Consider the following 72,089-nt stretch of genomic DNA (forward strand, 5'->3'; position numbering starts at 1 on the left):
GTTTTATTAACAATTTTGCGTTCCAGCTTAGGTTTGCCGGCTGATTTAGCAGCCGTTTTAGAGGATACGCGCGGATTGTCGATTGCGTTTTAATTTTTATCCGCCGAAGTAATATGGCGATTTACATTTACTTTCAAGTTTTGGACCCCCATTTCTGCATGGTGTTTTTCTTTTCAGCCCTTTCTCCTCGTGCCTGTTTCTAGCTGTCTCCTATTCTGTCCATTGGGGCTGACGTATTGTCGTTTAACTCCTCTCTGTGTTCGTGTTAAATGGTTTTGACTTGAACATGGATGACCCCAGTTGTTTTTTGCGCCCTACAGCCAAACACAACAAGTCGTTTCCATTGCCATCTGCATCCTCATGCCATTGGTCATTGCTGATTCTTCCACCTTTAGGGACATTTGCCAACCCAAGGGAGACGGAGTGTCCTGGACAGCTCTCCGCTCCTCCGAGCTCTTCGTAAAGGCCGTTGGCTGAATGAAGGTGACTCCTTACACCGGAAGTATTCGGCCGCCAATGTTGATTTCATTAAAAAATAAAGCTATGGTGGGGCTCGAACACGGGATGGGGGACGTCTTCATCTTTCCCCGTTGCATCTGACGGTGGAGAACGTCACATGACACCCATTGAAGTTCGTCAGTTATTATTATTATTATTATTATTATTATTATTACAGGGAGCAGCCAGCTCTCTGACTGAACACGCTGAGCTACCGCCGGCGTCCCTAGACCACGGGTGCTATTAGCACCTAACCTAGACTTTATACATATGTACTCGGTAAGCCATCATGCGAAGTATGGCGGAGGGTGCATCTCATAACACTATCTTTTCCCCCTTTCCTTTTCCATTCACGAATAGCGCGTGGGAGGACTGACTGTAGGCAAAGCTCCACGTGAACTCCAATTTTTCCGATTTTCTCGTCACGGTCGTTTCATGAGATGTACATATAGCTCTCCCGCTGAATAAACGATCCCTTGGTAAAGGTGCCGTTCTCTGTTGGATCTTCTACAGGGTGATCCATACAAAGCTGAACTACTTTCACCCCGAAAACTCGTAGAAACGAGGAAGTTGTATTGATTATCTCAGTAGCTCTTGGAGTAGTATCACCCGTTGTTGGCAATTTGATTGTTATTTCTGCGCATGAGATCCTTTGTCCGGAATAATACCGCCCTTGCTCGGCTCGTGTTAGTTCGTTCGTAGCGTCGTCGAATGTGGTGTGTAAAGTACGTGAGGGTGTATTTCGAACTGTGTGACAATAACGAGTAAGTAAGTGATTCATTCGCAGTTTATGACTAACATAAACTTGCGCTACACACTTTGAAAGTGATTTTTCATTGTGAAATCATATTTGAATACAGAGTCATTGCTTGCCGCGCAATGGACATTTTGGAGAGAGTTCAACGTGCGCATTGTTTCAAGAAACTGAACAATTTTATCGACTGTAAGGAAGCTAGAGAACAGTGACAGTGGTAAAGACAGACCATCACTGAATGCAGGACTTATAGATCATGTTAGAAGGTGCTTGGAGAACTTTCCAAGGAAATCAGGGCGTCCATTGAGCCAGGAGACAGGCATGTCGTATGGCACATGTCGGAGGGCTACGAAGAAGTCGCTAAAGAGAGCGTCAAGAGTGCGCATGATGCAAGCATCGCAGGCTCAGGTCATGAATAAAGAATGCGTTACTGTCTATGGTTTCATGGTTTCTAGTTTAAAGTCCAGACACGCTCTCCATTTCTTGGTTTACAGACGAATCAAGATTTAATCTGTCATGTTACATCAACATAAAAACAGCAAATACTGGGCTGGTGTAAACTCTCTTATCACCCACGAAACACCACTGCATGATAAGAAGGTTGAAGTGTGCATTTTCTAGATACGACCGTAGACACTACAGTTTATATGGGTATCTTCAACACATTTGTGGAGTAGCTGGATTACGTCGAACTTACAGAAGATAATTTCCTACAGGATGATCCAAAAGTCACACAACTAAAGCTTTCATGCAACTTGTAACCAGTTTCTTTGGTGATAGAGTAATGTCAAAAAATGTGTGCTCCTCTGGATCACCTGATATAAATTCCACCGTGCACCCGCCCCCCCCCCTTCCCCCACCCAGCGAATTGCGAATTTTTTTGTGTTTGGGTATCTATGTTAAGGCCGTTTGTCCGAATCTACAAGAATAGACCAATGACAAGTGCAGTACTCTTCAGGCCAATGAGCAAGAAATAAGCAACACTGGCCAGTACTCTCTTCACAGAACGACAAAGAATACAGTCAAACGAGTGCAGTTATGCAAAGTCCAACAGTTTCTGTGAGTACTGTGTGTAAGTATGTAATCACCTATTGTTTATTATCATCTCATAGCTGTGTATTATATCTCCAAAAATTATTGTGTCCCGTTATTGGTTAAAATGTTATGACTCATTTAAAGTAGTTCAGGTTCATATGGATCGTACTGAGGCCTTAGTGGCTGGGTGGTTGGTTTGACCGAGCACACGTTGTTGCCTCTTTCTTGGAACCACTCTTTCTCCAGATATTACATGATCCTGTGCCTGAAGAGCTAGGGAAAAGCTTACACGACAGAACTTCTTATTGAGGAATCTTAATCTCCTTCATTGCGTGGCAGCCCCAATATACCCTTAATCTCGTCACGAGAACTCAAAGTAAGCTCCTAAGACGCTTTGCCTGTTACAGCATGATCTGTTGGTAAGACACTTTGGAATTCCGAAAGAACACACAGTATCACCTTGCCCGTTGATGGTAAAGTCTACACGTTTTTCGGCGGTGGTGAATCCACATGATACCACTGCTTGCTTTGCTTTATTGTCTCTACGTCATACTGACAAACACCGCAGTTGTCCGTGTAGAGTAGATGACTAACCAAGTCACATGGATTGTATCGACACAGTTGGAACATTTCCTTTGCAACATCAGTTCAGTTGGCTTTTTGAAAGGGTGCGATCAGACGCGGAACTCAGGGAGTACCAACCTTTGGCACGTTCAAATTTCGTGCAAAATGTTGAAAATTCATTCCTTACTGGACACACTATAACGCTCATGTGCTTTATTGCCTAGCTTGCTGACTCGAAAGTGTGCTGCTGTTTCCTTGAGCGTCAGTCAAGCCTCCACTAGTTAGAGTACTATATTTTCTATATATGTTTATGTAATGGGTGAATAACCTTAGTACTTTTATAGAATGTTTAAATAATGCTCTTCAAAACCCTTCCTCCTGACTATCCAGAAATTGTTGCAATACAATCTTTGCTTTTTTACAAACTCAAATTAATACTTACTTCCCAGGTACTTTCTGTGTCTTCCTTCAGAACTCTGCAGCTTTAATAGCCTAGTCATTGCACAAAAACAGATCTTCGGCTGCGGAAACAAAATCGGTCCGTGGGCACATGAGCAAATGTTCAGTCGTCTGTGTTTCTCCGCATTCACACTCGTCATCAGAGTAGCCCGAGTTAACCATGTTTACTTTGTATTTTGCTACTCCTGTTCTTAATCCACTCAGTGCTCTTCATGTATTATACTTGAGTTGCTGCCCTTGTATGATTTCCTCTTTGGGTGCCATGTTTTAATTTTTCGGACAGTCCAACCATAAAGGTAGGCAGTGGGTCTCAGGTCGGTTTCTAGGGATACTGTCCTTTGGATAAAGCTCTTCCGTGAAGAGTTGGAACTGTGTGGCGGTTGTACATTAAGTGCCGTGGGACGATTTTCTGCTTTTCCCTTTCTATTTCACCGACTACTTTGCGGCTGATATTTGGAGGTGCTATGGCCGCAAGCGGGTAAATTTAGTGGTGTAGGCGTCAGCCATACGATGAAAACCATGGCAGTCTCATTTAAAGCTACGTCTACTTGTGTGGCATGACTAGTTGCCACTCATACTGGTGCCGCATATTCTCCGGCTGGAAAACAGACTCCCATTCCTCATGATCGAAGAACTTCAAGTTGTGCTTCCCATGTCGAAACAGTCATTTTACTTATAATATGGTTTCTAATACATATTTTTCCTTTCAGAACAGTATAGTGCTATTTAAATGACAGTCTACTATCTATGGTGATTCCCAAGTACTTCAGTTTGGTGCAGTATTGTAATCTATACGCTCTCCATTCTATTCCCAAATGTCTTGAGGCTTCTCTATTACGCAGGTGTAATGGCCATATTTGCCTTTCTTCTGTATTATGACGTAGATGATTTTCTTAATAGTTGATCCCCAACAGATGTAAAGCCTCTGATAGTTTTCTTTGAAAGTCTTCAAATGTTCATCCTTGAGCAATAATGACAGTATCGTCATATCTGAATATCTTTCTTTTCTGCTGGTGTGCCTGATAATTTGTGTACAGGATGTATAAAATAAGAGAAAGAACACTTCCTTATAGTAATCCATTCCTTTGGTTTCTCTATCTACTTTTCATCCCTTCAAGAGTTAAGTAGAATCTTCGACTTTGCAACATGCCTCTTAACATGTAAGTCAGTCGAATGTGCTCAGTTATTTCGTCGACCTCCGTGAGGAGACATACACAGCAGAAAGTTTACAAAGACAGCATCAGTTATCAATTTCCTATCAGTGTGTTAAGTCAGATTTGACTGCAGCAAGCTTTCCCTGGTCTGAACCCAAAGTGTTCAGTGATAAGTTTTGCATCGGTTTTGGTTGTTATTCTTGACAAAACCAGTATTTCAAACAACTTATGTAAGTGGCAAGTTAAGGAAACAAGACGGAAATTTTTGGCTCAGACAGCTGTTTGCCAGGCTTTTGTAATGGTACTGTTTGTGCTTTCATGCACAGTTTGGGAATCTGAAGTGCTTCGAAACATCGGTTCATCATCCTTACTAGCCATTCATTAGGTTTTGAACCAACTGATTTATATGTTCAGTTCGTATGTCTTCAGAACCAGCCGATTTATTTCCATTCACTTCTCGCGCCGCTCTTCCCAATTCTTCAGGTGAGAATGGAGCTTCTAGAGATTTTCTCTCTCCTCCCCCGTTTCGCCTGAGATTCACCCAAGACGCCTTCTGCCTTGTCTTGCATTCAGTAGCAGCTGGTGAGAAACCTGATTCGGTGTGAGGTATTTACTCAACGGCGGCCTCGTAGGATCGTTGCTAAGACTTTCTATCAGCTTACACGCTCTTAGCCTGTTCTGTTTCATGTCCAGATCGAAACCTAATGTAGCCCATCTCTTCCTTCTTTGTTCAGCTATGTTTTAAAGATGTACAAAGAAGGAGAGGTGCGCTACATTACGATCCGATCTGGACATGAAACACAACAGTCGAAGTGTGTAGCAGCTCATAAAAAATCTTAGTAATAACTCTACGAGCCCACCGTTGAGAACAAACGTCACTCCGAACCAGTTTAATGAAATAGTGAATACAATTACGCACTCGGATAGCCGCGTAAGTCAGCAATAAGCAGTTGGCACTTACGGAGGTGTAAAAGGACTCCGCATCGAACCTGCCCAGCGAAATAAATGAGGGTCGGTTTGTCGGCTACCCTGGATGTGGGTCCCAGGCGGTTTCCCATATCCCGTCTGTTACGCATGAATATCAAGAGCTTTGATGGAAACCCAGTTCTAAGCAAAGAAGGGAAAGCAGAAAGGTGGAAGGAGTATATAGAGGTTCTATACAAGGGCGATGTACTTGAGGACAATTTGGAAATGGAAGAGGATGTAGATGAGGATGAAATGGGAGATATGATACTACGTGAAGAGTTTGACAGAGCACTGAAACACCTGATTCGAAACAAGGCCCCGGGAGTAGACGACATTCCATTAGAACTACTGATGGCCATGGGAGAGCCAGTCCTGACAAAACTCTACCCTTGGGTGAACAAGATGTATGAGACAGGCGGAATACCATCAGACTTCAAGAAGAATATAGTAATTCCAATCCCAAAGAAAGCAGGTGTTGACAGATGTGAAAATTACCGAACAATTAGATTAATAAGTCACAGCTGCAAAATACTAACGCGAATTCTTTACACGCGATTTGAAAAACTAGTAGAAGCCGATCTCGGCGAAGGTCAGTTTGGATTCCGTAGTAATGTAGGAACACGTGAGGCAATACTGACCCTACGACTTATCTTAGAAGAAAGGCAAACCTACGTTTCTAGTATTTGTAAACTTAGAGAAAGCTTCTGACAGTGTTGATTGGAACACTCTCTTTCAAATTCTGAATGTGACAGGGGTAAAATACAGGGAGCGAAAAGTTATTTGCAATTTGTGCAGAAACCAGATGGTAGTTATAAGAGTCGAGAGGTATGAAAGGGAAGCGATGGCTGGGAAGGGAGTGTGACAGGATTGTAGCCTATCTCCGATGCTATTTAACCTCTATATTGAGCAAGCAATAAAGGAAACAAAAGAAAAGTTCGGAGTAGGTATTAAAATCCATGGAGAAAAAATAAAAACTTTGAGGTTCACCGATGACATTGCTATTCTGTTAGAGACAGCAAAGGACTGGGAAGAGCAGTTGAACGGAATGGACAGTGTCTTGAAAGGAGGGTATAAGATGAACATCAACAAAAGCAAAACGCGGATAATGGAATGTAGTCGAATTAAGTCTGGTGATGCTGAGGGAATTAGATTAGGAAATGAGTCACTTAAAGTAGTAAAAGAGATGCTATTTGGATAGCAAAATAAATGATGATTGTCGAAGTAGAGAGGATATAAAATGTAGACTGGGAATGGCAAGGAAAGCGTTTCTGGAGAAGAAAAATTTGTGAAGATCGAGTATAGATTTAAGTGTCAGGAAGTCGTTTCCGAAAGTATTTGTATGGAGTGTAGCCATGTATGGAAGTGTAACATGGACGATAAATAGTTTGGACAAGAAGAGAATAGAAGCTTTCGAAATGCGGTGCTACAGAAGAATGCTGAAGATAGATAGGTAGATGACATAACTAATGAGGAGGTATTGGATTGGGGAGAAGAGGAGCTTGTTGCACAACTTGACTAGAAGAAGGGATCGGTTGGTAGGACATATTCTGAGACATCGAGGGATCACCAATTTAGTATTGGAGGGCAGCGTGGAGGGTAAAAATCGCAGAGGGAGACCATGAGATGAATGCACTAAGCAGATTCAGAAGGATGTAGGTTGCACTAGGTAATGGGAGATGAAGAAGCTTGCACAGTCTCAGGACTGAAGACCACACCAACAACAACGCTATTCCCAAACATTTCGAACACGTTCACAGACTTTCACATGGATAATACTGTAGTCCGATTAAAATTAATTGATAGCTGACGTCTGTCACTTGCACCGACATTATTGCAACAGCGGCCGCCGGCTGCAGCTCTGTTACAGACGACACATGGCGTGTCACTTCACTAGTGCTGTTGACAGTCCGGCACGCCTTCAATATTTATTGACAATACCAGTTTTTCATACGTCTAAAATGTTGAAGAGACCCGCACACCAGCAATAATATTCTCAGTACTGTCAGTGGGCAAGGCCAGTTTACATGGTTATATATGATTGACATTATTCCACTCTGGATGTGATCTACATTGATATGAAAATAAAAGTAACAAATTTCATTCAGCCACGATCTCTTTAGTAGAGCGTTTACTCAGTTTACCGGTTTCGGCTAACCATATCGCCACAATGTGAATAAATTTTCTTGTAAAGCGATGGTGGCATTTTGAAGTTCGTTACTTCTATTTTCATCATTTTATAAGGTTAAGATGTCGAACACAAAAAAGAAAGCGCGTGCTGCAATTACTTTAGCTAAAGGTGGGAAACAATAGACAACGAAAAAGAAATGGTACAATGTATACGAGAATGGTAGAAAAATAAGATACTTGTCGTGTCATAATTTACTGACTAAAATCTTAACCACGGAAACTAAAGATGACGTATCATTTTCATATAAGTCCTTCGTCTTACGACAAATTATTTATGTTGATACGACGTAAAATAGAAAAGCAAAATTAGTCAATGGGAGTGGCAATCGCAGTCGACGAAATTACGTGTAACTGTAATTTCTGGCAACAAGCAAGTCCTTATAATGCTTGAAATTTAGTGCTGTAATATCATCAAACACAATTGGAAAAAATGTCATTAAAACCTGTGAGTTCTGTATTCCAATGATATATTCAAGTAATTAAAGTAAATAACGTGACAAGGCTGATACGTATTTCGTAGCCATTGCATGTACATTAGATGACGGGGCCTACTACGTCTCCAAACTGAGGAAGGAAACAATACTACAGACAATGCTCGACTGATCACTGTAAAGTGATAAGTACAACTACTGCACAGTACTTTTAAAACTGTTTTCTGTTAAAAAGCTACTGCTGAGGGATGTTATGCTCAAAGACGAACTGCTAACATGAAGACTGCACATTAGCACTGTGTGGCTGGTTCATGAAGCTCTGCCAATACCTGAATGGTGAATAATGTCAAACCGTCAGTGATCGACCCCACATTCACAGCACTCTTTGAGAATATTTCTGGGACCTTTAATACTGCTTGTCAATATTTCTGGTATAGACAATACATCAATACATGCTCTCAGGCTGTCAGTATAAAGACGAATTGTTAATATTACTGAACGTGCCAGGCCCCCCTTTTCTTACGTGTGATGCGCACGACGTCGGCAGTGGCCGTTTTGAAGTATGATGGGAAACCGTGATGTTCTGTCGACAGCTGATGTTACGTGACTGAACTACTAGCATAGCCAGTACCTCGTGATATGCAATGTATCCGACGGACAAGTTGTGGCAGAAGTATGCATCACGCTCGCTTTGCTCACAGCGATTAAAGCTAACCTCTGCGGGCAAACTCAAGAGAGAAATTAGTACCAAAAGCAAGCTATAATTTCCCTTCTTTCATTGGTTACTTGGGACTATCCTCACAGTGGCTGACACACGTTATAGGAGACACTGGCACGACACATAGAAATAATATACACTATTTAAAAGTAAGGAACTTTTTGTGTGCATATCTCCATCGACTGCTAGCTGCAGGCAGCTGTGTTGTCCAAAGGAGGGTGCATGCCACTCATGTAAGAGTCACTGGAACTTTCCTACTTGGATGAACAACGGGAAGTAACAAGTTCAATAAACTATCTTCGAGATGACCTTCAATAATCCACGCTTCGTTACTCGCTTCGCATGCGTCACAACAGCCCTCCGGACTATTTAGGTGACATTTACCAGGCCCTGAATAGTCAGAACTTTCCTCTCAGTAATATTTCTTTGTTTATTTTCGCGAGGAACGTATCATGTCACTTGAACCTAAATATGTTCAGAAACGTTAAAGTAGCGTTGATACGGTGTTAGTCTTATGACTATGTCTATATCTTTAAGCTACGGAACCTGTGGCTTGTGAAGTGGCATGAGTTCCAATAATTCTACCATTTTCAATGAAACACCCACAGTAACTGTGTTGTCGTAACCACTGAATAATGTCTTACTTTAGAGAGGACAGAGTTGGAGTCATCTTCTTTATAACTGAATGGTATAGGGTAATGACAATAATTACTGACGGATTTTCAAAGCTTAGTACCAATGTATTTTCGCACCAATCTGAAAATGTTTCATGATTCAGTTCTTCGTGGTACTCAGATGTTTTCTTGGATCTAAAAAGCAGTTGAGAACCGGGAATAAGGACGTGGTAGGTACCTGCATCTTTTGTCGTTACTCTAACGTTTCGTAATAGTACGATCTGGTTCACCCATGTTTCATCGATCCAGACAATGTCGTCCTCCTAAACTTCTGCACGGCCGTGCGTCTATGTCTTCTCGTTCCCTCAACATTTCACGGCCTGAAATGTTTTCGTATTTAAAGCCGACACTCTGCAGAAGCAGTCGCAGCGACGATCTGTTGCCTTCAGAAAATTCGGCCTGTCGCAGTACTGTACGAAGCTTATTTAATGTAGGCCAATGATAATTGTATATAGCGTCTCGTTCGAAAGCATCCAGATTTGTTACGTCTTTCTGTGTACTTTTCTTGTCCAGAATTCATATATACATGTGTGAATTCCTAAGGCACCGAACTGTTGAGGTCAACGGTCCCTAGACTTACACACTATTTAAACTAACTTACGTCAAGAACAACACACATACACACGAATGCCCGAGGGAGACTCGTACCTCCGGCTGGAGGGGCCGCGTAATCCGTGACATGGCGCCTTAAACCTCGTGGCTTTCCCAGAGTATAAGGACAAGAGGGTCCTACTACAGTTCGTTCATTCTGGTATTTCTCTTTACTAATACGAACTACACTAAGTTCACTAACTGTAACCACGGCTCGTGATCTTGCGACTGCTTTGGAAACCGGCAAGAGATGGCCACCATTTTCTGCCTCCCCCTCAAAGTACTCCCGCTCATTGCACACGTGCTGTCGCGATTGTCCTTTAATCGCAATTCCTTTCCGGGCTTTCATTTCACCAGACGCGATAAACCACTCAAAACACGCAGAACGATGGTAACGGAATACGTACATTTGATACACAGCACAAGCTAAACAATAGAAGTCAGCTGAGCATTTGTTGTGACAGTTTGGCAACGGCGAATGGTTCGGGTGTGTCGTTGACGATCTCATTGGAGGAAACTAGCTCCATCCCGTGAACTGTCAACAATTAGACGCAGGGAGATGGGGTACATAACTTCCGTCACAAGGGGAAAGGTGACAGGAAGGTCACCTGGCCACCCTCTACACTAACAATGTCAAACAATAACACGAGGACCCTGTGAAGATACTGGATAAGGCCAGAAGAAGGAGAAAGAAGTATAACTGCCACACGTATCAAAATCTGACGAAGGTCTAACAACTATTTCGCCAGTATCCCAGAAACTCAGCACCTTACCTTCGTAGCTGATACGCCCAATAAAAAGGCTAGGCAAAACAGGTAATTAGGATTGTGGAAAGGGCCAAATAAGGTTGGGGTCAGTTTCACCTTCTAATTGTAATTTATTATAATTTAATAACACTTTTACAACCAAAGCGGCACATAGCCGGACCTTTACCGAATGCAACTCTATCGCGACATCTCTGCACCGGGACCAAGCGAAGTCTATAAGATGCCCAAATTCCAAAACCACTCAAAACTAAATAATGCCATGGAACTACCAGAATCCAAGAGAGCGAAGACGGGCTCGCCGCCTTCCCGAGAACAAACATAAGGCAAAGGGGATGATGCGGGAACGACTACGTGAGTACACCAAGGCCTGAAGGTTGGAACCCCGGTCACCTACTAGCTCTAAGAGCACGAGGTTAATCACAAGACCGTACCAAATGAACTAAACTACCGCATCCGAAGCAACGCCTCGGCTCCCTTCTGCTAAGTCCCACGGCTATGGATAATCCGGAATCGGCCCTATGTCGCGCCCTACAACCTCCCAACGCCCGTGGCTCTAAAGGAGTAATTCGGATGCTGCTACAGCCTCATCACGGACGTCTCCCCAGGTCTCACGCTGCTTACGGAAAACAAAATTTGGCTTATCCGCCACATACATTCCCTTGAGAATGATAGAAACTAATTCGCGTTCAGGTAATTCAACAAGCAAGGCCAAGGAAGCTGTGTAGATTCCATCGTCATACTGGTGTGACTGCTCGTCACCGCACTGCATTTCCCAAATGTGGTGGCACTCAAGTTGTTTCCGAACCCCGGTGGTTAATTTTTGACTAATTACAAGCCCACTTAATTGTTGCAAGGTAAACTCTGCGGCCATGGCCCGTGAAAGAAAAAAAGTGTTAGACAGCGTAGCAAAGACGGTATCTAACTTAACAGCCGCTGGAACAATGCCATCCCCGGTTTGGCCCCGATGTTCCCCTTGATAGCGCGAGTCACTATCTTCGAACTTCCTCCCAACTAACTCCAAGCGCGTAAGCTTAAACTGCAACGCGCTCACCAGAGTTGCCAACTCAGCAGCCGATTTTTTGTGATCAGCTCCCAACTGTAACGTACTCAAATCAGCCACCCGATTAGTTTAATACGCCAACAGTGACCGCACCTGACCCAACTGACTGTCATTAGATTGGGTTCCTCCTGGAAGACCAGTAGTATCCTCGAGCCCTTTAAGGGCTTCACTATGAAATCAGATGGGCGCACCTCTCTCACAGATCGCTGCCGAGGTGACGTCAATCGGCTGCAGTATGACAGCGCTCAAAGTGGCTACCAATTCTGGAACACTCCCCTCCGTCGGTTGACGCCTTACCGCCAACTCGTTGAAACGTCCCCTTTGAACAATTGTGCAAGACTGTGCTTAAACTGACACACAATATTTTTAGCGCAACGCAATCTGACTTTCAGTAACATTAATTTTTATCGTCTTTTTTGAAGATGGATATTACTTTGGCCATCAACCAGTCTTTTGGAACCTGCTTATATATTTAACAGTGTTGAAGAAATGCAGACTCATTGTCGTACTCCTGTGATTGTGTTCGTTGGCTCTGTATCTTATTTTTTCCATATCTATAACCATTTCCATGTTTCTGTGCAGGCTTGTAATAACATTTATTAGGTGAGATGGATTACCTCGTTCAGCCACGATATTCCATAGCATTTCTCTATTCATGTTACCGAAATCTTGCTAAAAATCCACAAAGGAGACTCTTGTTTCTCTACTGAACACTCGTCTCTATCTTATAACTTGTTGCGATGTAAAAACATTGTTAATAATTGATTGTTCTTTTCTGGAACCTGATTATTATACGCTAAGTCCAGCATATTTACGAATCGATAGTTTCAACATTAATTTTTATCGTCTTTTTTGAAGATGGATATTACTTTGGCCTTCAGCCAGTCTTTTGGAACCTGCTTATTTCTCCAAAACTGATTAAATGTGAAGAAGTCTTAGATGCCGGAATAACGCACCATATTCCCGATAGTGCCGGTATGAGCTGCATAATCTCACACCCTCTTTTCTTACTTTGCTAATATTGATGATGTCTGCGTCTTAGCCACTAGAAAATCAGTTAAAAGCTTATATTGTGACTGTGTAAGTGGTAATAACTAGTTCAGTCCATGCCGAAAACGTTGTCATTTAAAAATTTCAGCGAGACTGTAATCCAAAAAAGACTATTCTGTATTAATCTTGGAAGCATTAGGGTCATTAGTATATTTACTACCATACACCTGTCAACGGGAGGTATTACATATAGTATTGAATCCCTAACTCAAGAATGGTTGTGACAGGAATCGTATAAACAGTAGCTGCCCTAGCAGAAAACACATGGTTTATATTCACTTGTGAAAACTACTACGGACTACGGCAGGGATGAGCCAGAGAGAAGAGTTGCGACGGATGGAGGTATTAACATGAACACAATAAAGAGCGCAGGTCAAATTACATGACTACACCAGAAACGAAACGATAAAGAAGCGAAACTTCCAAAAGAAATGAACATTTGCTTCAATGTTGGTCAGCTAAAATGGACGTGTTCTTTAACACTTGTGGAATAACTAATGAGAGGGACACAAGAAAGTGCTTCAGCCTTTTCTTAAATTCAGCTGGATGTTAAATCGTGCACAGAGTTCGAGATGCCTTGTTCCATCGGTGGACAACAGTAGGCCTACCTGAAAAGGAGTTGTCAAATAATTTGTGCGTATGCGTTCTCGGACTGTGTCTGTTTCCATTAGGTAACTGCTGTTTCAGAGGAACTCCATCAGGTTGACCTGCCATACTGCAGTATTGATTCTTGTCCATTGACTAGTAAGAACGTGAGTAAAACAATAACACTGGCGCTAACGAATAAATACCATTGTCGACTGCACAGTCTGATCTCGCTCTGTAGTTGAACTGAAAGGCATATTCCTTCAGCAAGACAAATATACTTTGTGTCAGAATTTCTGGGGCGGTCTTCATCTTGCTAAGAGATACTAATGATCAGGGCCCGGAAAGTGTTTACAACTCTTCTCACATTGCAGGTGCATATGTGTCTTGGCACTAAGCTTTTACACGCCGTGTGAGTAAATGAGTATACGTACCTGGTCATTTATTGTTTGGATGTATTCTGCTATGGTGTTTTAGCTATACCAGTTCTATGGTTTTAGTATGGAGCATGTATTGTATCTATTTGTGATTACGATTATCAGGTATGCTAGTGTTAAAGGTTCGACAAATGTATAATTTCTTGCACATGGCTCTGCTTTTCCTAAATGGTTTTCAACTTTACAGTTGTTTCTGCTACTTAGGTTACAGTCATTTTTATATTCAGGCTGGTTAAAAAGTGCTCCAGTAGTTTGTCGTTCTTGGCTGCTGTATTGCTTAAATCTGCTTGGAATTATATCTTGTTTGACATGGCCAAGAAAGAAAAATTTATTTGTTTAAAATGGTATGTGTTGATTAATGTATACAAGTTGTAGTGTAGGACGTAGTTTCGTTTTTTTTGTGTTGTCAATAAAATACGCTTCATAAGACGTCACACAGAAATTACTTATTTATGTCAAACGGTATTCATTTGATGAAGTACAAAAACTATTAAGTTAACACACAATTTGGCAAAAATAAAACAGATGAATACTATTTTGTAATGGCACATATATTAATGTATATGTTCGAAATTCAGGTGTAGTTAGTACAATGGTAATGAGAAGTTGAAATGAAGAGCAGTCGGAGGATATGTATATTCATTTACACAAGTGAGGTGTTTGTTCACAGATTTTGGTTGATGAAGTCCAGGTGAGCAGATACCCTGGTGAAGACGGACGGAGCGCCTGGGTATCCACACGGGTCCACTCCCCAGGACACCACACCGATCAGTTCGCCGTTCTGCGCCAGAGGGCCGCCAGAGTCACCCTAAAGATAATGAAACATATATGTGTCAGTGGATAAATTTCAGTGCTTCTGGAAAGCATTCTTCTAGATAGAATAACCTATACAATTATTTTACACTTAGCCTTCTTAAATGGCTACATTTCTGCGAGGTGTAACAGCTCAAAAAAAGGAAAAAATACCTTGAGTTAATCATAACAGATTCAGCTTGGCACATTTTCAGTTTGAATAAATAACAGCATCAGGTGCCTACGATATCTTTAGAGTAGTCAGGGGTTTCGTCTCGTAGGCCACTATCAAGTGACGGGGGATTACTTAACAGAATAGGTGTCTTAGTCCGAATGTATGAACCATTGTAATCAATAACTGGGAAATTTGCTAAACCAACTCTCTATACGAACAATTAAGGAAATATTATAGAGGAAGCTTCGAAAAGAGTGGCCTGACTAAAAACTCCAAACAATTCATAAAAACGTACTACAAATATATGGTACACTGCAAAATACTGACCAAAATCTTAAAGTTTTATATGGAATTACATATGCCGTGTTGTTCCACCAACAGGAGCTAGAACAACTTCTAGGCAATAGCTAAATTGTCCATAAACTGTACCCAGTGCATCAGCTTTTAGAGAAGTTATGGCGACTGTTATTCCGTTTTTTACCTGCTCTCACGAGGTAAAAGGGGGATGGACACTCTCCCCTTCACATATCGTCACAACAAAAAATCGTACGGTGTCATATCTGGCGCCGTTTGAGGGCAAGAATGGAGAACAGTGCTTCAGTGTCCCGTGCGCTAAAACCAGCGTTCAGCTTTAAAATGCTGCGGAACTGGCTTTAACCGCAACTTTAGGAGGATTCCGATGGCTTCATTTTCCAACAAGCAGGAGATCTACCACACTGGCACAGAACTTACGTCAGTTTCTCAACAACCCTCTGGCTCAACGTTGGATAAGGATCACAGGACCCCGAGACGATGCCTTGCATTCTTGGCTTCCAGGACATGACCTCATACCATGTTTTCTTGAGGGGATATGGTAAGGAAAGTGTGTTGATTTCCCCTTTACTCCGTTACAAAGACGAAGTGAAGAACAAAATGACAGCCACCATAACCTCTGTTAAAGGGGATACATTGTGTCACGTTTATGACGAATTCAGCTACTGTCTACGTGTTGTTCTTGGTGCTTCTGGAGCACACATAGAGCATATGTAACAGAACAGCAAAAACTTTAAGATTTTGTGAGAATGTTGCAGTTCATCCTATGTTTGTAGTATTTTTATGAACGAGAATATTTGAAATCAGGTCATTCTTTATCAGATAGCCTGTATCTTTAATCCTAAGCATACAATCAGTGCAAAAGTGAAGACGCGTTTGTGGTTTACTGATAAACACAATTCCTATGTTCGCTAAATAACAGCATGTACTCACCTCCTTTGGTCACTAAATGAGTTCAACGCTCTTGAAAATACGCCTAGGATAACTAGACTAAAATTAATAAATAAATTTAAAAATATGTAATGTGTCAAACGGAATTATCGCAAATCGTAACTTACACTGCAGACGGAGATGCCATCATAAATAGGTCCCGTGCAGACCATGGTCTCCGTAAGCGGGTTGGTTCCCATATCCAGGTCGTCGATATTTTGGCTGCAAGTTTCATAGTCGATGATGCTGACGTCAACTGTCTGTAGAATATCAGGTGTGCTGGCCGTTTCCGTTGTGCCCCAGCCAGAAACGACGGCGGTAGATCCACCTGGCGTCATATGAAAAAGCAATGCTTAGCAGACTAAGTGGACTCACAACACACTCTTAATCATACTGAATGAAACGACCTAATATGAAAGGTCTCTTAATTTAACAGTTTAGTTTTCAAAGAGTCTGTCCCAACGCACCCATCAGTCCATTCTGATTTAGGTTTCCCATCGTTTCAGCAAATTGGTTAAAGCAATCGTCCAATTGGTCGCTTCGAAAAATACATAGATGATTTCCTTACTGATACTTCCGAAGTCTGAACTTGTGCTCATTGTCGGATGGTGTGGACTTAAGCAGGACGTTATACCCAAAGCTTCCCCATTTTCTGAAGCTTTTGTTTAGTCAGAGATGACATCCACAGTCTCAAATTCTTGAACAGTGTCGCAAGTGACTCATATACAAAATAATAGATTAAATTTGATCTTTATTCCATCTTGATCACAAGCGACTCTCATATCTCTGTATAAAGATGTGTTACAAGTTCCTCATACAACTTTCCCAGATGCTTCGGAAACACTGGTAAGGTAATGTCCTCATATACGAGGGGCGTTCTTGAAGTACTGCACCACATTTTTTTTTTTGGTCAATTTCGGTTTAAAAAAATCGGAGTTTGTTACGGGTCTCATGGAATACTCCGGGTTCACGCCCTGTAGTTCTATGAAGTTCCGATAGGTGGCGGTGCTATACGTAGCCTCCAAACGGCGTCTGTAACAGAGGTATGTTCCACGCAGAGAGATGTCACTGAGTTTCTTTTGGCGGGAAACCAGATCGTCACGGATATTCATAATTCTTGTCGAATATCTTTTCAGACTTTTCAGTGAACAAAAGCACGGTGAGTCATTCCACGAGAAGTCTGTCGTCGTCTCATGTAAAGCTGCTCACCCGAGAGGAGCTCACAGAACTTCATTGTATTGTTCCTCATCCACCCTAAAAGCTAGATCTCGCACCTTACGACTCTCATCTATTTGGCAGTATGTGGACGATGTTATCGATGCAACAAGACTTTTCTCCAGACGTCGGTCAGTGAGTGGTAGCCTACATGCGGCCATATGAAACGTCCCAATAATGTGGCATAAGACAGTTGCATTGAACGGAAATTATGTTGAAAAGTGAGATTTTGTAGCCAAAAGAGGGGGAGTTTCTGCTTTCAGAAAAAAGATATTTTGCACTAATTATTGAACGCCCGTCGTGCATAAAAATTTCAGTTTTCTCTCTTTACATAGAAGTGATTTTGCTGATGGAATCTTTGAAGTCCGCGTAGCGACTACAACTGATTGATACCCTGTATCATGCATAAAAACGTGCATCTTCCTTCCTTACTCGCAGCCGTAATAAATATTTTGCCATAAACCACAGAGCTCAACAGTTATGAGTGATTTCACTAAGGAAGCAATCCCCTTCAAATTTCGTTCCCTACCAGCATATGAAAGCTTTGCTGAAACTGCTAAATATTTTGGACAGTATGACAAAAAATTACCCTCTGCTAGTGAGTAAACAGCTACGGTCATGAGCTGGATTACCTGCAGGGATTGAACCAGCGCTGGGCAAGCTGATGGCCTGGACGTACGTGCCCAGGGACAGGGAGGACTGCAAGGTGAAGACGGCGATGTCGTTTGCAGCTACACCTCTGAAGAAAAATAAAGTTCTCTGTAGGCACTGTGCTACGCTAGTAGCGTTATTAAGTGTAATTAACAGTTGAATCATACTGAACAACAACTTATTCGTATGTCCATTATAATTATCCGGGCTGTTATGCCGTGGTCGGTTAATGAATTCTGTGTCAATTCCCAACGTTTCGTCCCCGTCTGCGGAGGACATCTTCAAGGGGGTCTGTAGCTCGATGGAAGGTCCAACACACCCACTGGCTCGCTACTGAGCCAGTGGGTGTTTTGAACATAGCGGAGTACAAGCAGAAATCTCAAAGAAGGGCAGGACATTTTGTACCATCGAGAAATATTGGAGAGAGTATCACGGACATGATTAAATGTTTGGGGGTGCAAATCATAAAATAAAGTCGTTTTTCGTTGCAGCCGGATCTTCTCACGAAATATCAATCACCACCATTCTCCTCCGAATGCGAAAATATTTTTTTGAGGCCGGCCTACGAAGGGAGATTAGATCGTCATAATAAAATAAGGAAGAAAAGAGCTCGCACGGAAAGATATGGTTGTTATTTTTTCCGTGCGCTGTTCGAGAGTGCAATTACAAAGAATCAGCGTGAAGATGGTTCGATGAACCCTCAGCCAGCCACTGAAGTGTGATTTACAGAATAGCCATGTAGAACTAGACGTATATGTGCTATACGACTAAACCCAATTGAGTTTTGTGGAATAAGGTATATCAATAACTCATGACTCGACTTTTGGTTCCATAAAATGTCGGGGTTCTGTTACCGGCGTTGGCATTGGGTTTACATGTTTCGTACTCACCCTGGATAGAGCGGATGCACCGTCTGGTCCGAGACTCGGATCTCCTGCTCGCTGCCCTCATTGCTGCTCAGGTCGTAGTCTCCGGCCACGGCCTGTTAACGAGACGTTGCACCGTCAAACACATCTAATTTTCTTCCATTGAGAGGTTCTCGGTTTGAGGTAGTTTGTGGTATGTCTTCAGAGAGAATTAATATTCCCTATGTACAATCTACACTCTCAGAGGAAAAAAAAAAACTATCCACCAAGAAAGAATCATCCGAATGGAATGGAAATCGGTAGACGTGATGCACACGTGGAGACAAACAAAATGGATGGTTAATTCAAGAGGAACAGCATGACAAAAAGAAAGGTCCAATAACGCATTTGCCCACCTCTGGCCCTTGTGCAATCAGTTATTCCACTTGGCCTTGATTGACAGAGTTGTCGGATGTCCTCCAGAGATCAAAATCCCAAGCTAGTTGGCGGAACCTGAGCATTATTCTCCATACCTTCTCGAGTGGGGGAAGGTCCGACGACCTTGCTAGTCAAGCTAAGGTACGGCAAGCAAATACTAGAGACAATCGCCGTGTCAGGGTGGGCATTATCTTGCTGAAACGTAAGCCTACAGTGGCTAGCAATGAAGGGCAACTTGGTATCCCACCACTGTCCGGGGCATCTTCAAACACGTCTTCGCTGATCATCACGGCTCAATTTCTCTTCAGGCTCAATTCCAGGCTCAAAACCTGTAGGCAGATTCCCCAGATAGTGATGCGATACCAACCTGACATTCGCCAGCTATACGGCTCGACAGCCAGGAGCGATGGACCGAGCTGCCATTTCTTTTCATGGAAGAACCCGTTTTGTTTTGTTTTGTGACCCTTCATGGCGAGCCATCCAAGACATGCATTTCATTCACCAAAAACAGCAAGAATTTCTGCTGCTTGTCTTCGTACTTCTCAAACCCTACCTTGGTCAGCAAGACCGCCGGATATCTCTCCAATTGAGAACGTTTGGAGCATTATCGGGAGGGGCCTCCAACTGTCACGGGAGTTTGACGATCTAACGCAACAGTTGAATAGCATTTGGCACGATATTACTCAGGACGACATCCAACAACTGTATCAGTCAATGCCAAACCGAATAATTGCTTGCACAAAGGACAGAGGTGGGCCGACGCGTTACTGGCTTGCTCAGTTTGTGAAGCTCTTTCTCTTGAACAATCATTCTGTTTTTCTCAAATTGTAATCATTTGTTTGTCTGTACATGCATATCACATGTACCGATTTCCGCCCTATTCGGATAATTCTTTCGTGGTGCGTCGATTTGTCTTAGAGTGCTTCGCTAGATTGCTTTGTTAAAAACTTTTGATATTTCATTATGAGGGGTTTAATCCATTCCACAGCCAAGAAGAAATATCCATAACAGCGTTGAGAATGCAAACTAAGAACGTCTTCATGAGTCTGTTTCAATGATTTTGTTCACCTTTTCATTTTGTAAGTGAGAGTGCCGATGAAGTGTTAATAAAATTATCTTACTCTGGTATGCCTTCATTCTTCTTTCGGTTATTCTCAAGGTAAAGTTTTTCGTCACGATATGAAGACGCCAGAAGCATTCTAACTGAATATATTGTACTGATCATTAAAATTTGTTCTGGTATACTTGAAATGAAGCAGCCAATTTTACGTTTCTGCCACGACACTTTACAAAATGTTTCCGCGGGTGGCGAGCAGGATTGCATAGAAATATTCACTGCTTGGTTCTTAGGTGTTGGTTAATAAAGAGATGTTCTAAAAATGATATTCTTCCGGTAATGGCGAGGTGAATTCGATGATAGTCGGTACCGTTGGAAGTGCATTATTTTCATGTACTGTTAGCGTCAACTTCATCTACCTTGACTGAGTGAGGTGGCGCAGTGGTTAGCACACTGGACTCGCAATCAGGAGGACGACGGTTCAATCCCGCGTCAGGCCATCCTGATTTAGGTTTCCGGTGATTTCCCTAAATCGCTGCAGGAAAATGCAGGAATGGTTCCTTTCGAAGGGCACGGCCATCTTCCTTCCTCGTCCTTCCCTTATCCGATGAGACCGATGACCTCGCTGTCTGGTCTCCTCCCCCAAACAACCCAACCCATCTATCTTGAGGAAAGTTATTATTGCCGAAAAGAGCTGCTAACAAAATTTCGTTATTCAGCAACCACAGATCATCGTCAAGTTCATAAAAGCTTTTCCAACATCATATTAGACATTTAAAATAATTAAGAATTATTAATAAAATAAAATCTATAAATTCGTCACTGTCGTCACACAGTAACTCATGGATTCCATCTTATTATCTGACGTCTAACATGATGTTATAACGCCTAATATGATCTACATCTACATCCATACTCTGCAAGCCACCTGACGGTGTGTGATGTTAAAATATTTAATGGATCTGTTGATGGCTGTTACTGACGAAGATCATAAAATGTAAGCGGCAGTCAAATGAAAACGAGACTGATGGATAAAGGTAAATAAACTGTTTATTGTTTCAGAAGTAGTCACTATAACTATTAATACATTGAGCCGCTCTAAAAGACGGTCAATGCTTTGACGGATAAATACGTGCGGTTGAGTGCAAAACCGCGATTGTACCCAGGCGAGCACCTGTTCATCCGAAACAAATCGCCGGCCACGAACGTCTTTCTTCAGGGTTCCAAAAAATATGGAAATCGCATAGGAAGAGATCGGGCTGTGTGATGGTAAAGGCTACCCCGCGAACTTTCTGCAGCGTAGTTGAAACAACGTTAGAAAAATATGGGCGGGCATCATCCTACAACACAATGATGCCGTCCGTCATCATTCCTGGGCGTTTGGACTTGGTTCTATTTTTTGCAAAGTGTCCACGAACCATTGTGCATTATTGTGATGCCTTGTTCCAGAAATGTAGTGTGTAGCTAGCCCTCCCAGTCAAAGAAAAATGTCATCATGGCTTCACCTGAGGTGGCGTGCCTGTTATTTCAAGTACGGTACAGTCGTCTCACTAGGAAGCCCTGACACATCCTCCTTGCAATCTTGATCCCTGCGCATGGGATTTCCACGTTTTTGGAGCCCTGAAGAAAGACATGTGCGGCCGTCTATTTGCCCTGGAAGGAGAGCTGCAGGTCTTGGTACAATAATGTTTCAGTATAACACTTCAGACGTTGACCGTCTGGTCTTACAGTGGGGTAAATGTGTTACTAGTTATGGCTACTACTTTTGAAATAATAAACATTTTACTCACTTTAATCCACCAGTCCCGTTTTCATTAATTTCTGTGCTCCTTATATTTACGAGCTGTGGGTCATTATATTCTGAAAACATATTTCATCTACTTTACTCTGAGGACACGTAAAATTATTTACTTTTATTGGGATGTTGTTGTTGTTGTGGTCTTCAGTCCTGAGACTGGTTTGATGCAGCTCTCAATGCTACTCTATCCTGTGCAAGCTTATCTATCTCCCAGTACCTACTGAAACCTACATCCTTCTGAATCTTTTGAGTGGATTCATCTCTTAGTCTCCCTCTATGATTTTTACCCTCCACGCTGCCCTCCAATACTAAATTGGTGATCGATCTCTTGACGCCTGAGAATATGCCCTACCAACCGATCCCTTCTTCTAGTCAAGTTGTGCCACAAACTCCTACCCAATCCTATTCAATACCTCCTCATTAGTTATGTGATCTACCCATCTAATCTTCAGCATTCTTCTGTTGCACCACATTTCGATATATTGTATTCTCGTCTTGTCCAAACAATTTATCGTTCATGTTTCACTTTCATAAATGGCTACACTCTATACAAATACTATCAGAAAAGACAGTCTGACACTTAAATCTGTACTCGATGTTAACAAATTTTCCTTCTTCAGAAACTCTTTCCTTGCCATTGCCAGTCTATATTTTATATCCTCTCTACTTCGACCATCATCATTTATTTTGTTTCTCAAATAACGAAACTCTTTTACTACTTTAAGTGTCTCATTTCCTAATCTAATTCCCTCAGCATCACCCTGCTACATTCCATTATCCTCGATTTGCTTTTGTTGGTGTTCATCTTAAATCCTCCTTTCAAGACTTCAAGAAACTGTCCATTCCCTTCAGCTGCTCTTCCAAGTCCTTTGTTGTCTCTAACAGAATTACAATGTCATCGGCGAACCTCCAAGTTTTTATTTCTTCTCCATGGATTTTAATACCTACTCCGAAATTTTCTTTTCTTTGCTTTACTGCTTGCTCAATATACAAATTAAACAACATTTGGGAGAGGCTGCAACCCTGTCTCACTCCCTTCCGAACCATTGCTTCCCTTTCATGTCCCTCGACTCTTATAACTGTCATCTGGTGTCTTTACAAATTGTAAATAGCCTTTCGCTCCCTGTATTTTACCCCTGCCACCTTTAGAATTTGAAAGAGTGTATTCCAGTCAACATTGTCAAAGGCTTTCTCTAAGTCTAAAAATGCTAGAAATGTAGGTTTATCTTTCCTTAATCTTTTTTCTAAGATAAGTCGTAGAGTCAGTATTGCTTCACGTGTTCCAACGTTACCACTGAATCCACACTGATCTTTCCCGAGGTCGGCTTCTATCAGATTTTCCATTCGTCTGTAACGAATTTGCGTTAGTATTGGGATATCACGATTTGATAGTAGAAAGACTTAAATAATTTTTTCTGGAGAGTGCTTTGAGATATTGTATTGGTTTACTCCCTTCAGGTTAACCGACCTTAAAAGGTAGAACAGACGCTACTGGGTGAACATGAAACTAACCATTTAAGATCTGAATTTTTTGTGGAATTTTCTTGTGGTAGTGTTCATAGGTGATTTTTAATGATTTTAGATGCAAGATTTTAGTACCCGTCCTCTAAAATAGCTTTGTGCATTTGGCACAGGCATTTTATGGACTAAAACAACTAATTACGAAATATTCTCTATTTTAATAAATATTAAAGTGATCATTCAAAGCCGCACAGGATTAGCCGAGCGGACCTAGGGCGCTGCAGTCATGGACTGTGCGGCTGTTCCCGGCGGAGGTTCGAGTCCTCCCTCGGGCATGGGTGTGTGTGTTTGTCCTTAGGATAATTTAGGTCAAGTAGTGTGTAAGCTTAGGGATTGGTGACCTTAGCAGTTAAATCACTTAAGACTTCAAACACATTTAAACATCATTGATCATTCAAATATTATCACGTAGAATAACAATAACAATACTCAATTATACAGTGGAATAGTGCCAACAAACCACATTCGTGTATTGTTGTGGTCACGAGCTGCTGTGCTCTGCTACATTGACTTGCTGATATTTTCATTGAGACGTCCGTATCCGGTAGTTGGCAGCGCTTGCGTATGATAAAAAGGCCGAGCATTTACAAATGTGTACCTGAGGTTTCCATTAGAAAAAAATTCTTTTGCTGCAACTGAGACACAGTAAGAGGTAACATACACAATTATAGCCAGAGGGTTTGAAAGGGTTAACAGCAATTCAGTTGTGAGCCTAATGTCCTAAGCCACGATTGATCTGACCTATTAAAGAAAGAGTTCCGTAATGGCAGGAGATGATCACTGTTCTGTCTCAACTACTCCAAAGTACTACCCAAAGTCACAATATATTTCCTCTTATATATGTGTGTTTCAGGCATCAAACATACAAATTGTACGAAACGTCTGTGGAAAAAAAAGATGATGCAAGTGTAGTGTAGTGCATCCTTGTAGGAATACTCACGACGTAATGACCGAGGCTGACCGCGCAGTGTCCTGCGGTGAGGATGGCAGTGCTGGAGAGGATGGAGCCACCACAGTTGTGGTACCGGAGACCCAGCACCACGTGCTGCAGGGACACCTGGTACGGAAACTCGCCTGCGAAGAAGAACCACGATATGTGCTGTCAACACACCTTCGCTTGGCTTCATAAAATTTTGATTTCCTTTGTTTTGTTGACCAATGTGTGTGAGCAATCTTATATGTTTTTATATGTAACAATGAAATGTGAAAAAGGATAGTGCCTCATTGTCTGTAGATAGCCGTCTTCTCTCCAACAGCCTCAGCGGGCGCCGAGTCTGAAGTTTCCACTCAACTAGCTGATTACCACCCGTGATGTCATTTGCTTCCCCCGATAGCCTACCCACAGAGAGAATTTTTAAATTTCAGTAAGTTTGTAAGGAAAATATGATACAAGGTGAAGATGAACGTCCAGTTACCGATAGCTGTGATTTTATAGTTGCATACTTTGACGATATGATCACCCATTTGCTATTACATTCCCGACACCTCATTTTTTGTGCTGTTTAGACTGTTTCGAAGACATAATTAACATAAACGAGGACGATTAATTGTAATTCCATACGTAAACTTCCGCTGTAGCCACTGAGATACATTTTGTCTGATACGAACTAAGATGATTGCGCAAATGGCCGGCCGGGGTGGAGGAGCGGTTCTAGGTGCTACAGTCTGGAACGGCGCGTCCGCTAATGTCGCAGGTTCGAATCCTGCCTCGAGCTTGGATGTGTGTGATGTCCTTAGGTTAGGTTTTAGTAGTTCTAAGTTATAGGGGACTGATGACCTCAGAAGTTCAATCCCATAGTGCTCAGGGCCATTTGAACCATTTTGCACAAATGAAGAAGTGTGACATCTAGGTATCTAGAAGATAATATTCTCCGCACCTGAGCTGCGGGAAAATCAGTACTATGACCACGGACCATGTACAGTTCCTTGTTAAGTCGCTCTACCTGCTGCGTGAATTCTCTAAGGCGAACGAAATGCGTTATTACGATGAGGAACTGGAAATTAGAAAAAGAAAGTAGAAGTCAGACAGTCAAACTTTTTCTGTAGTGGCGTAGCATCTTACAGCGACTGACGGGAAGGAAATCTGTTAAGCACCCTACCACACACCGCACAATACTCTGGCATCGTTCTTTCTTTCGTCGAGAGCAACCACCAGCATGCATACTTGAGGACTATCTTTATGCCAGATTGTAGGCGAGTGGACAAATTTAACTCTCGATAAGGAACCCTACTATTAGGCTAGTATAAGTATGGTCTGTTTTGAACGAGGATGCTAACAGTGTGAATCGATTTCATATTTTTTGTCCGCCAATATATATTTCTGAGACAATTATGCTGAAGACCACGGAACTTAATTCCTGTAAACTAACTTAGCCGTAAACCAAAATGGACGCCGTGTCTTTTATACGCCACAGATTAAATTCCCGGTACTAGGCGCTTCAGTCTGGAACCACACGACCGCTACGGTCACAGGTTCGAATCCTGTCTAGGACATGGATGTGTGTGATGTCCGTAGGTTTAAGTAGTTTTGAGTTCTAGCGGACTGATGACCGCAGAAGTTAAGACCCATAGTGCTCAGAGCCATTTGAACCGCTAAATGCAGATAACATTACTGTACAGCTAATGAGATTATATAAAGATGTCAACATAAAAACTGTTAACTAGGCTAAGAATAAATATTACAACTACAATGAATATTGCATTATACATGGCGGCTAGCAACGGTCTTGAAACCTTTAGAGCATGATGTAGGGTCTGCTGCGCTGATAAATAAATGTTAAGAAAGAAATTCGACAAGTTACACCGAAAGGCTATTTACAATTTGTACAGGAATCATATGGCGGTTACAAGAGTCGAAGGACATGAAAGGGAAGCAGTGGTTCGGAAGGCAGTGAGACAGGGTTGTAGCCTCTACCCTATGTTATTCAATCTGTATATTGAACAAGCAGTGAAGGAAACAAAAGAAAAATTCGGATTAGGTATTAAAATCCATTGAGAAGAAATAAAAACTTTGAGGTTCGCCGACGACATTGTAATTCTGTCAGAGACAGCAAAGGACGTGGAAGAGCAGTTGAACGGAATGGACAGTGTACTGAAAGGAGGATATAAGATGAACATCAACAAAAGCAAAACGAGGACAATGGAATGTAGTCGAATTAAGTCGGGCGATGCCTACTGATAACAAACAGACCCGAACTTTTCTACTCTGTAAGTGCAGAACAGGGAATCAGTCATCATAAGGCCGTTGCAGCATCCCTGAATATGGAAGTTAATACGAATATAAGAAAAGGGAGGAAGGTTATCTGTTTAGCAAGAGTAATGGAAGGCAGATTTCGGACTACCTAACAGATAAAAACGAAAATTTCTGTTCCGACACTGACAATGTTCAGTGTTTATGGAAAAAGTTTAAGGCAATTGTAAAATGCGTTTGAGACAGGTACGTGCCGAGTAAAACTGTGAGGGACGGGAAAAACCCAACGTGGTTCAACAACAAAGTTAGGAAACTACTGCGAAAGCAAAGAGAGCTTCACTCCAAGTTTAAGCGCAACCAAAACCTATCAGACAAACAGAACATAGACGATGTCAACGTTAGCGTAAGGAGGGCTATGCGTGAAGCGTTCAGTGAATTCGAGAGTAAAATTCTATGAGAGCGGCGCGTTTCGTCACAGGGTTATTTGGTAACCGTGATAGCGTTACGGATATGTTTAGCAAACTCAAGTGGCAGACTCTGCAAGAGAGGCGCTCTGCATCGCGGTGTAGCTTGCTCACCAGGTTTCCAGAGGGTGCGTTTCTGGATGAGATATCGAATATATTGCTTCCTCCTACTTATACCTCCGAGGAGATCACGAATGTAAAATTAGAGAGATTCGAGCGCGCGCGGAGGCTTTCAGACAGTCGTTCTTCCCGCGAACCATATGCGACTGGAACAGGAAAGGGAGGTAATGCACTGACACGTAAAGTGTCCTCCGAAAAACACCGTTTGGTGGCTTGCGGAGTATAAATGTAAATGTAGATGTAGAATTAGATTAGGAAATGAGACAAAGTAGTAAAGGAGTTTTGCTATTTAGGGAGCAAAATAACCGATGATGGTCGAAGTAGAGACGATATAAAATGTAGACTGGCAATGGCAAGGAAAGCGTTTCTGAAGAAGAGAAATTTTTTAACATCGAGTACAGATTTAAGTGTCAGGAAGTCGTGTCTGAAAGTATTTGTATGGAGTGTAGCCATGTATGGAGGTGAAACATGGACGATAAATAGTTGTACAAGAAGAGAATAGAAGCTTTCGAAATGTGGTGCTTCAGAGGAATGCTGAAGATTAGATGGGTATATCACATAACTAATGAGGAGGTATTGTATAGAATTGGGAAGCAGAGGAGTTTGTGGCACAACTTGACTAGAAGAAGGGACTGGTTGGTGGGACATGTTCTCAGGCATCAAGGGATCACAAATATAGCATTGGAGGGCAGCGTGGGGGGTAAAAATCGTAGAGGGAGGCGAAGAGATGAATTCACTAAGCAGATTCAGAAGGATGTAGGTTGCAGTAAGTACTGGGAGATGAAGAAGCTTGCACAGGATAGAGTAGCATGGAGAGCTGCATCAAACCAGTGGCAGGTCTGAAGACCACAACAATAACAACAACTTAGCCGTAAACCAAAATGGACGCTAATTACCGTGTCTTTTAGAGGCCATAAATTAAATGCCCAGTACTAGGCGCTTCAGTCTGGAACCGCGCGACCGCTACGGTCGCAGGTTCGACTCCTGTCTCGGGCATGGATGAGTGTGACGTCCGTAGGTTAGTTAGGTTTAAGTAGTTCTGAGTTGTAGGAGACTGATGACAGATATTAAGTCCCGTACTGCTCAGAGCCATTCGATGCACTAAATGCCGATAACATTACTGTGCAGCTAATGAGATTATATAAAGATGTATACATAAAAACTGTTAACTAGGCTAAAAATAAATAGTACAACTACAATGAATATTGCATTATACATGGTGGCTATCAACGGTCTGGAAACTTTGAGAGCATGATGTAGGGTCTGTTGTGCTGATAAATAAATGTTAAGGAAGAAATTCGATAAGTTACACCGAAAGGCTATTTACAATTTCTACAGAAACCAGATGGCAGTTATAAGAGTTGAAGGACATGAAAGGGAATTAGTGGTTCGGAAGGGAGTGAGGCAAGGTTGTAGCCTCTCCCCAATATTATACAACCAGTATATTGAGCAAGCAGTGAAGGAAACAAAAGAAAAATTCGGAGTAGGTATTAAAATCCATGGAGAAGAAATAAAAACTTTGAGGTTCGCCGATGACATTGTAATTCTGTCAGAGACAGCAAAGGACTTGGAAGATTAGTTGAACGGAATGGATAGCGTCTTGAAAGGAGGATATAAGATGAACATCAACAAAAGCAAAACGAGGATAATGGAATGTAGTCGAATTAAGTCGGGTGATGCTGAGGGAATTAGATTAGAAAATGTCACACTGAAAGTAGTAAAGGAGTTTAGCTATTTGGGGAGCAAAATAACTGATGATGGCCGGTCGAAGTAGAAAGGATATTAAATGTAGACCGGCAATAGCAAGGAAAGCGTTTCTAAAGAAGAAAAGTTTGTTAACATCGAGAATAGATTTTAATGTCAGGAAGTCGTTTCTGAAAGTATTTGCATGGAGTGTAGCCATGTATGGAAGTGAAACGTGGACGATTAATAGCTTAGACATGAAGAGAATAGAAGCTTCCGAAATGTGGTGCTACAGAATAATGCTGCAGATTAGATGGGTAGATCACATAACTAATGAGGAGGTATTGAATAGGACTGGGGAGAAGAGTAGTTTGTGGCACAACGTGACTAGAAGAAGGGATCGGTTGGTAGGGCATATTCTGAGGCATCAAGGGATCACCAATTTAGTACTGGAGGGCAACGTGGAGAGTAAAAATCGTATAGGGAGACCAAGAGATGACTACACTAAACAGATTCTGGAAGATGTAGGTTACAGTAGGTACTGTGAGATGAAGAAGCTTGCACAGGATAGAGTAGCATGGAGAGCTGCATCAAACCACTCTCAGGACTGAAGACCAACACAGTTTCAGAGTTAATTAACATGGAAGTTAGCCAATCATGCCGTTGTTTGACACAGTTAGTATAAATTGTTCTCATACCGTAGATCGGATCGCCCGAGACTGCTCAGCCTTTGGTTCGGGTTCGACCCTTACTACCATCCCATGCCCAAGAACACGTTTGGCAACAACTTCTCAGGAGGACTGCTTGAATTTGCTCGCTCAACGGCCTGATCGGCTAATTTATTTCTCATAGCAACCTACTCTGCAACACCACTACAAGCTTTTCAGACTATTTTTACCACCTTGTATAAGTAAAAATGCATTCAGTAGAATTAATGAATACATTTGGGATTATGGTTTAATCAATTTAAGTAGTATACTGGCCGCTAATAAAGTATAAACTAGTTATTCTTTGTGCAAATCTAGACCTCTTTGATCGTTAATCTAGACTTCGTTGATCGTTTAGCCCGTTAAAATGTGCTCAAGTACGTTGTCTACAACACCATCACTTCGCGGATAAAGGATAAAGCGTTTCCTTGACCAGATAGAATACTGCAAGTGAAGACCCTCAGCAGGTGGATGCTCACCTCTGGTGGCGTCGTGTCCCCCGTAGATTCGCCCCCTGGAGAGAGCGAAACGCCGAGCCGGTCCAGTGTGGGACAAACGACGCACTGGCAGCGCCGAACCTGTAGAAGAAAAAAAGCGACGTTGCGTTCAGTCAACCCTTCCATACTGAGTACTTGTCATAAACTGCAAATGTAGTCCTGAACTGTATTGGAGCTTAACATTTGCCCATCACGAGAGCCTTTCTCGCAACAGGTCCGTACAAACACTTTTCAAAAGTCAACAAAACGGAATAGTCTGCCGTTCATTCCTCGCGTCTGCATCTAAACTGCGCAGATTCTCTCTCGCAGAGCAGGAGACTAGCATCGTAGATTAGAAAAAAAATGTGCATATGACTACGATACAGAAATCAATATCAAACGGCACAGTAAGCAGCTGCCAAAACGTTGCTTGGAGATCGAACAACGGCAATACTCTTTGCAAGATGGCGCTACCTTTACTTTGTACCAGATTAATCTGGCCGTTTCAACTCGTAACAAACTTTCAGCGCAGATCATAAAAGACAGAGACAGTTAATTTCAGAACAGTGTTCTCTTCCTCTGTACTCACCCAGCACACAGGTTGCGAGGGCCAAGACGAGTAGTGTGTGGCTGAACATCTTGAGGAGTCGTGTTGTGGTCTGTATGGGCTGCGATGCTTTATATACGCTTTGGAATTGACGATAATTTTGCAGGCAGCAGACCTTGGGCTGTGCTGCGAATCATAATGATTAGCTGAAATGGTTGTCACGTGTTCTTATCTTCGGTACTTCATCCAAGTTCACAGGACGTAACCGAAATCTTGGTTTTAGATAACGTTTTATCACATTCTACCATCAGTGTCTTCCAAGGCCTTCATAATAGCACGGCTAACATTTAACAGTGACAAATTCGTATAATTTTATATAATGAAAATACGTCATGATCGCCCGTTTGACCCTGCTTGGTAATATCGATATGAATGAACCAAAATGAAATCATTTGAGTCCCGATGTGGACAATACTACATTTTAATATGGGTGCAGCTAGTTTATCTTACGTGCCATAAAACACCGGTACCTATGTGAAAACCGTACTACGCAGTAAGAAGCAGCCTGATGTCCTGGTGTGTCAAGGATTAATACGTTTGAAACATAATAAAATATCCATCGCACCTTGTCTTAACAAGAAATTTTATAAACAAATACTCAAAATGTGTTTCTTGAAAGTAATTCTCTTCTCGTTCTCGTTTTGTGAGACGTGTGCAGCACGCCAAAGAAATCAAAATGTTTAAAGTGTATTTCTGTACCTCTGTTTTGATGTAGTGAAAGAATACTATAGTTATAAAAATAGTATATTTTTCTCTTCTTGCATGGTTCATTTTGTCTGGTTTAGTGTGTTAATATGTTGAGTTATTCTAACTACGATGCGCAACCGTATTTCTCAACAAGCATGTTTATGCATTATTTTCGTTGACTTATACGTAGTTTTAGCGAAAAAATAAAATACTTTTATTTTCTCAGTTCCTGTTCCTGAAATTATTCTATAAAACCATCATCACGTTAGATGGCGTATTTGTTAACGATTCTGCCAAGAAGACGGCCGGTGGTCACACACGGTAGTCGAAACTGAGATATGGTTGATATGAATCAAATTAAAGCTCGAGTCGGTCATTTTTACAGGTTCCGGACTCGACCTGCAGGTGGAAAGCAAGGACCGCAATCTACTCTGTCGGATAACGGGCGACAGCTGTTGGACGGAGGTTACGCCACAGACCGTTCCCGAATTCTTTTCCATGGAACCGTCAGTTGCATTTAGCACAGGAAATAACTCGTTTTCCTGTTCCTCAAACGATTATTTGAGTTTTTGTGTCCTCTTGAATATTATCAACTACACATTTCAGAACAATTACAATCATTTCCGACGTTGTTGATAGTTCACATTCGTGTACAAAAATCAGGTGTCTCGTTTCTTTCTCCTTTATTGCTATTTCACGCCATTCACCCCACGTAGGTGTGAGGGGGGTAGGGGCTACCGGCAGTAGCACAGAAATTTGCAGTGCTTATTAGACATTAGAACATGTGGTTTATAAATAACTAGCTGTGTACCCAGCGTTGCACGAGTACGTGTTTATTCATTCCACTTCCATTAGTCCATCTCGTCGTTCCTTCTCTCTTTGTCCATTCCCCCTGCCTTCCTCTCTGAACTTCCTTTCTTCTTCCCTTTCTTTCCCCCCTTATCACCACCACCATAACAGCAGATTGCTAGTTCTTGTTCCCAGGAGTATTTCTTTCCGGATAGTAATGTGTGTACCACGTTTGGCAGGAATCGATTCAGGGGTTTAGCAGCAGCCTTCTGGACACGACTTTGCTAAAGTACGCGCGTTTCGCATATCTATAATATACTTCGCAAATATTTGTACCCGTGTTTCACATGTATCTGTAGCGACTGTCGTCCTGCAATTTCCATTTCATGCAGCTCAATCTCTATTTCTCCTGAATAATGCGTCGGACGATGATTTAACACTGCAGGTACTTTCAGCAGTATATGTGAATACTGTCTGCAAAATGTGCCAAGAATGCAGTTGGCAGAAAAATTAAAACATCATGCTTCGTGCTGCAGTTTTATTGCATGACCAGTGAAAACAGAGTAACCAATAAACTTTTTTTACTTTAATCATTTTGTGGGAGTTGACAGCGAGAAAAATTTTCCTGTAGGTTTCACATTATGTGTAAAGTTTGCCGCAAGTCAGAACTGTTCTCACTCTGAAATACTGGATGAATTAAGGTTGGGAATTCGAGTGTCGTGAACTACGCCTCGTTTTCATCCCCAACCGCTTCATGGGGTTAAGTTGAATGTGTACCAAGCTGGGTTGAAATCAGTCCTGTGGTTTAGGAGGATATGTGAAACATACTTACGTATATATATGAATATATATATGTACTTCCATTTTTATAATATTTAATGATAAATGATGTGACACAGGTGAAATGTTTTCTGTTTTTAGAAGACAAAAAGTGCAGTTTGATGGTTGCTTGCTAAATATATGGTTGATCGGAGCTCCACCTAGAAACTTTCAGCGGAATACCATCGAAGTATTTTGGTATAAGGGACCCACAGTTATCTACATCTACATCTACATCCGTACTCCGCAAGCCACCTGACGGTGTGTGGCGGAGGGTACCCTGAGTACCTCTATCGGTTCTCCTTTCTATTCCAGTCTCGTATTGTACGTGGAAAGAAGGATTGTCGGTATGCTTCTGTGTGGGCTCTAATATCTCTGATTTTATCCTCATGGTCTCTTCGAGAGATATACGTAGGAGGGAGCAATATACTGCTTGACTCTTCGGTGAAGGTATGTTCTCGAAACTTTAACAAAAGCCCGTACCGAGCTACTGAGCGTCTCTCCTGCAGAGTCTTCCACTGGAGTTTATCTATCATCTCCGTAACGCTTTCGCAATTACTAAATGATCCTGTAACGAAGCGCGCTGCTCTCCGTTGGATCTTCTCTATCTCTTCTATCAACCCTACCTGGTGCGGATCCCACACTGCTGAGCAGTATTCAAGCATTGGGCGAACAAGCGTACTGTAACCTACTTCCTTTGTTGTCGGGTTGCATTTCCTTAGGATTCTTCCAATGAATCTCAGTCTGGCATCTGCTTTACCGACGATCAACTTTATATGATCATTCCATTTTAAATCACTCCTAATGCGTACTCCCAGATAATTTATGGAATTAACTGCTTCCAGTTGCTGACCTGCTATTTTGTAGCTAAATGATAAGGGACCTATATTTCTATGTATTCGCATCACATTACACCTCGCTACATTGAGATTCAATTGCCATTCCGTGCACCATGCGTCAATTCGCTGCAGATCCTCCTGCATTTCAGTACAATTTTCCATTGTTGCAACCTCTCGATACACCACAGCATCATCTGCAAAAAGCCTCAGTGAACTTCCGATGTCATCCACCAGGTCATTTATGTATATTGTGAATAGCAACGGTCCTATGACACTCCCCTGCGGCACACCTGAAATCACTCTTACTTCGGAAGACTTCTCTCCATTGAGAATGACGTGCTGCGTTCTGTTATCTAGGAACTCCTCAATCCAATCACACAATTGATCTGATAGTCCGTATGATCTTACTTTGTTCATTAAACGACTGTGGGGAACTGTGTCAAACGCCTTGCGGAAGTCAAGAAACACGGCATCTACCTGTCAACCCGTGTCTAAGGCCCTCTGAGTCTCGTGGACGAATAGCGCTAGCTGAGTTTCACACGATCGTCTTTTTCAAACCCATGCTGATTCCTACAGAGTAGATTTCTAGTCTCCAGAAAAGACATTATACTCGAACATAATACGTGTTCCAAAATTCTACAACTGATCGACGTTAGAGATATAGGTCTATAGTTCTGTACATCTGTTCGACGTCCCTTCTTGAGAACGGGGATGACCTGTGCCCTTTTCCAATCCTTTGGAACGCTTCGCTCTTCTAGAGACCTACGGTACACCGCTGCAAGAAGGGGGGCAAGTTCCTTCGCGTACTCTGTATAAAATCGAACTGGTATCCCATCAGGACCAGCGGCCTTTCCTCTTTTGAGCGATTTTAATTGTTTCTCTATCCCTCTGTCGTCTACTTCGGTATCTACCATTTTGTCAACTGTGCGACAATCTAGAGAAGGAAGCACAGTGCAGTCTTCCTCTGTGAAACAGCTTTGGAAGAAGACATTTAGTATTTCGGCCTTTAGTCTGTCATCCTCTGTTTCAGTACCATTTTGGTCACAGAGTGTCTGGACATTTTGTTTTGATCCACCTACCGCTATGACATAGGACCAAAATTTCTTAGGATTTTCTGCCAAGAGAGTACATAGAACTTTACTTTCGAATTCATTGAAAGCCTCTCGCATAGCCCTCGTCACACTACATTTCGCTTCGCGTAATTTTTGTTTGTCTGCAAGGCTTTGGCTATGTTTATGTTTGCTGTGAAGTTCCCTTTGCTTCCGCAGCAGTTTTCTAACTCGGTTGTTGTACCACGGTGGCTCTTTCCCATCTCTTACGATCTTGCTTGGCACATACTCATCTAACGCATATTGTACCATGGTTTTGAACTTTGTCCACTGATCCTCAACGCTATCTGCACTTGAGACAAAACTTTTGTGTTGAGCCGTCAGGTACTCTGTTATCTGCTTTTTGTCACTTTTGCTAAACAGAAAAATCTTCCTACCTTTTTTAATATTTCTATTTACGGCTGAAATCATCGATGCAGTAACCGTTTTATGATCGCTGATTCCCTGTTCTGCATTAACTGATTCAAATAGTTCGGGTCTGTTTGTCACCAGAAGGTCTAATATATTATCGCCACGAGTCGGTTTTCTGTTTAACTGCTCAAGGTAGTTTTCAGATAAAGCACTTAAAAATATTTCACTGGATTCTTTGTCCCTGCCACCCGTTATAAACGTCCAGTCTATATCCGGCAAATTAAAATCTCCACCCAGAACTATAACATGGTGGGGAAATCTACTCGAAATATTTTCCAAATTATTCTTCAGGTGCTGAGCCACAACAGCTGCTGAGCCCGGGGGCCTATAGAGACATCCAATTACCATGTCTGAGCCTGCTTTAACCGTGACCTTCACCCAAATCATTTCACAATTCTAATCTCCGTCAATTTCCTTCGATACTATTGCACTTCTTATCGCTATAAACACGCCTCCCCCTTCACTGTCCAGCCTATCTCTGCGGTATACATTCCAATCAGAGTTAAGGATTTCATTACTGTTACAGAGTAACAATGCAGTTATGGTGTGTTATGTTTGTTACACCAGTCACCCTTGTTTCTGCGCAAATATCTTGACAACTGTGTAGAAGTCTGTAATATACAATAACAAAAAAGGGATGTAATTACCGTCAGACAAAATACGTAAATTTTTATTACACTGCATTTAGTATATTTTTTCAGTGATCAGAACAGCTCTCACAGATATAGTTCAAAACTTTGACCAACATAATCATGGCAGAGTGTACAGCAACACATATCGATTGTTCTAGACGCTCAACAATATTAGCAGTGTTGCAAACTACTGTCGTGGCTGAGGTAATCCTACCAACTTGATCTGTTGAAATATCGACAGGAGTCTCATGAACTATGCTCTTCATATGCTTCTAGAAGAAGATGTCCAGTGGTGTCATAACTGGTGTCCGAGGAGTATCGAACAGGACCACTGGGAGCAATACATTACGTCCAAAATGTACTTCAGTGTGGTTTCTAACATCGACCGCAGGTTGTGCCGGTACCTCGAGATGTTTAATGCAAGCTGACGAATTCTCGACGGCACATCTTCTAGGAACTATGCTGTATGAACGCTTTGTACACGAATCCCTTCAATGTGTCAGGATATGGGTAAAGTCCAGTCACAAAATCGTAGGCATTACCGGCACATTCATTCATTGCAAACGTCTGTTTATAGGATCAACACACCAGTGCGTGTGAGTTTCGTCGTCGCATACATAACTATTCATACTGTTGGACATGCCCTCTCTTGTAAACATGGTCTCGTCTGGAAACAGCACGAAAATTGGTGTTTCCTGTGCAGTGGTGTAGGAACCAATTTGCACCCGCCATTCTAACTGGGATACCCACTGACAGCAATGATTGCACCTTCTATGGGAGATACGTGTGCAGTTATTGTTCGTGTAAGATTAGCAAAACGGCCATGCCACAGTGGTAACACCGGTTTCCCTCAGATCACCGAAGTTAAGGGGAGGTTTACTATTTTTTGGTTCAATTTATAAAAAATTGCATTTGGCTTTCAGTTACGAAAAATACATTATGAAACATAATTATTATAGTTTGGAGGACACTTGTCTTTCGCGCGAGCTCTGCTGCCGCAATCTGAAACAAAGTAAGTCTGTATTACTTTATTGCTTTCCTAGATTCAATCGATCTTTCATGTGCGTAAATTTCGACGTATTGAAACTGATTGCAGTTATCTTCCATGTTACCTTATATTTTCTTTATTTTTAAGTTGTGGGAGAAATGTCAAAGGCAAAAACCTCGGACAGAGTTTAGTAGAGATCCTAATGTATGGTTGGAATAGTCCAATGAGTTGAGTGATGAAGATGCTCACAGTGGTAGCGTTGACTCAGAGACTGGGGATTCTGTTCATGAAAGCGGTCATGATTCAGGAACAGAACAGAAATTGTCAGAAAATGATGAATATGAATAACAGGAAGAAGTATCTCAAGGGGTGCGTTTTTTGGGGGGGGGGGGGGGGGAATATGGAATAACTAAACGGAGGAGAGTTAACAGAAAGGTATTAAAAATGGTGTTAACTCAATCCAGCCCTGTCAGACAGAATTGAGCGGGAAAGTCATGTGGATGACGAGCAACGGAGGGTTAAAAAGAACTGGCTAAAATGGTTGACCAGCTCCTCAAAAGTCGCACACTTCTGTCGTCAGAGCTACGAATCGCCTGAGTCGCTGTAAATATAGGGTGTTACAAAAAGGTACGGCCAAACTTTCAGGAAACATTCCTCACACACAAAGAAAGAAAATATGTTATGTGGACATGTGTGCGAAACCGCTTAGTTTCCATGTTAGAGCTCATTTTATTACTTCTCTTCAAATCACATTAATCATGGAATGGAAAGACAGAGCAACAGAACGTACCAGCGTGACTTCAAACACTTTGTTGCAGGAAATGTTCAAAATGTCCTCCGTTAGCGAGGATACATGCATCCACCCTCCGTCGCATGGAATCCCTGATACGCTGATGCAGCCATGGACAATGGCGTATTGTATCACAGTCGTCCACAATACGAGCACGAAGAGTCTCTACATTTGGTACCGGGGTTGCGTAGACAATTGCTTTCAAGTGCCCCCATAAATGAAAGTCAAGAGTGTTGAGGTCAGGAGAGCGTGGAGGCCATTGAATTGGTCCGCCTCTACCAATCCATCGGTCACCGAAACTGTTGTTGAGAAATGTACGACCATTTCGACTGAAATGTACAGGAGCTCCATCGTGCATGAACCACATGTTGTGTCGTACTTTTAAAGGCACATGTTCTAGCAGCACCGGTAGGGTATCCCGTATGAAATCATGGCGAAGAATCGAGGAAGTACAGTACATACTGACGAAACTAAAATGAGCTCTAACATGGAAATTAAGCGTTTCCGGACACATGTCCACATAACATCTTTTCTTTATTTGTGTGTGAGGAATGTTTCCTGAAAGTTTGGCCGTACCTTTTTTGTAGATGGATGACTATCAACGACTGTTTCAGAGTAATGAATAACGCTGTACTCTGTGGTAATACAACAGCTTGGGTTTGGCGAATGCCTGTAGAACATTACCTGCGATCGCCTGTAAAGTCAGCTGTGAAGTGTGGAGGAGATAGTGTTACGTCGTGGGGAGGGATGAATTAGAATTAAGACTTTGCCCCAGACCCCTACACCCATTATCAATACCATCTCTGGTTTCGGATGTTTATAAAGAATGGGCTGCCCTTCCTCCACACAAATTCCGAGTTCAAGCCGCCACGGGCGTGCTGGGTGGATACACCCTTCCAATTTATTTATTTAGTCTATGGTGCAATTCTTAGTAGTACTACACTAACGAAATACAAAACACATAGTGCAATTTTTTACAGTTATACAGCTGGTTATAGTATATACAATTGATTATAGCATTAAATTTAATTTTTCTACCCAGTCAACAGAATCTGTGGTCAGTGTTTGCATATGACGCGACACTCCTGTAAGAAACGCCAGAACTTTTGTTCCACTTAAAACGGCAGTGCTTGCACACTCTATCGTTTTGCGCTGTGTTTCTTAGGAATGGAAGCCTGCTGCTTTAGTGGAGTGTTTAGGTCTGTTTCTACTTCTTGTGGCGTTTGTCATATACGGCGTATGTAAAATCCTTCATCAAGAAGTCTTGCAGTATTTGTTATTGCTGATTATCTGGATTTTAGCCTGTCGGAACGAGATCAGCGTTGTAGAGCATATCCTTAAACTGACTTCAAGTGAAAGACAGGGTGTTACATACGTAGAAAAAATATTTATTAATAACATTTAAAAGATGTAGATAGTCATATTGTTATGAAAATTATAGTTTGTAGGCAGATTGTAGGGATTTTTGTACTTGTAAGGGGGTCGAGCTCACTACTATACTTGATGCTTAGCGAAAAAAGTAGCCCTCTACTGTGCTACACTAAAGACCATTGCAGTGCCGAACAGATTTTGACTGGTATGTTCTGTCACACAGATTTTGCAGGATACTGCTCCTGGATCTTGTAATGGTTCTATATTTGCAAAACCATTACCACCCCCCAAACCTATTTTTCGATACCGTAGATTAACGCATATATTGTTCTACGTAATGTCCCATATTTTTTATTCTATTCAAATATGGTTTCATTTTTGTATGTATGTACGTCAATATTCTGAGATGTTGAAATCGATATAATATCTAGTGTGAATATCTTTGTACTTATTGTTATCTTTGATGCTGGTTTGAGACTTTTGGCGCGGAAGCGTACAGAGTAGTCAAGTTTGTGTTTTGAAAATGAACAGTCTTGACTTTGTGTTGGAAATGAAAAGATGTGTCTGAGTTGTGGACAATGAAAAATGTTGTGAGTTTTATTAAGAGCAGCAGCGGCTGCGAAATTGTATGATGAAGTAACGTTTCGCACATGAGAAAGTATAAAAAGTTTAATAAATGTGAATTTATGTGAAAAGTGAGTGTCAAGAATTATTTGCAAGTGACCATTGGTTGAAAAAGTTTGAAGCTCATTGCAATGAAAAACATAAATCATCAAATTAATCCCCGGGTTACCGGGTTCGATTCCCGGCGGGGTCAGAGATTTTCTCTGCCTCGTGATGACTGGGTGTTGTGTGCTGTCCTTAGGTTAGTTAGGTTTAAGTAGTTCTAAGTTCTAGGGGACTGATGACCATAGATACTAAGTCCCATAGTGCTCAGAGCCATCAAATTAATCATGAAATATTTTCTTCGTAAGTTCTTCAAGTCGGCTTAATTAACATGCGATTGCCTTTCGCACCAACAGCGATAGTCATGCTACCTAGACAACATTTTTAGTTTCGATCGAAAGCGAGAGCGAGATCGTCGTTGGATTGGAAATACAAGATAAGTGGTATTATTGTTAATTTTCTTTAGTGACTGTAATCAATTGATGTAGCAATACCTGGCACATTAAAGACCTTTAGTTGCGCCAAAACAATATCATACTTTGAGTACGCGAAGTGATAATTTTTGAACTAATTATCTGTTAGTGGAGGTATTGTTACAATCTTCAGAAGAAGTGCTCTCTCCATATGGTATCGATAATGGCAACAAACTGAATGCTTTGAAGTCTTCGTGTAAGCATGCTCCAAGAAAAGTTTCTGGAATGGTGAACATGATCTGTACACTTCGACCTTTTCGATAAACGAGACTGTGCAATTGAAATGTCTTCCAGAATTTTTCTGCAAGATAGATTTAGGATCTTGTTTGCAACGGCTTGTAGCAAGAACTAAGGAGAATTGTAGGGCGACAATTTTCTGGTTTATATAGTGCTTTTCCTGGTTTATGGATTGTGGATACTTCCATTTCGTCTAGACATTTAGTATGCATCCAACCATGTCAACGCTCTCACGGAACACTGACAGCCACTGTTTACCGTGGAGATCAATATTCGACAGACATTCACTATAAGCGACATGACACCTACAGCCTTTCTCGCATTTCATTCCATTTGCTGTAATACTAATATCCCTGATTTACTAGCCTTGGCTGGTCGGTGTGGCCGAGCGGTTATAGGCACTTCAGTCTGCGGTCGCAGGTTCAAATCCTGCCTCGGGCATGGATGTGTGTGATGTCCTTAGGTTAGTTATGTTTAAGTAGTTCTAAGTACCAGGCGACTGATGGCCTCAGATGTTAAGTGCCATAGTGCTCAGAGCCATTTGAGCCATTTTTTACTAGCCTTGTGCGCATTTTGAGAAAAAAATTTCTGTACTTCTGGACCACAGCGTTGTATAGAAGTGAATCACAGACCACGGGGAAAATAAGAAAATAGAACTGAAGCGATTGAAGTATGGTTCTACAGAACGATGTTGAAAGTTAGTTGAATAAGATAACAACTGAGGAAGTTCTCAGAATCAGGGAGGACTGAGTCGTATGGAGATCACCGACAAGAAAAAGGGACAGACTGAGAAGACATCTATTAAGACATCAGCAAATAATTTGTGTGGTAGAACAGGGAGCTACAGAGAGGAAAAAATGAGGGGAAAACAGAGTCTGAAATGTATTCAGCAAGTAAGTTAGGACACTGGGTGTAAGTGCTATTCACAGATGAAGAGGTTGATTCAGTCATAACATTGAAGGAAAATAATAATGCAGGATGTCCTAAGGGGGCACTTTGTACTCGAGTCCATTCTGGGTGAAATAGTGAAATAACAGATTCCTCCAATCCAGATATTCAGTCATAAAATTTACTTGTTTGTACTTCCTATGTGTTTGCAGAAACAATATCAGAGTGTAGCGAGTGTGATCAGACCCCCGACAACATTTTCCATCCGGGTCCAAAAGAAAAAACACAGTTTCTTTGAACGAAACCACCATCTTCCACAACACTTTCCCGGCTGGGCACTTTTTTAGACCATATACTACGCATGCTTCTCGATGACAACATGTAAGTGCCTCAATAAAGATCTGTAAGCTTTTGATACCATACAAGGATTAATGGAAGGTAGTTGCTTGTTCGACGCTATCAAAGACACAGTAATGTTAAGTTCGCTCACAGAATCAAATTTTACTAACTGGTTAACCCTCCATAACATCAGTCTTGCTTAAAAGCGTCCCATCGATGAAAGGATATACTATGAAATGACTGGCCTCGTCTTAAAAAAAAATTCAAAACGCCAGGCGCGCTTAACGCAATGTTGATGGGTGGAAAAAATTTCAGTTCTCAGTAATGCGAGCCGTCATCCAATACATTAGATATCTGCCCACCGTAGAATCCTGGAGCATACATGGAGATCAAACTTTGAGGTATCACTACAAGATGATCTCCTTCACACCAGCTAGCGCTTTGCTCACATAGTATCCTGGAAGTAGTGGATCAAGACAGTCGGGTAGATGGAATATTTCTTGGCTTCAGAAAGGTGTGTGGCTTTGTAACACTCCAACATTTACTGACGGAGTTTCAATGGTGGGGGTCATCAAGTGAAATTTATGACTGGATAGAGGACTTCTTGGTAGGAAACAGTCAGTATGATATCTTGGGTGGAGAGCTATAAACAGATGTAGAAATAACTTCACCCTGTGGCGTTACACCTTGCTAACTACAGTTTCTCGAAACGGAACGAAAGTGGTGTCACAGCGTATAGACTTTCAATTTATGAAACGTCCCCTTAGAATAATTATACATGACTGTGCTTAAACTGACACACAATATTTTTAGCGCAACGCAATCTGAGTTTCAATAATCCTTACAAAAGAATGGCCCTGAATAACATTAACCTATACCTTTCACAAATCACTTACCTCGCCAAAAATCTTCTTACTACTGCCAGCTAAATAAAAGATTCAAACTACGGAAGTCGCTAACTACTGATAGGCACAGTTAGCAAATGAAAGATTTTAATAGAGAAAAAACAATGTATTTACCATAATAGTCATATATATATATATATATATCCACTGCTGGCTGCTCACCTCCAACTGAACAACGCTACGCGCTGTTAACATCCAGCCGCCCAACACTACAATGGCAGACAACAATGCAAACCAGCCACAGAGTGCACACAGCACAGCCAGTGATTTTTCAAACAGAGCGCTATTTGGTGTTACCAATAAAAAAAATTAAAACAGCCTACTTACATAACCCCCATGCTCCCCACAAAAAATTTTTACAAATTGTTTTGGGCAGTGGCCAATACAGATTTGAAAAACGGTTTCATAATTATAATTACAATAACAAAGAAATGAAATGCACACACTTATCGATACAATGTTGGTCAAAAGCTAAAATTTTCTCACAGTCCATAAAGACAGTCCTGATCGTTCATCACAGTAAAATAGCAGTGTTTTTGGACAATGTCTGAGCAGTAAAAGAAAATGCACACGGAAGTAGTGGATTTCCATGCAGTCTTGAAGTAGTAGTGTAGTCCTTCCAACGGAAAGGCAGTGCTGACTCTTGACATACTGACAGGTAATGGGCCACAACAGAGCAAACCGACAGCAGAGTCAGTCAAAGTTGAAGAATATTGGTAGGTAGGTCATCACAGAGCAGACCCACTGTAGTCCTGGTAGAGATTATGTTATTGGTGGGCCACCAGAGGTGCAGACCCACTACAGTCCTTGTAGAAATAATGGTATTGGTGGGCCATCAAAGGTGCAGACCCACTGTAGTCCTTGTAGAGATGTCTAGTAGCTATCCATTGCGACTGTGCAGGTGCACAATCATCATCGATGAGTCTTGCGGACAATATAGCAAGTCCATAAACCACCACTTGTCCACTCGCAAAAAATTTGTTTGAAATGACCTTAGAACCAACAATGCTGTTATCCAGTCCCTTGCTGAATTGTCAACACACGTGCAAACACTATCATTCCCTACTTCTCAAATTTTGTCCATGTACTATGACCAACAGAAACGTGTGCAGTGAAATGTAATTTACAAGTTACTTAATTTGATGAACTGTTGTCAATTACAATTTTATAACATAAGAATACAATAACAAAGGTACAAAATACATTATTAAAGAACGTAACAATACAGATAACATTTGCAGTAGTACAGGCTTTACAAAAGAATAGAAATATACATATACATCAGTGTTACAAGAATTATGACATAAATAAATACATAAAAGATGATAATAACTTTTGAAACATCAACTTCACACATGAGCGTTAAAACAGAACAGAATGAATAATGTCTAAACATCTTTACAAAGAAAATAACATATTATCAGAAAAATTCTATAACGGAAATCTTATTACCTAATCACATAAAGACAGGACAAACACAGATTCACATAGCGTAATAACACAAAATGCAGGCTAGGGTTTGTTTTCAGTGTAACATTTGGTACTGCAGTTTCCACCAAAATTATCCTACCCAAGCATGCTTTCTGTATTTTGTTCACATCCTCTTTCAAAAATAGTTTTTCGAAACTGTACACTACTTTTTTGACCAAACCATTTTCTTATAGCTTCTCAATGCATTTCTTCCAATTCATCACAACTGGTTCTCTTTTATAGCCTACCCCATCTTAAGCTAATTTAAAGCTACTGAGCTCAGATGCTAAACTAAGGGACGAGGCAATGCTGCAGCACAATACAATTAATACAAACAGCAGTGAAAAAAATGGAAGTTGTCAAAGCAAGCAGCAATATTACAACTAATATAAGGCAATGCGCAGCAAACAAGAAAAATAAATCCGTAGTAAAACTGGCTTAACAGAGTAATACAAAGTCAAATTCAGTAACATTATGCCTGGCAAACAGCAGCAGCAAATGCGATAACTTTTATCTAAACATGACAAAGCTGAAGCAGAAAAAATATTACAGTAAAAATGTTTAATACCTATGTCACATCTTAACACTAGAGTGATTCATCACGAGAACATACACTAGCAGATAAGTTACCAAATCGTAAAAAAATTATTTTTGCAATTCCTGTGAAGGGAAATGTCTATTTGTGCTCTTTTTTCTAAGAAAGTACATCATAAAATGATTCTTTACTGGGTCTGTAGACAGAAAATAGGGATATTAGTACATCTATTATATTTTGTTTTAACCAATGCTGCAGTGCAGCTAGAAACTAGATATTAAACAAAATAAGCAAAGCAAGGCGTGAAACGTCATTCGCTAGCCATAAGGCATTTCATAATGCAGTAAACAATCTTCCAACTAGCAAGACAATAGACATGAAACGTTTCTCATCATTTCATTTCAGCAAATATCATAAATTAAGAACTCTACAGTGTAATCATGTTTTCAAGTTTGAGGGTGTCGTATTTACGATGCTTTCTACAAAGGAATGTCAATGGCGAGGATAAGGGCCTCTTTTTTTTCTCTCCACCTGTGCCTCTGACAGGCACACACTAATGGCTTTTTTCAAGGCGACTGTCGTACAGCTGGGTGCCCACGACGCATTACGTGCAGGTGGTCACTTACTTTCTTACTGAAAAATTACGACAGCATTTTCCGCTACAGTGACAGTCTCATATAAAAATATTTTCACAGGTTGAGAATTTGCGTTACAAATCTGTAGAAACAAAATACTTTAAATATAACAGTGTCCAAAAAATTTTCACCAGCATAGTGCTACATTCACACATATACACACATTTCATAACTCTTAAAGTACGATTCTCTGTTTCCAACATCCTTTTTCACAAACCAGGGCCCCTAACTACTACTCATTATTCCTTGCATTATTACACATATACATATTCGTAGACACTTCTTCAATATTTCATCATAACAGATACGTAGCATAATCAAATTCCACATGTAGCATCAGCTTATTGATCATAAACATACCGCAACAGCGTAATACACATCGTCATCATAACGTCATAAAACCTCGTAGCTTCCTCCAATAATTTCAAAACCTAAAATAAATTCACTGCTCATGTCAAAAGTGTCATCTACCTCAAACGTACTTTAAAAATCATGATCCCATACCAAATAGATCATTCAAAGCTCTCATAGTATCACAACAGTTCCGAAAAAATATGAACAGTTCACAAAGTACAGACAAAATACAATTTCATAAGTGTGAAGTTATCCACCTGCGTAATTGCGTAAACAAGTGTCACTGACGTAGTAAAAATATGTTTCTTTCTCTGTCAAACAATCAGATAACTGTGTAATTCTGTGTTAGAGAAATATGGCACCGATGTGTAAAATTGTATAAGCAAATACCATATTAGCTAGGGCTCCCTGTGCTTGCCAAACACATGATACACAAAGTAGGCGTGTACCCTCCTGAGGATTAATGTAATTATATCCTCAGGTGTTGCAGATTACAGTAGCAACAGCCTAGTGCGACAGCGCGTAACCGAACCTGTAGCATGTAGCGCCTCGCCGTATTGTACCGACGGCGGCTGGCAGTTGTCCATCAGTTCCACTGTGAAGCAGTCTGACGCTTTGTGTTGACTGACTCAGGACGCCGACGTAGGTGTGACTGAGTGAACCTGCTGCAGCTTATTTAAGAAAAAGCAGACTGTGACGGTGGGCACTATTTTTTATAGCCACTCCAAAGGGCCGTTCGTACACAAAGCTATTGAGGGAACTCTGTTAGCTTATGATTACCTGCCTGACTCGTAACAGTCAGGTACTTCCCAGAACTACGATCCTGGCGTCCTTCTTTAAACCAAACTTCTCTAAAGTTCTCTCCCATCTTGCTGTCCAACAGAGATTTCAGTTTGAAAGGCGTTGCCTTGGCCGCGTCCAGAATTACTCTTGTTCAGAAAGAATAACATTAAGTAATTTCCGTTCCACTCTCGTCTTAGCAACACAGAGAGAATCGGGAGTCAGGGATTTTTATTTTAAATTATAGCTCAACCTATATAAATAACTATATAATTGTTGGTTGCTGGAAATCGGTAATCTCTAAAAGTTCTCTCGAAAAGTTCTTGATCGTTTTATTTCAAATTTTTACATAATACTCTAATGAACACCAGATGGACCACAGCTATATGCTTATATAAGTATATATGTTAATACAAAGTGTTCATTTTTAACTGAAGACAATGAAATATCTCTACAACTACAGTGAACCGTGGCGGCTTTAATTTTGGCGGCTATGACACTCTGCTGACGCCACTAACTACTTGGGCTGAAGATATCGATTCTGATCAGATGTTGGAGACTAGGGTCTTTGGTTAAGGGATGTGCTGTCGGTTTTTCGCGCGCGCCATGGTACCGACAGTTAGCTAGAGGCCACGTGGCTGGCAAGATGTTGATTTTAGGGGACTCTTGGTATACAATAAGGGTCTCGAGAAGCCTCGAGCGGTTTAATCGTTCTGAGGCAAGCTTTGCCGCCTGGATTTAGGATTGTCTGCAACGAGTTGCGGGAAGAGCAGTGGACACTGCGTGCAACCTAATCAGTAAGTTCAGGGCCAACTCTGCAAGCTTAAATTTCATAATACCTGGAAAAAACTCCTGCACAGATTGGACGCAATAACACCCCTGCTTGGAATTCTGGAAGTCTCGACTCCTTCACATCGAAGTGTTGTTCTTTATTGGTACTTGTTATCGTAAGGTCTCGTCTGTCTTAATATCTTAACGCTATTCTGAGTAATTGCAAGCTTTTCATCAGTCTGTATAACATAATAATTTGTTGTCACATGCCACTCTGTTGTAAGTTGAATTGGAGGAATTTAAGTTGGAACAAATTTGTATATGAGTATGCCCTAGTAATTGGATTTGCTGGGGCTGATATTTCACCTTTTTAATTTTCAAGTAATCATAAGGAGTGTTAAGCTTGTAATTCGTATGTTTAGTCACTTCCAGAATACGTTAGGTTTCCCCACAGTCTAGACATTCTCGTTTATAGCCTTATTTTGGTAGATAACTATTCGTTTCTGATTTGGCAGGGAAGTTCTGGCAGCCGACGAGGTGTTCCTTTTTCCTGTGCCCGGAGCAGAGACATGTTTTGTTTCTGCTGCGGCGACACTTCTGGCGTCGCACGACGTCTAGATTGGCCCACAATCTGGTGCTTCTACCAACCGCCTCGTGTTCGCTCAAGTTAAGTAAATTTGATCGCCAATTAATTCTGAAATTCTTGATTTGTTCAGTGTTGTGAATTCAACAAGCACATATGCTTTAAAGAGTATGGTGCAAGTCCGAAGTTCTTTCTCACTAAATTTGCTCTTTAACAATTTGTTTAAATCTTACAGACCCTATATACTAGTTCTGGAGCGTGTTAGGTTTTAATGGCTTTCAATTATGTGTATGACCACGTAGTCATTAGGTAACTCCATTCATTGTCAAACTTGCGTGTTTGTTGCCTGTTTGCTGAGAGAACTGGTTGCTGTAGCTTGTGACTTGCTGTCACTTGTCGGCTTTCTTGTATTTTGAGGGATTGGATATTTATTTAACGGTCATTATTAATGTTTCTGCTGGTGTGTAATAGTTGGGAGATACATTTAAATTGTATGCCTTCCCAGCTTTTATTTTATTTTGGCGGATTGTGCATTTTATTGCTTAAGGAATTTTATTAAGGTTTATAAATTGTTAAGGGTTTTCTAACAACCACAGTCAGTGACGTGACGTATCGTCCCTTCTGTATTTTGGGTGGACATTTTCCTTTTTTTAAGTTTTATGTATGCTTGAAAATTGTTAGTACTTTTAGTGGCAGCCATTTGTAATTCATTTTACTGGTAAAACTCAGTTTGTTGAACCAGCTTGCAGTCACGTCTAGTTGGTGTGACTTCTTACTTGTATTTTGAGACTTAGGTATATTCCTTGTTGTAAGCTCTGTTCGTAATGGTATAAACTGTTTATTGTTAATGAATTTATCCCGTTCAAGTTCTTTAAATTCTTGTGAGTGTTGTTGTTCATTTTTGACAAAGTTTTCAGTTTGTAATCTTAATAATTATTGTTAAGCAATAAAGTGTATTCCATGAAACAGAAAATGACGAAATATGTCGGTTCAGCTTCCATATGCCTTTCCTTACAACTATCCCAATCCTTGTTCTGATTTATCATACGTATCGGATCAAAAAAATGTTATGTTACCTGTCTGTTTCTCTCTGAGGAGGACAGCCAATGATACTAAAACGTATATGGATTTTGCCGTAGAATCACAATCTTCAATTAATAATGGTGTTGCTGTTGAAGATTTCAAAGTAGCCCTCCGACATTTACGAACTTGGTTGGGTAGAAGCTCGAGTGTGGTATCGTTGGATGTTCCCCCTCCCAGACAAAGAAATTGGAATTACAACACTTTTTTGATTCGCAGTGTGGTTTTCTAGCTGTTTCAGTGTCTTCAGTTAAAATGAACACCCTATACAAACGGAAATCATTGATACAAAAAAATCAAATAGTACTCTACCTGTTTACTTCGAATCTTTAATCGTTACTGTAACAACTTTTGGACACAAATAGGCTATATATATAGGGTGTATTAAAAAGCGTGGCGCAAACTTACACGGCTGAAAATACACTATAATAGATGCACAAATGTCGCAGTAAACACGGGTCCGCGTACGAGTTGCTTGTGAGATAATTACGACTGTATAGCTCCAAGCCGCCAATGACGTCATTGTTACCGTCGTCCTAGTTAGTATACATTAATTTGAAATTTAGACCTTACTGTTGGGGTGTACATCGCAATTAGTTCAAGTTTCTCTTATGGGGTACCTATTAAAGGAGGTGTTCGAAGTGTTTCCCTTGCATCTGGATGTAATACTGTGCTCGTCTCTGCAATGAATTTCGAATCCTTCCGTAAACTTCTGGATCATTCCGAAGTTCTTGACAAACATGTACAGCTCTCTGCTCCAGTCCTTCAACCGTGTAAAGGAGTGTGCTATACACTTTGCTTTTGAGGTGACCCCAGACACAAAAATCCAAAGGATTTAGATCAGACGGTCTTGGTTCAAAATGGCTCTGAGCACTATGGGACTTAACAGCTGTGGTCATCAGTCCGCTAGAACTTAGAACTACTTAAACCTAACTAACCTAAGGACATCACACGCATCCATGCCCGAGGCAGGATTCGAACCTGCGAGCGTAGTAGTCGCGCAGTTCCGGACTGAGCGCCTAGAACCGCTAGACCACCGCGACCGGCAGGTGGTCTTGGAGACCAAGGTACTGGTCCGCCTCGACCTGTGCATCTCTGGCCGTATCTGCGCGTTAGATGCTGTCTCGCACCAGCAGCAAAATGTGCCAGAGCTCCATTGTGAATGTACCATATATCTGACGCTGCTGAAGGGCATTTTCCTCAAGCCGCATAAAGTTAAGGTACCTCTGTCCATTAAGTTGTGGTGAAAGAATGAGTGGCCCAATGAGTTGATCGACTAGTACCCCTAACCACACATTTAGTGAGAAACGTAGCTGATGTGGTGACTCATGAACAGCATATGGGTTTATTTCACACCACAAATGCGTATTTTTATAGTTAAAAACACTATCACGTGTGAATCCTGCTTCGTCTGTAAATCAAATATTACATGCGAAATGGAGGTCGAATGCAGCTCGCTGTTGCAGCCACTGAGAAAACATCACTCTAGAAACAAAGTCCGCATTATTGAGACTTAAACTCGTTGGAGGTGGTAAGCGTACAGTAAATTGCGATGTAAAATTCTCCATACAATACTGTGGCTTAGTACAGCCACTTCTGTGGCACTTCTTCTCGTCGAGGTTCCTGGAGAGCACTGTACTGTTTCCAACACCATATCCTCAACCTCAGGCGCAATGCGAGGAGGCCTGCCTTTTGCTCTGCCGTGTGCAATACGCCCGGCTCTCTCGGGCGCTGCTGGACCCTTGTAAATGATGGACTTTCGGGGTGTCTTCGATCAGGATACGTTTCTTGGTACAAGCGTGCAGTCTCCCGTGCATTTCCATTAGCCCTACCGTCTACATGAAATGCATAGCCGCAGACTCTTCGTTACTGTGCGGTTCCATTGTAACTACAACACAGCACACGTGGCACTCCTCAGATGTGACTGATAACCTTTGAGACTGTGTACTGTATCCGTCCTGTACGTTACGCGTCTATCGTGTGATTCCAACTCCACCTATCAGCAACGTTCCGATGTGTAAACAGCAAACATAGGATGGCCTCAAGTGCGCAGGGGGGAAACCGGACGAAGCTACAAACAATGCCGTCAGTGGCGGCGTTGATCCGTACAGTCGCGATCATCTCGCAAGCGACCCGTTTGTGGACCCGTATTTACTGGATTTGTGCTTTTATTATAGTGTACTTTCAGCCCTGTAAGTCTGCGCCATCTTTATTGATACACTATGATATATAAAAGTATTAGGTGCCTGGTTTGGAAAAAAGACGTCCCACAAGAAAGCAAAGTAGTAATATATAGAAGTTACTGCATCCCCATACTGACCTATGAATCTGAAACACGGGTACTGAAGATTGAGATGTAAGCTGATTACAAGCATGTGAAATGGACTACATCGCAAGTAGGATAGGGGTAACAAGGAGAGATAGAATGAGGAATGATACAGTAGGGGAAGTAGTGAAAGAGGAACTCTTAGCTAAGGTGGTATGTACACTAGAACCGAATGGAAAACACGAGGATTCCTTCAGGATAACGAAATGGAAATGCGAAGGAAACGACCAAGAATAAGAACAAGGGAAAGTTGGTGAAAATTGTGGAAGAGTGTGCTGAAAAAAAGAGGCGAGGTCTGGATCAGAGTGAACACACAAAGACGGTGGGAAAACAGGAGGATATAGCGTGGTGAGGCTTACAGTACAAACAGACCTAGCCTGGGGCTGGGAACCTTTCAAGATGATGACGATATAAAATATACATTAGGGAAACGTTGTTAACAAATACGAAAGGGGCTCTTAAGCCTTGTCAGCTTGCTATTAGAATACTATTACAGAATAGTAACTGGCGGTAACAATAAACGTCTTAACGTTAGAGCGAGGGGGTAAAAGGAGATGGATAAAGGGGGAGGAGGGGATGGACAGAGACAGGGTGAGAGAGTGGGGATAGGAGCAGGTGGAGACAGAGAGAGAGAGAGAGAGAGAGAGAGAGAGAGAGAGAGAGACTTGGAGAGGTAGAAGATGGTGAGAGAGGGGAAGAAGAGGATAGGCAGAGAGATGGGCGGCTGGATGTTAACAGCGCGTAGCGTTGCGCAGTTGGAGATGAGCCGCCAGCAGTGGTGGATGTGGGGAGAGAGATGGCGGAATTTTGAAATTGTAAGACTGGATGTCATGAATTGCATTTTTGAACACTGTTGAGGTAAATGCATTGTTTGTTCTCTATTAAAATCTTTCATTTTCTAACTATGCCTATCAGTAATTAGTGCTTTCCGTAGTTTGAATCTTTTATTTAGCTGGCAGTAGTGGTGCTCGCTGTATTTCAGTAGCTCGAGTAACGAAAATTTTTGTGAGCTAAGTGATTTGTGAAAGGTATAGGTTAATGTTAGTCAGGGCCATTCTTTTGTAGGGATTATTGAAAGTCAGATTGCGTTGCGCTATAAACTATTGTGTGTCAGTTTAAGCACAGTAATTCATTAATTTTTATAAGGGGACGTTTCATATGTCGACCCTTAGCCGAGGATACCTCACTGGAATCTTCTGATTTTTTTTCTTGTAGTTTGTGTAATTAGTGTAGATTTTGTTTATTGCTAGCGCGTAATTGAAAAGAGAATCTCCTTTGTAGTTGCAGTCTTTAATTGTTTTACAGTAAAACAATTGTGGCATGCATGTAGATTTGCACCAAGTATTTTGCAGCTGCGCTTGCAATTAACTAGATATTATTTGCTATGTTAATGTGTTCTCTTATTTTTGCTCTTCAAATTGTGTTTTTCTGTGTTGTCGTGTGAAATATTGTGACAATAATGGCGTGTGAAAAACGTAATACTAGGCTCCAAAGTAAACTGAGAAATGACAGTGAAGACGAAAGCAGTGTGTTAGCGCCACCGAGTAATGAATTAACTAATGTTCAAAGTAGAAATTTGGTAATTGTACATAGGGAAATGGAGCGGGCTGCAAACAATGGTGTAAGCAGTGAAACAATTAGTGAACAGGGAACCATTATCGATCGATCGGTCTTCAACAGCTCGCCTCAGGATTCCGAAATGACAGGACACAATCTTGCAAACACTGTAGATTCAGGTTTTGCGTTCTCGCCGTTTTCCCAAATAGGTCAAGAAATATTTTCTGCTTTTCAAAATACGAATATTGCCGGTTCAAATGCACTACCGAACAGCACTGAGGAACATGTTTCAGACCCCAGTGCACTGTTATTACAGTTAATGCAACAAATGGGACAAAGGCTACAAAAGTTAGACACAAAGCTTGAACAAAATCAGAAAAAAACGGAACAAAAAGTTAGACACAATGGAACAAAATCTTCAAAAGTTAGACACAATGGAACAAAATTAGACACAAACACAGCAAAAGCTTCAAAAGTTAGACACAATCGAACAAAATCTTCAGGAGTTAGACATAGTGGAACAACATCAGAGACAAACACAGGAACAGTTAGACACAATGGAACAACACCAGAGACAAACACAGCAACAGTAAGACACAATGGAACAAAATCAGAGACAAACACAGCAAAAGCTTCAAAAGTTAGACACCATACTTAAACAAACACGTGAAGATTTAACTAATGAGTTACATAACATTGAATCGAAATGTCAAAAAGTCTGTAATGACGTAAAAACAAATTTATGAGCATTTCCAACCTATTTTTTCGCGGCATGAAAATGCATTACAGAATCACGAAGCAGCCATAAAAGAATTGCAAACTACTCTTCGTGAAAATCACGACACCTTGCAAGCTAAACTGGACTCAGTTGCATCCACCGATTCAGTTACGCAACTTGAAAAAACTCAGGAAAACTTAAAGGACACAGTAGATTCGATTTCAACACAAATTGACACTCTGAAACTTGGTTCAGAAAAACACACTGAGGAAATGTGTTCACTATCGGAAAAAGTAGCCGAACCTTCGGATCAGCTCACTAATTTATCTGCCAAGGTAGATGATGATCTGAATGAGACAAGACCTGTAGCCATCACTGACACAGAAGAGTATGAACAAATTAGAAAATTCAAAAAAAAAATCAAAATCAAATCAATACACAGTAAGAAAGAGCAATCCGGGAAGTACAAGATCATTTGACGCAGGTAATACCAAAATTACATATTTCAGAGGACACTCGCGCTCCAACACGGGAAGAGGAACTTAGAAATACGGAAAAGCCACAAAATAATAACATAGGGCATTTCGGAAATCATGAAAGAAATTGGCAAGGTGCACCGAATTCTGAGATGGAACCGCCGACAGGACGTAACAATGACCGATATGCTACTCGCCGACACGATGGTTTTGACTATAAGCTGTTCATTACTGCACGTGAATTCAAAACATTTAACAATTCTGGCAACAACATTCATCCACAAGCGTGGCTCCATCAGTTCTCTCATTGTTTTCCTCCCAACTGGTCATTGGAGCACAGATTAGAACTTATGTGTGGCTAGTTGGAGAATGGACCAGCAGTGAGAATGCGATCGGTCATTCGCAATTGTCACAGCGAAGGATAATTTTATCATGCCTTCTTCTCAGCATATTGGTCGCAAGCTACACAAGACTGAGTAAAACATAACATCATAATGATGAAACATTTTGAACAATCTGAATTTTCCTGTCTTGTGAAATATTTCGAAGACATGTTACATAAGAATCAGTATCTTTCAAACCCATACAGCCCCTCAGAACTCATCCGCATTTGCTTAATCAAATTACCTGAACATTTACGACAGATTATTTTAGCAGGACGATGCAAAGACGACATTGAAGCTTTTCAGGGACTGTTACAAGAATTGGAAGTTGACACTGACAATCGCGGAACTCGAAAACCGGAGCACACCAATTACAGGTCACATCCGTCACAATTCCGCGATGACAGAAATAATAACTGGACAGGACAAGGCTATTCTCATAACACAAATCGTGAACAAAACAGACACCACCCATATGACAACCAATGGCAGAGTAATAGCTGCAGAGAAAGTTCGCATTTCCATAGTAATGATTATAACAGAGACAATCGTAGAAACAGACAATATGGGAGCCAAAACAATTACTATCAAGGGAGACAGAATAACTTCAGACACAACAGTTCAGCGCGCAGTTTCGATTCAGGGAGAAATTCTCCACCACTCAACCAACAAGAAAGAAATTACAGAAACTACCGAGAAAACGACAGACCTGAATTCCATCAGAACTGGCGAGCTTCAAACAGGGCAGGGCCTCCTCGACAAGATGAATTTGTAGAAGTTAGGTCTCCTAATCCCAATAATGACACACGCCAACAAAGAGGCAGACAATGACCCGCACCGCAGGCAGCCACTTGCACCGGCTGGCTCAGAGAAAAATAACATAGACGCTAACCTTGAGAAAAGGTCCAGTATTCTTTACCGACGTATACCGCATGATAATTGGGTTCAAGTTGAAACTTTGAGTACTATGAAGAGTAAAGGATTGCACCACATTTCACATATAAAACCGTTTATTGAGAGGTAATCTGTTTTTTAACTTAGTCTTTGCTGTAAAATTTTTCACTTCACGTTACTAGTACTGTTTGTCACACTTAGAATCTGTTAACATGCAACTATGTTTTAAAGTTAAATATCCAGTCAAGAACCAAGAGAACTTATTTAAACAGAAATTACGAATGCATTGTTATAGTGAACAGACGTCACAGTGTTATTGTGTGTGTACATTCTTGCTTGTTAGTTGCACGATTATGTAACGACTATAAGGCTTACATACTTAGAACACATACCCTCACAGCTAATGAGATTTTAATGCAACATTTTGGTTTACTTGAAAATACATTCTGGATTTAAAGTACTTTCTTTGAGATTAAAGATGACTTAGCATTTGGTTTCTCTGATAGCTACACGATTATATCACGACGCTACTAATGAGTGACAATTTACAATGTTGCTTTTGCGGTGTTTCTGTTTTATATGGTTAGTTTATGTGACAGCTACACGATTATATCAAGACGCTACTAATGAGTGGCACTATTTATATTATTGCCTTTACACTGTATCTGTTTTATATCTGTACAGTTTTCCTGAATTATTCTGGAAAGTAAAACAGGTTTTAGTAGTAACTTTTGTGGTATAGCTACAATGAGACAGCCTTTTCTGTAGCACAACAATACGTTACAGCACAGTACTTTCTTCATCACAGCAATAAGCGTAATAACTAAGATATCTATACGCAAAGCATTTGACTTTTGTTTATCATGAGGTAAGTACATTGACTTCTGCAGAACTTAGCTTTTGGAGGACGATAACTATGACACTTGCACAGAGATTATCTTACAACAAGACGCACAGATTAGCACTACAGTACACGTATTTCAGTGATTAATTTTGTACTTAAAACATTTATTTTTAAAGATATTTGAAGTACAGTGATACAAAGGTTTTCCATGATACATTTCATTCCATTGCTGTAATTTGTAACACTTGATGGTATAATTACATTAATCCTCAGGGGGGTATACGCTTACTTTGTGTATCATGTGTTTGGCAAGCACAAGGAGCCCTAGCTAATATGGTATTTGCTTATACAACTTTACACATCAGTACGATGTTCCCCTAACACAAAATTACACAGCTATCTGATGATTTAACACAGAAAGAAACATTTTTTTGCTAGAGAAAGAAACTTTTTTTACTATGTCAGTGACAGTTGGATAACTTCACACTTATGAAATTGTATTTTGTCTGTACTTTGTGAACTGTTCATATTTTTCGGAACCATTGTGATACAATGAGAGCTCTGAATGATGTATTTGTTATGAGATCATGATTTTTAAAGTACGTTTGAGGTAGATGACACTTTTGACATGAGCAGAGAATTTTTTTTTTTAGATTTTGAAATTATTGCAGAAAGCTATGACGTTTTTGAGATTTGACTGAGGTGTTATGATATTATTATTACGACGACGATGTGAATTATGCTGCTGAGGTATATGTTTAAGCTGATGCTGTATGAGTTATTTGGTTATGCTACGTATCTGTTATGACGAAATATTGAAGAAGTGTCGACGAGTATGTATATGTGTAATAAGGTAAGGAATAATGAGTAGTGGTTAGGGACTTTGGTTTGTGAGAAAGGATGTTGGAAACCGAGAATTGTACGTTAAGAGTTATGAAATGTGTGTATATGTGTGAATGTATCACTATGCTGGCGAAAATTTTTTGGACACTATTATATTTAAAGGATTTTGTTTCTACACATTTGTAACGCAAATTCTTGAACTGTGAAATATTTTTACATGAGACTGTCACTGTAGCGGAAACTGCTGTCGTAATTATTTCGGTAAGAAAGTTAAGTGGCCACCTGCACGTATTGCGTCATGGGCACCCAGATGCGCGACAGACGCCTTGAAAAAAGTCATTAGTGTGTGCCTGTCAGAGGCACAGGTGGAGAGAAAAAAAAGAGGTCATTAACCTTGCTATTGACATTCCTTTGTAGAAAGCATTGTAAATACGACACCCTCAAACTTGGAAACATGATTACACTGTAGATTTCTTAGTTTATGATATTTACTGAAATGAAATGATGAGAAACATTTCACATCTATTGTCTTGCTAGTTGAAAGATTGTTTACTGCAATATGAAACGCCATATGGCTAGTGAATGACGTTTCACGACTTGCTTTGTCTATTTTGTTTAATATCTAGTTTCTAGCTGCACTGCAGCATTGGTTAAAATTAAATTTTATATATGTACTAATATAAATATTTTCTGTCTACAGATCCAGTGTATAATAACAATGTGATCTACTTCCAAAAAAATCAGGGTGCACAAAAAGACATTTCCCTTCACAGGAACTGGATACATAATTTTCTTTTCAAGTACTTGGTAATTTATTTCACAGAATAAGTTTTTGTGGTGCACCACTTTAATTATATAGACATTAAGATGTGAATATTCATTTCCCTTAACTGTGTTGTTGTCTTTAGTATACTATTGTTTCTGCTTGTGGGTTTGTCATGTTTAGATATAAGTTATTACATTTATTGCTGCTTGCTTTGCTTACCTGCACTTTTTTTTCATTGCTGTTTGTATTAATTGTTTTGTGCTGCTGCATTGCCTCGTCCCTTAGTTAAGCATCTGAGCTCAGTAGATTTAAGTTAGCTTAAGAGGAGGTAGACTATATAAGTGAACGAGTTGTGATGAACGGAAAGAAATGCATTGAGAAGCTGTAAGAAAATGGTTTGGTCAAAAAAGGATTTTGAAAGAGGATATGAACAAAAATTAGGGTTTAGGGACAACAGGTTTAGTAGGATTTTCTTGGAAATAAATGATGAGATAAGATGATGGAAAATAAATAATGAGGTAAGAAATATGTGAACATATAAATACAGAAAACATGCTTGGATAGGATTTTTTTTTGGCTGGAGCAAATGTTGAAATAAGAGGGACGATCTATAGAATGAAGTTTTGGGTTGGAATGCAGTACCAAATGTTACACTGAAAACAAACCCTGTCCTTTCCTCCTGTATTATTCTGCTATGTGTCTGTGTACTCTTGTGTGTTTTTTTCCTGTTTTTATTGTTTCTCTGATAACAGATATGTTACTTACTTCGTAAAGACGTTTACACATTATTTATTCTCTTTTGTTCTAATGTTCATGTGTGAAGTTGATGTTTCAAAAGTTATTCTGATCCTTTATGTATGAACTTATGTCGTAATTTTGTAACACTGACGTATTTGTTATTTCGATTCTCTTGTAAAGCCTGTATTACTGCAAATGTTATCTGTATTGTTATGTTCTTTAATGATGTATTTTGTACCATTGTAATTGTATTCTTGTTATAAAATTGTAATTGACACCAGTTTATCATATTATTAACTTGTAAGTTACATTTCACTGCACACGTTTCTGTTGGTCATAGTGTATAGACAATATGTGAGAAGTAGGGAATGATAGTGTTTGCACGTGTGTTAATAATTCAGCAAGGGACTGGATAACAGCATTGCTGGTTCTAAGAACATTTTAAATAAATTCTTTGTGAGTGGACAAGTGGTGGTTTATGGAATTGCTATATTGTCCACAAGACTCTTCGATGGTGATTGTGCACCTCCACAGTGGCAACAGTTGGCTGCTAGCCATCTCTACAATAACTACAGTGGGTCTACACCTTTGATGACTCACCAATATGATTATTTCTACAAGGACTGCAGTGGGTCTGCACCTCTGGTGGCCCACCAATACCATAATCTCTACTAGGACTACAGTGGGTTTGCTCTGTGATGACCAATCTACCAATAGTTTTCAAAACTTCGACTGACTCTGCTGTCGGTTTGCTCTGTTGTGGCCCATTAGCTGTCAGCATGTCAAGAGTCAGCACTGTCTTTCCGTTGGAAGGACAACACTACTTCTTCAACACTGCATGGAAATCCACTACTTCCATGTGCATTTTCTTTTACCGCTCAGACATTGACCAAAAACACTGTTATTTTACTGTGATGAACGATCAGGACTGTCTTTATGGACTGTGAGAAAATTTTAGCTTTCGACCAACATTGTATCGATAAGTGTGTGCATTTCATTTCTTTGTTATTATAATTATGAAAAAAAATTTCAAATCTGTATTGGCCACTGCCCAAAACGATTTTTAAAATTTTTTGTGGGGAGCATGGTGGCTATGTAAGTAGGCTGTTTAGGTTTGGACTGTTAGCATTGTTGTAACACTCACCATTGTAGTGTTGGGCGGCTGGATGTTAACAGCGTGTAGCGTTGCGCAGTTGGAAGTGAACCGCCAGCAGTGGTGGATGTGGGGAGACAGATGGCGGAATTTTTAAATTTGTAAGACTGGATGTCATGATCTGCTATATACATTATGACTTTTGAACACTATTGAGGTAAATACATTGTTTGTTCTCTATTAAAATCTTTCATTTTCTAACTATGCCTATCAGTAGTGCCTTCCGTACTTTGAATCTTTTATTTAGCTGACAGTAGTGGCGCTCGCTGTATTTCAGTAGTTCGAGTAATGAAGATTTTTGTGAGGTAAGTCATTTGTGAAAGGTATAGGTTAATGTTAGTCAGGGCCATTCTTTTGTAGGGATTATTGAAAGTCAGATTGCGTTGAGCTAAAAAATATTGTGTGTTAGTTTAAGCACAGTAATTCATTAATTTTTATAAGGGGACGTTTCAAGAGAGTGGGACGTGCATCCAATTCCTATACATATTATATATTTGTATTATCTCTTTTCTTTCTTTCCCATTTAAAAACTGGCTGTAAGCACTATGGGACTTAACGTCTGAGGTCATCAGTCCCCTAACTACTTAAACCTAACTAACCTAAGGACATCACACACTTTCATGCACGAGGCAGGATTCGAACCTGTGACCATAGTAGCAGCGCGGTTCCGGACTGAAGCGCCTAGAACCGCTCGGCCACAGTGGCCGGCTTTCCCATTCAAACAAAGTCAGCCACAGTAGTGCGTGACTGGTAACAGTTAGGTCTCTAATAAAATAAGAGTACTATCACAAGGTGTGCTCCAGAGATGGGTGCTGAGTTTCTTGCGGTTAATGAAGCGACAGAGAGCGTCCACAGTCAACTCTCACTTTTTCCAGATAATGCAATAATGTATAATGAGGTAGTGTTTTAAATATGATGCACAAATATTCTGTCAGACACAATTTCATATGAAATCAGAAATGAAAAATCGTGCACGTCGCAGGATGCATAAAAATGTAGAACCTTATGTCTAAAGTATCAGTGTCACGTATACAGATACCTTGGTGTGTTAGTTCGTAGTGGTATTGGGACGAGTCGTAGGCAAAGCAGTTGGCAGACAATTCACTGGCAGTGCACCGGGAAATGTCGTCATTCTACAATGGACATGGTTTCAAAAATACTCATCCGATACGTTCTAGAATATTCCTTAAGTGTGAGGGACCTATACCACGTAGAACTATCAGGATACATTGGACATACAGAAAGAATGGCAACAGTTACAGTGAAAGATTTGTTTACTCAAGGAAGTGTGTTATGGAATTACTGAATAACCTGAAAAGGCAACTGTCCCGTCAATGTCGACTCACAAAATTTCTAGCACGAGCGTAGAGGAATATGGGAATATATGACAAACCTCCTTCCTGTTCCCCCTCCCATTACCCTCCGCGTATGGATCATGGGGATTATACTTATTACAGACGAAATGAGAACAGCAATGGGTACACTGTAAAGTAAACTGTGGTATGCAGGTCACAGTTCCTTGGGGAGTAGAGATGTAGATATAAGCAGATATACATCCCTGGTAACTTTATATCTGCACACAAATATCCTATCTACGCACACAGTAAACTATAAATCAACAAAATACAAAAAAGAATGTGTAAGAAGTGCAACAGTAGCCATTAATTCCTAACTCCGCAAATGATATCGCGCAAGGAGGAGACAGGAGACAGATTACAATAATTTAAAAGTGTGAATTCACGGCGACCTTTACGTGTCTGTGACTAACATAGGCTTGCGCACTTCAAATACAAGGGCTGAGGGAGTTCTTCAAAGGAATCGAGCTGAAAGAAGACTGTTTTCCATGGTACGATACCTATTTCTGTTGCGAAAGATAACCTCCATTCTTGACTCCGCTGAGGAGCAAAATATTTCATGTAAGTACCAGTCAGATTTTATCTCTGTTGATTCGTATATTATCAAAAGAAGTTGTTTAAGTGCTTTACATAAGTGATCGCCGGATGCTTTCTGCTTCTTAGTTTAACCTGTCAAGTTTTTAATTGGTCGACCAGAGTTCAGCGGATGTTGCAACAACATAAACTAATTCCAGTGGCCGGCCACGGTGGCCTAGCGGCTCTAGGCGCTACAGTCTGGAACCGCACGACCCCTGCAGTCGCAGGTTCGAATCCTGCCTCGCGCATGGTTGTGTGTGATGTCCTTAGGTTAGTTAGGTTTAAGTAGTTCTAAGTCCTATGGGACTGATGACCCTAGAAGTTAAGCCCCATAGTGCTCAGAGCCATTTGAACCATTTGAACCAATTGCAGTGGAACAGAATGTTTATCCCTGCTCGCTTAAATTCGATATTCCTAATTAGTCATATCTACGAAACCGGTTGTGGTGTGGAATGCAGATTTTATGTATTTATGGGGTTCATCTATGCAACATATACCCTGCTGCCCCGTGGCAGCATAAACAGGGCAGACAAAAAATGTCACATTAGGTGGACGACATGCGATTCCTTATCCCAGTTCAAGAAGAAAGTGTATCTAGTAACACCTTATCCCATCAACAGATTTAACAGAAATGCGGTTTAGAAAATGCGGCCCTGGCAACGCTAAAACTGCGTGCACCGTGGCCAAGAACAGGTAACATAAATTCCACAGTGCACTGGAGCTGACCCATTAGGTCAGTGAGTCCAGGCAGTGGCCTCAGAAACGATACCCAGACACGCCAATGTTAGAGTTGCTTTAGTACCAAATAATTTCTTTTTCAGTTAAAGCATAAAATTTTGTTCAATTTACACCTACACATAGCGATATCTTGTGCATTTCTTTCTGTCACCATTACCTTTTTTTATGCATCAAGCCAAAACATGAACTTCTTACAGACTTACATGACCACTTTGCCTCGTCCACGATACAAAAAAAAAAGAATAATAGTGGATTTAGCAACACAGCCTGTACCGAAATAGATGCAAATAAAACAGCAGGTACAATAAACAAGACACCATATGCCACACAACATAATTTCATTCTGTACGTTTGACGTCTATGCTTATCTTCACAGAACCGGTACGTAAACGAACGAAGAACGTTTACTTTAGAGAAGATGTTCAAAGCGACCTCATTCTATTTGCAAACAGTTCACTATTCACTACCTCATGCTTTGCTGGATCCTACGCAACACGTCTGCTTCCGCCATTGTCGAAACGGCATGCAAGCGATTTAGTAGGTCGTGTACATGTATGGGTGGAGTACTATAAACTTATTCTTTTAAGTGACCCCAAAAATAAACTCTAGTGGACTAAGTTTGGGGAACGTGGAAGCCAGAAAAATGGACATCCTCGACCAATCCGTATCCCTAGCAATGCTTCATTTAAAAAGGTACGCACGTTTATTCCAAAGTTACGTGTACATGCATGGATGGAGTGCTATAAACTTATCCTTTTAAGTGACCCCAAAAATAAATTCTAGTGGACTAAGTTTGGGGAACGTGGAAGCCAGAAAAATGGACATCCTCGACCAATCCATATGCCTAGCAATGCTTCATTTAAAAAGGTACCCACGTTTCTTCCAAAGTTACGTGTACATGCATGGGTAGAGTACTATAAACTTATTCTTTTAAGTGACCCCAAAAATAAATTCTAGTGGACTAAGTTTGGGGGAACGTGGAAACCAGAAAAATGGACATTCTCGACCAATCCGTATCAGTAGCAATGCCTCATTTAAAAAGGTACACACGTTTATTCCAAAGTTACGTGTACATTCATGGGTGGAGTGATATAAAATTATTCTTTTAAGTGACCCCAAAAATAAATTCTAGTGCACTAAGTTTGGGGGAACGTGGAAGCCAGAAAAATGGACATCCTTGACCAATCCGTATCCCTAGCAATGCATCATTTAAAAAGGTACGCACGTTTATTCCAAAGTTACATGTACATGCATGGGTGGAGTGCTATAAACTTATTCTTTTAAGTGACCCCAAAAACAAATTCTAGTGGACTGAATTTGGGGAACGTGGAAGCCAGAAAAATGGACATCCTCGACCAATCCGTATCCCTAGCAATGCATCATTTAAAAAGGTACGCACGTTTATTCCAAAGTTACGTGTACATGCATAGGTAGAGTACTATAAACTTATTCTTTTAAGTGACCCCAAAAACAAATTCTAGTGGACTGAATTTGGGGAACGTGGAAGCCAGAAAAATGGACATCCTCGACCAATCCGTATCCCTAGCAATGCATCATTTAAAAAGGTACGCACGTTTATTCCAAAGTTACGTGTACATGCATGGGTGGAGTGCTATAAACTTATTCTTTTAAGTGATCCCAAAAAAAAATTCTAGTGGACTAAGTTTGGGGAACGTGGAAGCCAGAAAAATGGACATCCTTGAACAATCCGTATCCCTAGCAATGCATCATTTAAAAAGGTACGCACGTTTATTCCAAAGTTACATGTACATGCATGGGTGGAGTGCTATAAACTTATTCTTTTAAGTGACCCCAAAAACAAATTCTAGTGGACTGAATTTGGGGAACGTGGAAGCCAGAAAAATGGACATCCTCGACCAATCCGTATCCCTAGCAATGCATCATTTAAAAAGGTACGCACGTTTATTCCAAAGTTACGTGTACATACATGGGTGGAGTGCTATAAACGTATTCTTTTAAGTGATCCCAAAAATAAATTCTAGTGGACTAAGTTTGGGGAACGTGGAAGCCAGAAAAATGGACATCCTCGACCAATCCGTATCCCTAGCAATGCTTCATTTAAAAATGTACGCACGTTTATTCCAAAGTTACGTGTACATGCATAGGTGGAGTGCTATAAACTTATTCTATTAAGTGAGCCCAAAAATAAATTCTAGTGGACTAAGTTTGAGGAACGTGGAAGCCAGAAAAATGGACATCCTCGACCAATCCGTATCCCTAGCAATGCTTCATTTAAAAAGATACGCACGTTTTTACCAAAGTTACGTGTACATGCATGGGTGGAGTGCTATAAACTTATTCTTTTAAGTGACCCCAAAAATAAATTCTAGTGCACTAAGTTTGGGAACGTGGAAGCCAGAAAAAAGACATCCTCGACCAATCCGTATCCCTAGGAATGCTTCATTTAAAAAGGTACGCACATTTATTCCAAAGTTACGTGTACATGCATGGGTGGAGTGCTATAAATGTATTCTTTTAAGTGATCCCAAAAATAAATTCTAGTGGACTAAGTTTGGGGAACGTGGAAGCCAGAAAAATAGACATCCTCGACCAATCCGTATCCCTAGCAATGCTTCATTTAAAAAGGTACGCATGTTTCTTCCAACGTTACGTGTACATGCATGGGTGGAGTACTATAAACTTATTCTTTTAAGTGACCCCAAAAATAAATTCTAGTGGACTAAGTTTATGGAACGTGGAAGCCAGAAAAATAGACATCCTCGACCAATCTATATCCCTAGCAATGCTTCATTTAAAAATATGGTACGCTCGTTTATTCCAAAGTTACGTGTACATGCATAGCTGGAGTGCAATAAACGTATTGTTTTAAGTGACCCTAAAAGTAAATTCTAGTGGACTAAGTTTGGGGAACGTGGAAGCCAGAAAAATGGACATCCTCGACCAATCCGTATCCCTAGCAATGCTTCATTTAATAAGGTACGCACGTTAAATTCCAAAGTTACGAGTACATGCATGGGTGGAGTGCTATAAACTTATTCTTTTAAGTGACCCCAAAAATAAATTCTAGTGGACTAAGTTTGGGGAACGTGGAAGGCAGAAAAATGGACATCCTTGACCAATCCGTATCCCTAGCAATGCTTCATTTAAAAAGGTACGCATGTTTCTTCCAAAGTTACGAGTACATGCATGGGGGGAGTGCTATAAACTTATCCTTTTAAGTGACCGTAACAAATAATACTAGTGGACTAAGTTTGGGGGAACTTGGAAGACAGAAAAATGGACATCCTTGACCAATCCGTATCCCTAGCAATGCTTCATTTAAAAACGTACGCACGTTTATTCCAAAGTTACGTGTACATGCATGGGTGGAGTGTTATAAACTTATTCTTTTAAGTGACCCCAAAAACAAATTCTAGTGGACTGAATTTGGGGAACGTGGAAGCCAGAAAAATGGACATCCTCGACCAATCCGTATCCCTAGCAATGCATCATTTAAAAAGGTACGCACGTTTATTCCAAAGTTACGTGTACATACATGGGTGGAGTGCTATAAACGTATTCTTTTAAGTGATCCCAAAAATAAATTCTAGTGGACTAAGTTTGGGGAACGTGGAAGCCAGAAAAATGGACATCCTCGACCAATCCGTATCCCTAGCAATGCTTCATTTAAAAAGGTACGCACGTTTATTCCAAAGTTACGTGTACATGTAGGGGTGGAGTGCTATAAAATTATTCTTTTAAGTGACCCTAACAATAAATACTAGTGGACTAAGTTTGGGGGAACGTGGAAGCCAGAAAAATTGACATCCTCGACCAATCCGTATCCCTAGCAATGCATCATTTAAAAAGGTACGCACGTTTTTTCAAAAGTTACGTGTACATGCATGGATGGAGTGCTATAAACTTATTCTTTTAAGTGACCCGAAAAATAAATTCTAGTTGACTAAGTTTGGGGAACGTGGAAGCCAGAAAAATGGACATCCTCGACTAATCCGTATGCCTAGCAATGCTTCATTTAAAAAGGTACCCACGTTTATTCCAAAGTTACGTGTACATACATGGGTGGAGTGCTATAAAATTATTCTTTTAAGTGACCCTAACAATTAATACTAGTGGACTAAGTTTGGGGGAACGTGGAAGCCAGAAATGTGGACATCCTTGACCAATCCGTATCAGTAGCAATGCTTCATTTAAAAAGGTACGCACGTTTATTCCAAACTTAGATGTACATGCATGGGTGGAGTGCTATAAAATTATTCTTTTAAGTAACCCCAAAAATAAATTCTAGTTGACTAAGTTTGGGGGAACGTGGAAGCCAGAAAAATGGACATCCTCGACCAATCCATATCCCTAGCAATGCTTCATTTTAAAAGGTACACACGTTTCTTCCAAACCTACGTGTACATGCATGGGTGGAGTACTATAAACTTATTCTTTTAAGTGACCCCAAAAATAAATTCTAGTGGACTAAGTTTGTGGGAACGTGGAAGCCAGAAAAATGGACATCCTCGACCAATCCGTATCAGTAGCAATGTTTCATTTAAAAAGGTACACACGTTTATTCCAAAGTTACGTGTACATTCATGGGTGGAGTGGTATAAAATTATTCTTTTAAGTGACCCCAAAAATAAATTCTAGTGCACTAAGTTTGGGGGAACGTGGAAGCCAGAAAAATGGACATCCTCGACCAATCCGTATCCCTAGCAATGCATCATTTAAAAAGGTACGCACGTTTATTCCAAAGTTACGTGTACATACATGGGTGGAGTGCTATAAACGTATTCTTTTAAGTGATCCCAAAAATAAATTCTAGTGGACTAAGTTTGGGGAACGTGGAAGCCAGAAAAATGGACATCCTCGACCAATCCGTATACCTAGCAATGCTTCATTTAAAAAGGTACGCACGTTTATTCCAAAGTTACGTGTACATGTAGGGGTGGAGTGCTATAAAATTATTCTTTTAAGTGACCCTAACAATTAATACTAGTGGACTAAGTTTGGGGGAATGTGGAAGCCAGAAATGTGGACATCCTTGACCAATCCGTATCAGTAGCAATGCTTCATTTAAAAAGGTACGCACGTTTATTCCAAACTTAGATGTACATGCATGGGTGGAGTGCTATAAAATTATTCTTTTAAGTGACCCCAAAAATAAATTCTAGTTGACTAAGTTTGGGGGAACGTGGAAGCCAGAAAAATGGACATCCTCGACCAATCCATATCCCTAGCAATGCTTCATTATAAAAGGTACACACGTTTCTTCCAAACGTACGTGTACATGCATGGGTGGAGTACTATAAACTTATTCTTTTAAGTGACCCCAAAAATAAATTCTAGTGGACTAAGTTTGTGGGAACGTGGAAGCCAGAAAAATGGACATCCTCGACCAATCCGTATCAGTAGCAATGCCTCATTTAAAAAGGTACACACGTTTATTCCAAAGTTACGTGTACATTCATGGGTGGAGTGGTATAAAATTATTCTTTTAAGTGACCCCAAAAATAAATTCTAGTGCACTAAGTTTGGGGGAACGTGGAAGCCAGAAAAATGGACATCCATGACCAATCCGTATACCTAGCAATGCATCGTTTAAAAAGGTACACACGTTTATTATAAAGTTACATGTACATGCATGGGTGGAGTGCTATAAACTTATTCTTTTAAGTGACCCCAAAAATAAATTCTAGTTGACTAAGTTTGGGGAACGTGGAAGCCAGAAAAATGGACATCCTCGACTAATCCGTATGCCTAGCAATGCTTCATTTAAAAAGGTACCCACGTTTATTCCAAAGTTACGTGTACATACATGGGTGGAGTGCTATAAAATTATTCTTTTAAGTGACCCTAACAATTAATACTAGTGGACTAAGTTTGGGGGAACGTGGAAGCCAGAAATGTGGACATCCTTGAGCAATCCGTATCAGTAGCAATGCTTCATTTAAAAAGGTACGCACGTTTATTCCAAAGTTACGTGCACATACGTGGGTGGAGTGCTATAAACGTATTCTTTTAAGTGATCCCAAAAATAAATTCTAGTGGACTAAGTTTGGGGAACGTGGAATCCAGAAAAATGGACATCCTCGACCAATCCGTATCCCTAGCAATGCTTCATATAAAAACGTACTCAAGTTTATTCCAAATTTACATGTACATGCATGGGTGGAGTGCTATATACTTATTCTTTTAAGTGATCCCAAAAATAAATTCTAGTGGACTAAGTTTGAGGAACGTGGAAGCCAGAAAAATGGACATCCTCGACCAATCCGTATCCCTAGCAATGCTTCATTTAAAAAGATACGCACGTTTATTCCAAAGTTACGTGTACATGCATGGGTGGAGTGCTATAAACGTATTCTTTTAAGTGATCCCAAAAATAAATTCTAGTGGACTAAGTTTGGGGAACGTGGAAGCCAGAAAAATGGACATCCTCGACCGATCCGTATCCCTAGCAATGCTTCATTTAAAAAGGTACGCACGTTATTTCAAAGTTACGTGTACATACATGGGTGCAGTGCTATAAACGTATTCTTTTAAGTGATCCCAAAAATAAATTCTAGTGGACTAAGTTTGGGGAACGTGGAAGCCAGAATAATAGACATCCTCGACCAATCCATATCCCTAGCAATGCTTCATTTAAAAATATGGTACGCACGTTTATTCCAAAGTTACGTGTACATGCATAGGTGGAGTGCTATAAACTTATTCTTTTAAGTGACCCCAAAAGTAAATTCTAGTGGACTAAGTTTGGGGAACGTGGAAGCCAGGAAAATGGACATCCTCGACCAATCCGTATCCCTAGCAATGCTTCATTTAATAAGGTACGCACGTTAAATTCCAAAGTTACGAGTACATGCATGGGTGGAGTGCTATAAACTTATTCTTTTAAGTGACCCCAAAAATAAATTCTAGTGGACTAAGTTTGGGGAACGTGGAAGGCAGAAAAATGGACATCCTTGACCAATCCGTATCCCTAGCAATGCTTCATTTAAAAAGGTACGCATGTTTCTTCCAAAGTTACGAGTACATGCATGGGGGGAGTGCTATAAACTTATTCTTTTAAGCGACTGTAACAAATAATACTAGTGGACTAAGTTTGGGGTAACTTGGAAGACAGAAAAATGGACATCCTTGACCAATCTGTATCAGTAGCAATGCTTCATTTAAAAAGGTATGCACGTTTATTCCAATGTTACGTGTACATGCATGGGTGGAGTGCTATAAAATTATTCTTTTAAGTGACCCCAAAAATAAATTCTAGTGCACTAAGTTTGGGGGAACGTGGAAGCCAGAAAAATGGACATCCACGACCAATCCGTATACCTAGCAATGCATCGTTTAAAAAGGTACACACGTTTATTATAAAGTTACATGTACATGCATGGGTGGAGTGCTATAAACTTATTCTTTTAAGTGACCCCAAAAATAAATTCTAGTTGACTAAGTTTGGGGAACGTGGAAGCCAGAAAAATGGACATCCTCGACTAATCCGTATGCCTAGCAATGCTTCATTTAAAAAGGTACCCACGTTTATTCCAAAGTTACGTGTACATACATGGGTGGAGTGCTATAAAATTATTCTTTTAAGTGACCCTAACAATTAATACTAGTGGACTAAGTTTGGGGGAACGTGGAAGCCAGAAATGTGGACATCCTTGAGCAATCCGTATCAGTAGCAATGCTTCATTTAAAAAGGTACGCACGTTTATTCCAAACTTACATGTACATTCATGGGTGGAGTGGTATAAAATTATTCTTTTAAGTGACTCCAAAAATAAATTCTAGTGCACTAAGTTTGGGGGAGCGTGGAAGCCAGAAAAATGGACATCCTTGACCAATCCGTATCCTTAGCAATGCATCATTTAAAAAGGTACGCACGTTTATTCCAAAGTTACATGTACATGCATGGGTGGAGTGCTATAAACTTATTCTTTTAAGTGACCCCAAAAACAAATTCTAGTGGACTGAATTTGGGGAACGTGGAAGCCAGAAAAATGGACATCCTCGACCAATCCGTATCCCTAGCCATGCATCATTTAAAAAGGTACGCACGTTTATTCCAAAGTTACGTGCACATACATGGGTGGAGTGCTATAAACGTATTCTTTTAAGTGATCCCAAAAATAAATTCTAGTGGACTAAGTTTGGGGAACGTGGAATCCAGAAAAATGGACATCCTCGACCAATCCGTATCCTTAGCAATGCTTCATATAAAAACGTACTCACGTTTATTCCAAAGTTACGTGTACATGCATAGGTGGAGTGCTATAAACTTATTCTTTTAAGTGATCCCAAAAATAAATTCTAGTGGACTAAGTTTGGGGAACGTGGAAGCCAGAAAATTGGACATCCTTGACCAATCCGTATCCCAAACAATGCATCATTTAAAAAGGTACGCAAGTTTATTCCAAAGTTACATGTACATGCATGGAAGGAGTGCTATAAACTTATTCTTTTAAGTGACCCCAAAAACAAATTCTAGTGGACTGAATTTGGGGAACGTAGAAGGCAGAAAAATGGACATCCTCGACCAATCCGTATCCCTAGCAATGCATCATTTAAAAAGGTACGAACGTTTATTCCAAAGTTACGTGTACATACATGGGTGGAGTGCTATAAACGTATTCTTTTAAGTGATCCCAAAAATAAATTCTAGTGGACTAAGTTTGGGGAACGTGGAAGCCAGAAAAATGGATATCCTCGACCAATCCGTATCCCTAGCAATGCTTCATTTAAAAACGTACGCACTATTATTCCAAAGTTACGTGTACATGCATGGGTGGAGTGCTATAAACTTATTCTATTAAGTGACCCCAAAAATAAATTCTAGTGGACTAAGTTTGAGGAACGTGGAAGCCAGAAAAATGGACATCCTCGACCAATCCGTATCCCTAGCAATGCTTCATTTAAAAAGATACGCACGTTTATTCCAAAGTAACGTGTACATGCATGGTTGGAGTGCTATAAACTTATTCTTTTAAGTGACCCCAAAAATAAATTCTAGTGGACTAAGTTTGGGGGAACGTGGAAGCCAAAAAAAGGACATCCTCGACCGATCCGTATCCCTAGCAATGCTTCATTTAAAATGGTACGCGGGTTTTTCCAAAGTTACGTGTACATGCATGGGTGGAGTGCTATAAACTTATTCTTTTAAGTGACCCCGAAAATAAATTCTAGTTTACTAAGTTTGGGGAACGTGGAAGCCAGAAAAATAGACATCCTCGGCCAATCCATATCCCGAGCAATGCTTCATTTAAAAATATGGTACGCACGTTTATTCCAAAGTTACGTGTACATGCATAGGTGGAGTGCTATAAACGTATTGTTTTGAGTGACCCCAAAAGTAAATTCTAGTGGACTAAGTTTGGGGAACGTGGAAGCCAGACAAATGAACATCCTCGACCAATCCGTATCCCTAGCAATGCTTCATTTAATAAGGTACGCACATTAAATTCCAAAGTTACGAGTACATGCATGGGTAGAGTGCTATAAACTTATTCTTTTAAGTGACCCCAAAAATAAATTCTAGTGGACTAAGTTTGGGGAACGTGGAAGGCAGAAAAATGGACATCCTTGACCAATCTGTATCCCTAGCAATGCTTCATTTAAAAATATGGTACGCACGTTTATTCCAAAGTTACGTGTACATGCATAGGTGGAGTGCTATAAACGTATTGTTTT

General features: G+C 40.7%; 1 protein-coding gene across 1 annotated transcript; it reads right to left on the bottom strand.

Moving 5' to 3' along the window:
* Nucleotides 1–14,354: 14,354 nt before the first annotated feature.
* Nucleotides 14,355–30,995, bottom strand: LOC126336433 (trypsin-1-like). Its single transcript, XM_050000126.1, has 7 exons — nucleotides 30,894–30,995; nucleotides 30,308–30,406; nucleotides 24,605–24,738; nucleotides 18,896–18,987; nucleotides 17,987–18,093; nucleotides 16,268–16,467; nucleotides 14,355–14,738 (listed from the first exon to the last, which is right to left on the bottom strand). The coding sequence occupies exons 1-7, from the start codon at nucleotides 30,940–30,942 to the stop codon at nucleotides 14,595–14,597; spliced, it is 825 nt and encodes a 274-aa protein (XP_049856083.1). The 5' UTR covers nucleotides 30,943–30,995; the 3' UTR covers nucleotides 14,355–14,594.
* Nucleotides 30,996–72,089: the final 41,094 nt, after the last annotated feature.

The sequence above is a fragment of the Schistocerca gregaria genome, chromosome 2 (assembly GCF_023897955.1).
Source record: "Schistocerca gregaria isolate iqSchGreg1 chromosome 2, iqSchGreg1.2, whole genome shotgun sequence".
Lineage (NCBI taxonomy): Eukaryota > Metazoa > Arthropoda > Insecta > Orthoptera > Acrididae > Schistocerca > Schistocerca gregaria.

Coding starts and splice junctions, on each gene's coding strand:
- LOC126336433 (XM_050000126.1), bottom strand. CDS start 30,942: ATGTTCAGCCACACACTACTCGTCTTGGCCCTCGCAACCTGTGTGCTG. Junction 18,988..24,604: donor TCAGCCTCGGTCATTACGTC/GTGAGTATTCCT, acceptor TCTCGTTAACAG/GCCGTGGCCGGAGACTACGA. Junction 14,739..16,267: donor ATGGCATCTCCGTCTGCAGT/GTAAGTTACGAT, acceptor CATTATCTTTAG/GGTGACTCTGGCGGCCCTCT.